The 50,899-nt window shown below is 41.3% G+C and overlaps 1 protein-coding gene across 4 annotated transcripts; it reads right to left on the bottom strand.

Moving 5' to 3' along the window:
* Window positions 1-4,850: 4,850 nt before the first annotated feature.
* On the bottom strand, window positions 4,851-45,170 carry Zcchc4 (zinc finger CCHC-type containing 4). Of its 4 annotated transcripts, XM_034508428.2 has the most exons (13): window positions 45,023-45,170; window positions 44,110-44,228; window positions 42,984-43,066; window positions 32,524-32,799; window positions 32,115-32,192; window positions 24,285-24,357; window positions 21,411-21,567; window positions 20,161-20,261; window positions 13,150-13,271; window positions 12,836-12,911; window positions 10,593-10,644; window positions 9,982-10,126; window positions 4,851-5,687 (listed from the first exon to the last, which is right to left on the bottom strand). In XM_034508428.2, exons 1-13 carry the CDS (start codon window positions 45,144-45,146, stop codon window positions 5,618-5,620), a joined length of 1,476 nt encoding a protein of 491 aa, XP_034364319.1. In that variant the 5' UTR covers window positions 45,147-45,170; the 3' UTR covers window positions 4,851-5,617. The 4 variants fall into 4 exon arrangements, with proteins under 4 accessions (XP_034364319.1, XP_034364320.1, XP_076794615.1 ...); XM_034508429.2 differs by lacking the exon at window positions 32,115-32,192 and having other exon boundaries at window positions 5,480-5,687; XM_076938500.1 differs by lacking the exons at window positions 20,161-20,261; window positions 21,411-21,567 and having other exon boundaries at window positions 5,480-5,687.
* Window positions 45,171-50,899: the final 5,729 nt, after the last annotated feature.

The following is a 50,899-nucleotide window of genomic DNA, read 5'->3' as shown; positions in this document are numbered from 1 at the left end:
GATCTGCTAGTTTACAGTGTGACATGTTTAAGTAAACACTCAGAACCTTGGAACTGACCAGCAGATAGCCTAAAAGCTACCTCTCAGGGTGCTGAGACCTTAATCACGCGGTTGCTATTTTCCTCAATCTTGATGAGTTAACATTGATACTAAGAAGGCCTGACACCAAACAGTAACGACCTTATCTTTGCTTTATTTCAATGACCTTCTTAGTGAACCCTCAAGTAATTTAACCCATGTCTTAATGTTCCGATTAAAATCACATCAAATAAGTGAAATTGGATTTTCCCCTTGCATTTGGTGCCTGTGCTCTTTCCACCAGTTCAGCTCCGAGTGCACTAGCCTCTTGTGGTACACAGAAAGGGAGCTGAGGCAGAAAGTGTTCTTCTATATAGCATTTCCCTTCACTAAGTCGGTATTTATATGCACTGACTAGCACATGATATTCTGCATCATTTGTGTGATGCAGATCCAGTCAAACACAGTGAAGTCAAGAGACTTCTGCTGTCAGCTTCTAATCTGTTCAGAGCTCTAAAAAAGTATATTCTAACATATGGAAGGATTTAAGTTCCCTGAAGAAAATACACACACACACACACACACATCTATTTTACTAGCTAGAGATGTGCCCCAGCTCTCTAGCTTCGTAGGAGAGGACTAGGCTGTTTTTCATATTTGTTTTTATATTACATTTTAGTGGGCAGGCACCAACGAAAGGTTTTTGGTTAATTTTTTTACTCCCAAAGCACAGTTGTTCATTTTTACAAAGTTAAGGCTCCAATGTCCTCCCGGCACAGCCACCATTTGACCCTGTGACAAACAGTCTTTATATGTACTATAAATGCCTTCTACCACTGTGATTGAGTCTGTTCTATCATTGTTGACTGAATCTGTTTTCCCTTCTTTCCTCTTTTGAAGCGGACAAGAGCAAATCCTCTGCCTGCTTCAGGTATGTCTGCCATCTCAAAGCCTCTAAAAACTTGGTTCTTTCCCCCAAGTTTTACTGAGTACCTACGAGGCACGAGACAGAAGAGTAGATAAATGGGCACTGACATTGAAAGCTTAAATCTTCTAGAGAGAGAAATAAAACCTGCAAACAGAATACTAAGCTAAGTCAAAGTACCTCCTCTGGCCTGGTGCAGAAGGCTGAGGGACTCAGAGGAGGTTGTATAGTAACCCTGGGCTCAAGGAAGACTTCACCAAAGGGAGCCGGATCCCAGTCAAACCTAACAACCCCATAAGACAATCCAAGCAGGGAAGGCAGTGTGGGATGGAAACAACGTGCATACTAAAGAGTGAATCTAAGTATGAGACCCCTGCAGGAAAACCTAAAATCTGACTGGTGAGGGCCTGAAAAATGACTGTATTTCAATAACTTTTATTAATATAAGCAGCAGAATTTTTCTTTAACTTTTATTTACTTTTTTGTGTAAGTATAATTGTGGAGGCGTGTGTGGAGGTCAGAGAACAACTGGAAGGAATTGGTTCTCTTCTTCCTCCACGTAGGCCCCAACTGTCCAAGCTCAGGTTTGGTAGCAAGTGTCATTACCTAGTGTCATTACCTAAGCCATTTCTCTGACTCTTGTACCACTAATTTTGTAATATAAGTGGAATGAAATTTACATATAAATATTGTACTGGCAGTTTTGTTTGTTTGTTTTTTGTTTTTTTGTCAACTGGAGACAGGTTAGGGTCACCTTGGAAGAGGTTCACCTCAGTTGGGAAAATGCTACCATAAGATTGGACCATATATAGTTTTGTGGAGCATCCTTTTGGTTCATGATTGATTTGGTAAAGTTCAGCCTATTGTGGATAGAGCCACCTCTAGGCAGGCTATCCTGGGTATTCTAAGAAAGCAAAGTGAACTAGCTAGCCATAGAGAACAAGCCAGTAAGCAGTGTTCCTCCACGGCTTCTACTTGAGTTGCTGATTTTGAGTTCCTGTCCTGCTTAAGTTTCTGTCCTAACTTGATCAGTGATAAACTGGGAGGGACAAGCCCCCTTTGCTCATGCCCTTTATCACCGCAATAGAAAACAAGTTAGGATATTATTCATTTAAAACTCCCTTTTCAAAGTGTAGAGATCTTATACTGCTGTCTTGAGCATGTGCTTTAATGTTCACATACTCAAATGTCTAGTCAGAACACTGACCCCATTCTCACATCCTACGTCCCAGAGACAAATGAAATCTTCCCATTAGCTTATTCTGAGAACACCAGTTATCTGCCTAAAATTACTATTCACTAAATGTAAGAACAAATTCACTAAACCACTTATTTTTAATTGTCTAAGAAAATAACTTTCAGCTGGATGGTGGTGGCACCTGTCTTTATTCCCAGCCCTCAGGAAGCAGAGGCAGGCAGATCTCCGAGTTTGAGGACAGCCAAGGCTACACAGAGAAACCCTGTCTTTAAAAATCAAAAACAAAACAAAAACAAAAACAAAACACACACACAAAATCAAACAAACCACTAGCAACAAAATCAAAACTGGAAACTGAATATCAAGTTCTCTTAACTACTGAACACTCCAAGTCTGAGAGTAATTCTTTAAAGCGCACTTTCATTTTTGCAGTGAGGGGGAATCAAACCCAGGCCTTATTCATACCAGGCACACCACTAACTAAGCCATATCCCTACCCCATATTTTATTGTTCTTAACTTGAGGCAGGGTCTGGCTAAATTGCCCAAGATAGTCTTGAACTTTTGATCTTAGTCTCTTGAGTAGGATTAAAATCTCAAAAATGCTGGGAGTGCATGCATGTATCACCATGCCTTGGAGTTTTATAGGACATAACCCTTGACTATTACTAAGGCTCAGGTTCCTTAATTCTAAGATGTAATTTTTCTACATTTCAATATTTCCAAATCAGGAAATCTAAAAGCTAGTATGTACAATTATTGAAGCACTGTCCCTTTTCCCTAGAGAAAGCAAGGATAAAATCAATGGTGAATTTCTTGTGTTGAGTGGGCTAGGCATAAACACACATTCCAGTGGTCCTCCCTCATCAGCCTCTAGAATAGCCAGATTGTAGGTATATTCCATGACACCTAGCTGAATGATCTATTTTATAAATGATAGTATCTTAAAATTAAGGAATATGGAGATACAAATAACAACTAGCCATCAGGATCCAATTCTTCAATGGTCATACTCCCTCAGATATCTGAGTTTCAGAGAACTCAATAGATTGGACCATGGTTAGGTAGACACAGTAAAGTCTGGAAGTGTCCCTACCCAGGCTGAACACAGAGAGGGAAACTCAGCGATGTCCAGGTCATGTCTCAGACCTGTCCCTTCTATCATCACAGGCATCTGTGTACAAGAACAGGATGGAACTAGGGTGAAGCTTGGGGATAGAACACTTGCCCAGCACATAGATGCACACAGACACACAGACACACAGACACACAGACACACACACACGCAAGCAAGCCTGGGTTTTACCAAACTGAAATCAAACAAGTAGACATAAAACAGAGGGAGATAAGAGAAGAGTTTCTTAAAGCTTAAGTCCCAGAGCTTAACCAGCCTTTAATATATATATATATATATATATATATATATAATTAATATAATATTAACATTGTGCATTAAATATTAATATTATAAATATAAATATTATATATTAAATAAATTATATAATATAATATAGAAATAATATATAGAGACACATTTTTTGTATTTGTGCATTTATATATATGTATATTTATATATAGGCATTATAGCTAGATGGGTAGATATAAAAATAGAACGTATTTGAGAGGTATACATGTGCATGTGTATGCACCTAAGAGCAAGGGAACATGTGCCATAAATATGAAGTCAGCTCTCTTTCCACCTTGCCTTGATTCAGGGTCTCTCTTATTTTTGCTACTACATAGGTACCCTAGGCTAGCTAGCTCATGAGCTACTGGCAATTCTTCTGTCTCTACCTCCCATAGGAGTACTGGATTACACATCTGGCTTTTTACATGGGTTCCAGGGAAGGAACGTAGATCAGCAGGCTTGCTTAACAAGCACTTGCACCCTACGAACCATCGACTTATCTTTTGATGTCACCTAATATTTACCACTATCAATTTTATCTGCACTATGCTTAAACATCTCACATCATGCATCCAACTGTCCTGGATTACAGGGAGTAGAGAGCTCACAGGGCTCCAGCTACCAAGCCAAGAGGCTTCACAATGCACAGCTGTTTAAAAACAAGAAAAATCATTATGCAAATTAATCCATTTACAACCATTCAGTCTTAAAGAGATAAAGCCAGGTAGCTGGCAGAGAAATAGAGCAGTGAACTGCTTGTTCTAGGATATGGAACCACTCTCTTCAGTGGTAGGCAACTGGGCCAAAAGAAGATGACCATCTGGCCTCTGTGGTTACACAGCTTGCTCACCACAGAGAACCAAGATCACAAACCAGAGCTGACATATATGCCATACTGAAGACACAGAGGCTTATAGAGATCTGACAAAGGCCACATGGCCAGGAAGTGTCCCTCAGTACAGGAAAGAGGGGGTTAATCACTATCCTGCCTCATGTGACCAACTCCTTTCACAAAGAGGTAAACTCACAGCAGGGGTTAGGACCCTAAAGTGTCAGTGCAATCACAATCCTAAACCTTCATCTGAGTCTGAGTGATCCCATACCATCAGAAGACAAGTGAGACGGGTAAAGGCACGTTCCCCCAGGTCTGACAGCTCAGGTCAATCCCCATGGTGGAGAACAGACTCTCACAAGCTGTCCTCTGACTTGCACATAAGTGCTGTGGTACACACAGGTACACACAGGCACTGTGTACAATACAACAATCAACTGTAGAACATCAAAAAAATTAAGAATAACAACTGAAAAATAAAGATTTAATAATAAAACAATTACAATCTCTTTATCTTTACAGTGCTTCAATAACAATTTTTCCCACCATCTCCAGATCCAAACTATAAATAATCACGTATCACACTTCTTGTTGAAAGAGTCTGGGTGTGTCCGACTTTTGACACTGCAACATGACATCATCTACAAAGTTCCTACTCAAGGTCTGTGAGAACAAGTCATGACCAAAGTCACACAATAAGTCTCACAATGTTTTAAGTGTGCTTATGATTTGGCGTTAGGCCACATTCAGAACTATCCTGGGCACATGTGGCTCATGGGCTGTGGACAGGATGTGCATTAATGTACTGTTTGGTCATTTAACCAGAGTTTCACGCCTAGATTAAAACAAAAGCTCCGCAGACATAAGAAAAACTGTAGATTCTCATTTGTGTTTCTGTCTGGTATTCTAAGCAAACATATTCTGTATGCCCATTTTTCAGACAAAAGAGGCCAAAATAAAGACTGGTCCGGAGTTAATGGGTGGAAAATTATGTAGAGAGAGAGCCTGCAAAGGCAGCTGAAGGGACTCAGCCAGCAAATGCCACCTGCCTATTACCAGGCTTAGGAAGGGACACACCTTTGAAAGCAGCTGGATTTAAGTCCAGTGTGGCCCTCGGAGGAAATGGCATCAAAGGTTGGACTATAAATCTTGCTTATTCTCAAGTCACTGGACATTTAGGAGGCAGGATATTGATGGGCCCTTCCCTCCTCTTCCTTCTTCTTGGAGCAGATGAGATTCATGGCTTGTCCTTTAGTGCCTCCCTTCTTATCTTACTACGTTTTCTTTGCTTCTGCTTTCTGACAGCTCTGAAAAGCAAGGTGCTAAATTATTTTATGGAATGAGCACAGTGAATTATGTAATTATGCTGAAGTTTAATTAACTAGCTATCCAAATAGGAAAATGAAAGAATTTACTGTGTGGTAAGCATAAATCCCCGGTGTCCTAACCATGACAACAAGGAAACAGACAAAGGCCTGATCACGCAAAACATTTCCAAAGACATTTCTTTAAAAGATAGTTACTACAGATTTAGAACAAGCTATTCAGGACAGACACGCACAGAAGTGAGCAGCCACACCAATGGGCTTGTCTCTTTGCTACATTTATACTGCTCAACTCAGCACTTCCATTTCCAAATCCCTGAATTACAGTTTTTTTTTTTTTTTTTTTTTAGAAAGGGATTAATGCATGCGGCAGTCAGCAGGGGCAGAGAAATGAAACAGCACAACAGGAAAAGGAAAACTGACCACATTAAAGAGGGCCATTTCCTAAAGCCTCAGAGCTAATCTTCCTTTCCCTCACAGGTGCAAAAGTGCCAGCTAGCACCTCAAGGGATGCCTGGCTTTTGTGTCCCAAGCTTCTTGAAAACAAGCTTCTAAACGAACAGGCTAAAACAGAACAGCCCCTCTGTAACCTGCCACAGCAGGCAGAACAGGTTCTCTGCTCCACTGCTCTCTGCACCAAGATGCAGCAGCCTGGGATGGCAAGAGTCTGACTGCTTATTCACTTCTTCAAACTAGCAGAATCAGGCCACTTGCCCTATTGAGGACTGTGCTGGTGTACACACATCGTGCCACTGGGCATACCTGGCAATGGTCCTGACTGCCTAGCAGCATCAGTTATTAAGAGGTAGAAGCCATGACTCCCATGAGCCATAATAAGCTAGGCCCCTCTTGGTCTTCCCAGGATAGAACCTGGGAAAAGGCCTCCGTGAACAGCAGACTACTCTCCAGCTGCTCAAGCTTGGGCCTCATTTTCTGTTCCCTTAGCATAGGATGTACTGGGTGTTGAAATATAAAAAAGAGTGGGCATGGTCTTGAAATTCAAGGAACTAGGAAACTACGCTAGGTAGATGTTTCCCTTTCCCCTAATTTTTTTTTTTTTCAGGTAAAAATCTCAAGACTCTGAAGCCCTAAAATCATCCAAGGAGAGAGTGGCAGGGCCAGTCTGACTCTAGAATCTGTGTTCAGATTCACCTGATAATGACTATTCAACTAGTAAAATGGCAGCCCTGCCATTTTATCAGGATTATCTATGAACACCAGTTATTTGATGTTTTACTTGGCCACTCAGCAGAACTCTGATGATTTATATCGTCCATATTTTGTACTATGGGCTGAGAATACCCACTAGCTCAAAATAAAAGTCACTTTATATTGTTTGTGTGTTACATAAACTGGATGAAAGAAGATTTCAACCAGTCATTTCCTTAAGGTAGGAAAATTTCCTGATAAGTAAGGACTTAGCAAATTTAATGGAGTAAAGTATAATCTCTAATAGAAAAGTCAATGAAGGCTTGTGTCTCTTCAAATTTTAAATTTCTCCTTGGTTCATCTATTCATAAGCAGGATTAAAAAATAAACCAGATTTCACTAGAGAATAAGCAGAAGGGAAGAATTTAAAAAGCATTCCATTGTAAAGTAAATAAACAAAACCTTCAAGAGCAAAGTGTGAACTGTGGTGGGCTGGCTGAGTAAAATTACTCATTTTAGTTTGTCTTAAAATTGCACTGACCTAGTATTTGTCCTCTAACCTACAGATTTATGTAACTGACAGAGTGAGCTTTCACCACAAGAGGGAGCCAGCACCATTCCAGTTCACATCTGAAGGAAAATTAACCATGGAAAAACAAACTACAAAAGACAGCTGTAAAATGCATAGGACTGAAAGATATTGCATGCCATGGTATGCTCAAATATATCTTTAAAGTATTGCCATTTATAAACAAAGGGCATTTTGTCAGGCTGGTGAGGTGGTTCAACAGTTAAGAGGACTTGATGCTCTTGCAGAGGGCCTGGGCTTGATTCCCAGCACCCATGTGGCAGCTGCAACCATCTGTGACTCTAGTTCCAGGGTATCTTCTGGCCTCTGCAGACATCAGTCAGGCACATGGTCACAGACATATGTACAGGAAAACACTTGTACATATAAAATAAAAAGAAATTTCTTAAAATATGTTTGTCAATTTCATTATGCAGAGGTTTTTGTTTCTGGGGGTTACTTTGGTTTTTTGCCTGCTGTTTGTTTGTTTGTTTGTTTGTTTGTTTTGGAGAGAAGTAACTGAGTCAAGAACAGTCCTCTGGCTGAAGAAAGCCAACACTACCTGAGGATCATAGGCACACTGTACCACAAAGATTTGCTCTTTGAACAAAAGTTGACAAAATCCAATACTGAAAGACAGTCTCCGCTCCCAACCCCCAAACAGAATATTACCAAACACTGCAACAAAAGACTAGCTTTAAAAAAAAAAAAAATGGTTTCAGCAGGGTGTTAGACATAGCCTTGGTTGGCCAGGAATTCTGACTACCACTGCTTCTCCAATGCTGGGATTTAAGGCATGTACCACAATGCCAGGCTAGACTAGCTTTTTACAACAGCAAGCCTGCAGAGAGCCTATTGAGAGAGCCTATAGTCCATTAGTAAACGTCACCCCAGTATGGTAGCACAGGCCTGTGAGCCCAAGCATGTGGGGGAACTCAATTTCCAGGCCAGCCTGAGCCATATAGCAAAACTGTCTTAAAAATCAAAGCTCACACCAGTATGGAGATTCAGTTTTCATATACATTAGTTCACAGACTTAAAGGTTGAGCATGCTAACTCCTGATTGTATTCAAAATTACACTGTAATCGATGCATTCATCCTAGACCAATAGGTAGATGGACTGTGTTTTGTTATTAAAGGCTTCTAAGGGGAAAATTATAAAATGCATTTAATTAATTTTAAAATTTATTCTTCTACCTTGAACTACTCAGTAGAAGTAATTGCAGAGTAAATTTATGAAAACAAAAACAAAAAAACAAAACCCAGTCTAAATAGAAAACATAGCTCAATGGCTGGACCTAAATGGAAAATGTCCTACTGGGTTCAAACAAACAGATAAATAAAACAGACAATAACTATAATATTATCACAGTGGCTGAAGCTTCAAATACCTCTCATATTATCTGTTAACTTCATCACAAATAATATGATAGGGAGATCTTTTTACCATAATCTCAATTTTCACATAATGTTAAATTTAGCTATGTAGTAATCTGTAGGTAGTCTGTAACACCAAGGTTCTATTTTTGTTTTTTAATTTAAATCACTGAAACACGAAGACATGATCCCTATCATCAATTTGAATGGTGGGCTAGAGCGGTGTCTCAGTGGTTTAAGAGGACAGGCTGCTTTTTCAGAGGATCCAGGTTCACTTCCCAGCACCCACGTGAAAGCTCATGAATGTCTGTAACTCTAGGTCAGATCAGATGCCCTCTTGTGAGCTCCTCAGACACCAGGCACTCATGTCATGCACAGCCACCCATGCAGGCAAATCAGCCGCACAGTTAAAGGGGGCTGCTGGCCTGTTCTCTTGCATTAGCCCAGTTGCTAGTTTTTCCTAAACATGCTATAATCACTGGACTCAGTTTACTCTGAGTTTTACTCTGCATTATCAATGAACATGTTGGTAGGAGATGTGAAAACAATCATGAAAAAGAACATTTTAAATATTTAAGTGAAAAGCCTCTGTAAATGTTGACAGGATTTACAGACCTAACTAGTACTAACGTAAGTAACGTGTACTTCAAATCTTGTGGCTGGTTTGCTCAGCTCATTTGAATTTGGCTAAAGAGTCCAAGAGGCAGTGTCTGAATCCCTTATTAACCCGTAACTGCTTCCAGGTGTGATGCAACAAACTCGGCCCTTTTCTGCTTTGGAATTCACACTTTGCTGCTGCTCAAAATGGCACGTTCCTTCCAGCAGAAATGCCTTCACTATCGCCTCCTGCCACCAGGTGTCTGCATCTGATCGCCCCACAGAGCCCAACTTCAGTGAAGCCTCAACTTTCACCCTAAATATACAATTTCATGTGAAGCATAGGGGATGTAAAGGTACCCACTTCCTCCTGGATCTTGGCTATCTTGTGTAACCCGTCAAGGATGCACGCACTGTTTACCTGCCTCAGTGCCTGCCCTGCAATCCACGGAAATAACACGTAATGGTGGGAGTGACGATTTAGCACTCCTGAGTCCTCTGAAAGCTTTGTGCTCCTGTAGATTGCTCCTAGAAAGCCTGATGTGAGCAATCTTTTTTCCAGAAAGCAAAAGAATTCAACTAACTTGTTAGCTCTCCGAGAGGTGCCGATGTTGGGACAATTGCTGCGTTTGTGATCCAACACACCACAAACAAAGCAGCCATCTTTAGGCCCGGAACAGGAATGGTCTGGGAGTGTGCAGCGATTGCAGGTGTCACAATGGATCCAGGCTGTAAAAGAAAATGAAGGTTTCACAAGAGGTTCATTGAATGTGATCTTTCGTTTTATTAACTTCTGAGGTAGGTAATTATGAGTAAGGTGTATTTCAAATCTTGTGGCTGATTTGCTTAACTCATCTGAATTTGGCTAAAGAGATCAAGGAGCAGTGTTTGAATCCCACATCAACCCGTGTCTTCTGTTATAACTTAACAAATTCCGCCCTTGCCCAGCACACCATGACCTGACAGTGTTGTCACAATACATGCTGGCTGGAAGGCACAGAGCCCGATGGAAGTAAAGAAGCCAAAAGTCACACTGACTGGCCATCAGCAGCTCTCCTTATGAAGGACATATGCGCTGGTCATTATAAAGTCAATGTCAATCTCTACATTATTTTATGAAAACACAAATCCTATTTATATGAAAAGAACTCAAAAATGTTTTCCCAGGATCCCAAACACCCAGCCAAATACTTACAAGGCTTCACACACTTTTTGCAGAGAAAGCAATGGCTCCATTTCCTGCCATCCTACAAAAACAAATTTTAAAATGTTCAATTTGTTGTAAAAGCCAAGTTCCACAATTAAAAATTAAAATGTCTTATTAAAATATGTGTAAATTATTCATTCCCTATTTCTTCCTTTCCTGGGCTTCACAATTAAATCCTTTGATTTTAATTTATGCATTTCTCCACTTAACTCAAATGCCTCCTTGATGGGCCTCAATTTCCTTAACTATGAAACTAGATTTATCCAAACGATCTTGAAAATCCACTCCACTTCAAGCCATCCAATCTTCACACAGAAGGACGCAAATGAAAGCTTCAAGAGAATTAATGATTCCATAATTTTAGGTTATCTATACTACATAGTCCTTAATGAAATTCATATTTGAGAGTTTCATGTAATTTAGAGAGATAGATTACAGGTTACTATTTGAGTAATTTTTTTAACTGTGAAATAAAGCACAACCTAGAAAAAACACTGAACACATGTGTGCACTTTTTGAATATTAAAGCAACTGTTGGTCAGGAACTGGGGCCCCTTGAGCCCCCAGAAACCTGGCAGCATGGTCTCCCCCGAAGCCTTCATCTCTCCTTCCCTGGGACAGAAGCTGTTCTGATTTGAGGCCTCCTTCCCCTGATTTTATTTTTCTACCCATGTTATGTCCAGGTTGTATAAAGTTTTTTTTTTTTTTTTTCATTCAGTTTTAAACTTTATACAACCTGGACATAATACAGACCATTTCTAAACTGACAGTTACATGAACATAAACTTTTCTTTGAAAAATAATTTGTGCTGTTTAACCAAGCTAAACTCCCATTTTTTTTTCTGACGAGGCTCAGTGAAAATGAACAATGGAGCTGGAAGGCCATCCTGTCTTCCTGAAAAGCAAGCAGGAACCTTAATCAGAACTGCCCAAAGTTGGAAGCAAGCAAGATGTCCTTCATTGGGTGAATGGTTACAAACTGAGATATATCCAGACAATGGGAAGTCATTATCAGGAATGAGCCATTTAGCCACAGAAATACAGACAGGAGCTTTAAACAGTCATTTCAAGTGAGAAAAGCCAGTCTGAAAAGCAGTTACTCGTGCTGTGTGACTCCAGTATTATGACTTTCTGGAAAAGACAAAACTATAGAGACAGTAACAAGATGAGTTTCCCGAGGTTAGGGAAGGAGGAACAAGCAGTACTCGGAAGGTTTTTCAGGGAACACAGTGAAGTGACTCTGAAGCCCACAGTGACAGAAGCAGGACATTATATCCTCAACCAATCCAAAGAAAACACAACCTCAAAGTGAACCTCAGAGTAAAACACAAGCCCATCAACTGTCACACAAGGTAAACTCCAATCCAGGAGACTACTGAGAGAAGGCTGTGCACTGGGATGGGGACAGGAAGTATATCTCAGTGCCTTCTGCTTCACTGTGCTGTGAATCTAAAACACTTTCGAAATCAAAGGCTCTTAGGAAAACACAAACGCTAAACCCATCAACAGGAGACAGATCCCTTGTTCTGCAGCAGCTGTAAAAGAGCAGAGAGTAACCATGCCTACCTCAGGGGCTATTTTGAGAACTAAATGTGTTTGTTAACCCATGCAAAGCTCTTAGGAACAAGCCTAGCACATAAAATGTGCACAGTACATGTTACTAACCATTACTTCATCAGAACAGCAATGGTATCTAATGGTCCAAAGCCTGATTTGAAACATCATAATTTTACCCTTAACAGACATATAAATTCAGCACTTAGTGCCTTATTTGAAACACTCTTCATAAGTACCATATGAAAATGATTGAAATAGCTATTTACGGTGATGAAAGAAATTAAGTACTTTAAAAAGCCTGTTTTAGGGCTGGAGAGATAGCTCAGTAGTAAAGGCATTTATCACCAAGCCTGATGACCCAAATTGGATTCACAGAACCCACATGGTAGAAGGAGAGAACTGTCTTCCTACAAGTTGTCCTCTGACCTCCATATGTGTGCCATGGCTCACATGTGCCTACACACACACACACACACACCTTTCACACACAAAGTGAGATTCTTTTTAAAAGCCTACTAAATTTATAATTAGAATAAAATACTACTGTATTAAGGTTAAGGAGAAATAATACACATGAATTCAAGTATTAACATAACATTTTAAAAGTGATAAAACTAACAAAGTAACATAAAACAAACCCTTCCATAAAAATGGATGACACAAGAGAACTATACCTTGGATGTGCAAGAATTACAGTGCACACAGTGCTGGTTCTCCCGAGAGACATATCTCTGACAGAGGGGACAAAATCTAAAGAGAGAAACAGGGAAATGAGCCACATGTGTTCATTGAGATTCACAGAACCGACAAAAGCAAACAAGGTACTTGCTCCAAAAATTGGAGGTAATCAGAATTCAATTCAGTATGAAATTATGAACCAAATCTGAGGGTAATATAAGAACCACATGATTCACTATTGAAAGAATTTTACTGTTAGGTACGTAGAAGTGCATTTTCAGGTGACTTGGGAAGTTCAAAGTGCTCTCACCTGTATCCTTCCTCTGATGGAAGGATTATTTTGTTGGGTGGAATGTTGGTGAAAATCCGGACAGGAGACTGTTTTCGACCTGTCTTTCCATGTTTGTAAAGCGCATGATTATCATAATCTACCTGGAAAGTAAAAAGAAAATTCATTCAAATGAGTCAACATTCACTAAGCTCCTTAACCAATAAACAAACAAACTGATGCCAAGATACAGGCTGAGGTACTCCAGTAGGGAATAAGAAAGTCCTAAAAGCAAGTTTACTTGTGGCCAACCTCAAGAGGCCTCTATGGCAGTGGCATTTCATTACAACAAAGGAAAGATGTGCTATGTCACACTCTTGGTGTGTCATATTGGGTCATGGGAATGACTCTAAATTTATCTAAAAGGCTACATAACAAAGTCTATTGTGTAACTAAAGCTTTATTTCTGATGCTAACCACAGGCTTTGTTTGAAGATGTATGCTAGCGTCACTGAGATGTTCCATTTCTTAGAGAAAAGCTTGTCATTCTGCTGGCCAGGTCAAAGTGTGGCCTCTGCCCAGTCCTCTACTGAGTCTGCCCTTGCACTCTCAGATGAACAGAGGTTTCGGATCAGACCATGGCTGTCACTTACCTGTTAGATGACCACACACAATCTGGGTAATGTTTTTTAATTATAAAAGGAGGTCATGGCTCCTGACCTTGAGAGTTACAGTGAGGGTCAACACTTAGTTCAGAGTCTGGCTGACATGAGGCAGGACGATGATGAAGAGAAGTCCACTCTTGGTTCCGTATCCTGCAGTGACTCAGACAACTGACCTCCCTCAACATCTGAATTTGTGGGTTCAGTGTTTATCTTCAAAGTGAGGCCAACAAGCACTGTCTTATATTCCTAAATCCCCTGTCCTGTGTGCTAGTATCCATACATACTCAGGCTATTGTGAATCCACCTACCTACTAAATCTGTCTTTCTTTAGATCAATAATACTCAAAAAGTGATCACAACACCAACATTACAGGGAAGGATCCTGTTAGAAATGCAAGTTCTTACCCAACCTACATCTACTATATTAGACACTTTGGCAGTGGGGCTCAGCAGTGTGTTTTAGCAAGCCCTCCTCAACCCTCATGTTGGAGAACCACTGCTTTAGATCCTGCTCAAGAATACCACGGCAGTCATGAGGTCAAGATGGGTGGATCCTAACTTCCACATAAGATGAACTCTTTTGATGTGAAACAAACATACACTTAGGAAGTTAGAATGAACCAGACTTAGAAGCTACTATTAAATAAATGAAGCACAAACAAGAAGGGAAACCATGACAGGGAGACGGGCTTTTCTTGAAAACAATTTGTAAAATGCATTCTTAGTCCCAGCCCTCAGGAGGCAGAGGAAGGCAGATCTCTGTGAGTGTGAGGCCAGTCTGGCCTACAGCGTGAGTTCTAAGACAGCCAGGGCTACACAGAGAAACCCTATCTCAAAACAAAACAAAACAAGTATTCTTAGACTACACATACATGTATACAATGTATCTTAATCATATCCTACCCAGACTCCCTTTCCCATTCCCTCTAACCCCACTCCAATGCTTCCTCTTCCGACTTTCATGTCCTTTAAAAGGACATGGATGTATGTGTGTGCGCGCATATATGTGTGTGTGTACACATATATACATACATACATATATTTCCATCCACTGAGTCTCTGAGTCTAATTAGAGTTACCCACATATGCATGGGTGTGGGGTTCATTCAGCATGGTCAACCTACCAGCAACTACACCCTAGAAAAAAAACAGCCATCAGTTGTCAACAGCTCCTCGGCTAGCGGTGGAGCTTCACTCATCACCCTCCCGCCCACGGTAGGACTCGGACAGGTATTGTACAAGGAATCATAACTGCTGTGAGTTTGTGAGTGCTTTGGTTAGATCACATCCAGAAAGTGGTATTCACAGCACGCCTCCCCATCCTGACTCTTACATTCTTTTTACTCCTTCTTCCATGATATTTCCTGAACCTTGAGGATGTTGATATAAATACCCCATTTCCGGGGAGTCAGAGAAAGAGCAGGAGAGGAGGGTATGAGCCAAACACATCATATACATGAATGAGATTCTCAGAGGATACATAAAAAAAAAAAATGATATAAAAAAGTTCCATTAGGGCTGAGCACTCAACAGTCTCTTCCTCTCCACACTCTATCCAAACTGCTGCGAGTCAAGCTTTTGATGGCAGACTACTTGACTCTCCACAGCTCTGGTTTAACCCAGTATTACCAGATTTACAAGTAAATGCATTCTCTAAAGCTCAAACTGCAGCACTGAGAAAAAGCTAAGCAGATGAGCTGAGGGAAAGGAAGGGACAAGTGAAAAGTCCCAAGGGTTTCTGAAGGGCTGCCAGCAGGGCATCCTCAGTCATGCCTTGAACTGGCCCATGTAGGCTGACTGGAGGCCTCTACACATGCGCAGTATCCCAACAAGGAAAGACTTAGTTAAGGTCCCATTTGTAGCCCTGCGTTCATTTTAAAAGAGACACTGATAAAAACCTGCTCATTTCTTCTGAAAATAATAGCAATGTATAGGATTCATAGTTTAACAAATTGGGAGTGTTTGTTCAGAAAAGACTGGGAGGAACTGACAGCTAGTTCATAACTGAAGGAGTATCATATGGAATAGAAATCAGACTTATCCTTTATTGCCTTGGAGAATAGAACCAGGAGCAATGGTTAGAAGTTAATGGGGAGCATATTTTATCTCAATATGAGAAAATTCTCTAACGATTAGAGCTATTAAATAAATTGAGTTGCCTTGTAAGGCTTTAGGACTCTGTGCCCCGACAGCATCCGAGTGAGGCTGGATGAGCGCTTGTCATGAATTCAGCAGAAGGGATTATTACACTGGGAAGTCAGCCCAGGTTACCTCTACGTGTCTTTCCAACTTTCAAAATCCTATGAATATACGTTACCTATTAGAGGCAAGACACAAAAATGGATTTTCTTTAAAAAAAAAAAATCAACCTAAAATAGTAGTTTAAGTAGTTTTCTTTTGAAGAGATTTCAATTTATAATGTTTCCCTAGTGCAGTCCTTAGTGGAGTAGAATATATGTAGTACCTCATTAAATTCAACAAAGGATAGTTTGCACATAAACTTACGAGTGTTGTAAGAAAAGCCACTCTTCCCACGAGACTCTGCTGAAACTTTGAAGCGCTGGAGACTTAGAGTGTGGGAGGATGTCTACTGCATGGGACACTCTGCGCCCCAGCAGCAGATGGAGGGGCAGCTTCTTTATGGTTTCCCAAGGAGCTGGAGAATACGTGTGTCAGGAAGGTGGCTGATTGCTCCATTTTGCATAACCTAATTGAGATTATTATTATTTTTAAATGCGGGTTTGTTGTGCTAATTAACTATAAACATATGGTATGTAAAATGCATGCTGCTAGAGTAAATTAATGTACCTCTAACATACATCCATATTTCATAGCTTCACCCACACAAATAAACCTCCCGTGGAAGTGCTGTAAAGCAAACACAATTTTGCAAATTGCCTATCGCTACTGCTAGAGCTGATCCACCATGTTCCGTCATTATCCCTGACATCTCACTCACAATGATGATGAGAGGCATTTTCAAACAGAAAATTTCTCCCACAGAACTGATTAATGTGATGAAGTACTGTATAGAAATGAGGGAAAGCACAAAATCTCTGCCATTCCCAACTTTTAATTTGAGCCATAGGCAAATGTCTTCTGCAACATGAGCCTGAACATAGATGGAGCACAAACTTTGTGCCTACGATGTTCCAGGCAGTATGCAGGCCACACTAGCACTTGCACAGCTCTCTGAGGACTATGTGCTGTGTGGTCATACTAAGGTCTCAAGACTGCCTTGATCAGCTTTACCAACCAGCCCCCACCATCACAGTCAGCCTCACATCCTTCAAAGCCAAATTTAAAATTTCCATGTAGACAATGCCCCTACTCAACGCTTACTGAGTCTTTATTATACACCGAGTTTCAAGAATTTGGTTGCCATCTTCTAATATTCAACAATTGCCCAAAATCCCTATCAAAAATATCTTCTACTGTAGCAATAGGCTAAAAGGGGTTTCCTACACAGACTGATTATTAAAAAAAAAAAAAAAAAAAAAAAAGGTTAGCTTTGACAGAACAACAGCTCTACTTATAACATGCAAGGTGTGTTCCAAGTCAAGAAGACATGAAGTCTAGAGACAGCATTGCGGGAGGGTGTGTGTGAAACCATCTCACTGGAGTGTGCTAACCACATGAATGCTGCCACTCCCAGTCCTTGCTCCTAGCCCCTCAGGTTGGGGCGGACATCACTATCAGTCCTGTTATTCTGAACAAATCTTCTAGGACATCACTAGAATTATTCTCAGCCCCTGCCACCTCTCTGCTCTTCTAAGCATTTACTTTACAGGTGAGGCAAACAGAGCTTTGGAAAGACCAGCCGATCACCCCAGTCTCAATGCTCCTCAGACAGTGCTAGGACTCAAGAGTTCTAACTGGAAATGGGAATTCTCCTTATCTGCCCTTAAAAAATCCACAGCTGATCACCATTCTAATGCCTGCGTATCAAGCACGCTATCCTCCACGTGGTTTATGTGTCATCAAGATTTGCAGCATGTGAGACTTCCTCTTATCTGAACAGTATCCTCCCTGCCCCTACAAGAGTCAGGGATTGTGGTATTTTTAGCCTTTTTACTGTACTGTGGCTTGAAGTCTTATTGAGGATTTGGTGATGGTCGAGGAAGGGGGTAGAGCTACGCAGAAAGATCTGTACAGGACAACCGAGAGCATCCAGTTTTATTTTGATTTGTCTGTGGTGCTGGGGATTGAACCCGAGACCTCAGGCATGCTGTTTTGTCTCCAGATCTTATTCTCCCTTCTTCTCAGCGGCTGGCTTTTGCTTTACTCCCAGTCAGACACACATGATCTAACCGCAACATTTTTTTTAATAATACAGTGAATTGTACAATTATTTCCAGTAAGCTTAGGCTGTCAACTATTCCCCAAAGCGCTTTCCTAATGACACAAGCAGGCCAAGAAAATGACATGTAAGTGCCAACTCTACACTAACATCACTCGCCTGCCCTGTGAAAGAGTTGTCTTCTTTTGCCCTAACATCACTTCAAATTCTTGCCACTTCTGTACATGCAGATGCAACTGTCTTCCAGGAAACCTGCGCTAACCATTACTAAGGTCTGAGGTGTATGAAAAACAAAGACAGAGAAAAAGCTCTGCCCTGCCTTGGAACTACATGAATGACGATCAATCATGTGGACAACAGCCTGGACTCTACAAGTGTCGCATATCAAGGTTTGGGATACCCCTTTCCACGCATTACCCCAGGAGACATATGTGTTGCCATTGCCACACTCATCGTCATTATTATCATCATCATGTTCATTTAACAGAGAAGAGCCACAGAGAGGTTAAGCAGCTCAGCTGAGACTAAAGCCCAGACCTCTCATAACTAGAATTTGTGCTGTTTTTCTTTCTCATTCAATTCATATGACATGTATGGGCGACTACTGTGTGCCGGCCATCACAGGAGGGCACCACTTCCTCCAAAGGAAGCAGGTGCCACTGGAGACTGGAGCCAGTTTAGTTAGCTAACACCTTCAGACTAAGTCAGCTGCATCTGCATTGCAAATGCCAACTCTAGAAGCAAACAACAAAACCCTGCAAGCTGTGAAAGGAAGGACTCAGGACAGCTATGCTTTATCTACAAGTCAAGGTTAAAATGGCTTACACTACCCACTTTTTGGAAAGGACACTGTTAATATGGTTCAACCATCATAGATAAGCCATCACAAATGAGAAAATAATCCCAGTTTTCAAAGTCTATACTGTGGAAGCCACAGAAAATGCTATGTATTAGAAATGCTTACAGCAGTTTTCATTATAGTACCTTAGAGACAGAAGAAACTTAAGACAGAAGGAAAGAATAGCACAGCCAGCTAAAGAAGTAAATTGAAATTATTAAATGAAGATTATGTAGCTACATTTAAAAGTAGGTCCTTATAGAAAACAGAGAAGAATTCGAAAAAGTCATTAAACTGGCTGAAAACAAGGTAAAAAATTTAAACTGTAATGCTTGCTTGCTGCAGCAGCAACACAGGTGTGGTCCCCCTACACTGGTTAACTATCATCACGTCAACATCTTCTTCACGATGGTGTATGCCTTTGAGCGTAGACAGACGAAAGCAAGTGTTATCTTGCCACAGCTGGTAAAGATGCTTACAATTTAGGACTGAAAAACTTCACTCAGTTAGTCAGAAATCACAAAAGGAAAAATGCCTTTGCAGAAAGAAGAAACAGTACCACTTGGTAGTCACTGGGAGCAATGGTGACAACAGGGTTGGTTCACTTTAGAACCCAAGGAAAGAAATAAGTTGAGTGGAACTACCTGGACTTTGGCCTGTGCCTCATCCACGGCAGTGCCAGGAAGGATGCTCATTCCAGTGGGCTGGCACACTACACATAGTCATCTCTGCCTCTTTAGACACCACAAAATAGGTAGCATGCCCCTTTAAAGCTCTTAGCATCCTTGAGTGACACACAGGAAAGGACACAAGACTTTCCACCAACCAGAAACGGTGATTTACTTTCCTATAGCCAGTGGCAGAACAAAGCTACATCCACACTGATGGTCCTGGGGGCAGTGCGGATGAAAGCATAACACCCAGCTGCATCCCGCAATCACCTACTTGAGAAACTATTTTCTCTTGGGGCTGTACTCTCTGATTTTGTTTGACAAGGGTGGGTTTTTTTGTTATTATTTAGGTTTTTTGTTGTTGTTTTTGAGTGTGTATACTCAACAATCTATATTTTTAGCAAGTACCCTAGAAGTCAGAGACATTAGAAGCCTGGGACTATTCTATACACAATATAATTTATTTGCTGATATACTTCAAAACACTTTAATTTACTAAAATCAAAGGTTAGTCTTATCAGAACCTTCCAGCAGCATATCCATTCCCCAACCACGCCAGAAGACAGGCTGTTACTATACCTGGTAATCCAGCATGCAGAAACTCGGGAAATACTGACAAATCCGTGATTCAAAAAAATAGGGGAAAATCCAGAAGATGGGCAGTTCTTTGTGGCTGTCATCTAATAGATCACACAGGGAAAAAAAAAAAAAATATATATATATATATATATGAGAGAAAGTGATTCTAAAACCAAAACTAAAATATTCAGGAGAAATTTTAGTTGTTCCAAACAAGAACTTATCACACAGAAAGCAATACTTTCGACAGTGTCATTGCACCTTGACCTTTTCAAAAGGAACGGAAATATTACATGCCTAAAAGAAAGCACAGGTTTTCCTCGTGCTGATAAGTGATCTTAAGAGCAGCACACAGGTAAATATGTAATGTTTAACAACGAGCCATGTTTCAGAATTCCTGTAGCTTCTGTCCCTTGAAGCACACTACTTACGTGGCTCAGTTAGTGGAGAGGCCTGGCCACCCCTGGCCACTCATGGAATTTATCAGCTCGCAGGCCAGAAGCTGCGTCTAAAAGGGAATATACTGACTAATGGGGTAATTGTACCAAACACTTAGAAGTCTCAAGCTACTTCACACTGAACACATGTCTCTGTAAGGTTGGCCAGTGGGTATTTTGTTGATTAATGATTGATATGGAACACAGTGCACTGTGGGTAGTGCCACTCTGAGGCTGGTGGCCATGACTTGTAGAAGAGAGCAGGCTGAGGAAGTCATGGGGAGCAAGCCAATCAGCAGCACCCCTCCATGGACTCTGCATCAGCTCCTGCCACCAGGTCCTGCCTTGGCTTCCTTCAGTGGACTTCAGGACAATTCAGGACATGTAAGCCAAATAAACCTTTCTTGCCCAAGGTGCTTCTGGTCATGGACTTTATCACAACAACAGAAAGACTTTAGGGACAGGAGACCTAAGGGCCACAAAGCTCACTAATCTATTCTTAGGCTCCAGATACAGCTGCACACAGCAACCACTCACTGAGTGCTTTTTGAACAAATAATAGCAGTTCACTGTTGGGTTTCATCATCTTACACCCATGTTCCTGAGAAGCCATTTAAAAACATGACTAGGGTAGGAGGACGTGTCCCATGATCAGGAAGTTTGCCATCATCGGATCAAATGTGCTTTACAAAGAGACCAGCACTGCACACTCCCTGAGTGCTGGGCTTGGCTAGTGTTGACAGAAAGCAGATACATAAACACAAGCTCATTTTGCAGTAATCAAAAAAAAAAAAAAAAAAAAAAAAAAGGCACCTTGGCTTTGGCTTTGACCTTCTCCCCACACAGCAATTAACTTCTTGAATGTAACAGCCAGAGGTTCAACCAAGCCGCCAAAGGGAGGGTCTGTCACCATAATCACCCCCTTGCCTTCCTCTTCCTGTAAGAATGCCTTGCACACTTCAAGGGCAGCCTGTAACAAATAAAACGTCATTTCTAAATTAGAACCAGAGGCAGGCCCTTTATCCTATTGGGAGAATGCATTAAGCCTGGTCTCACTCAGGAGTGGAAACGTCACCAAGTCACCCTGCCACTGCAGAGTCCCTCAGTGACATCCTAAGTCTCTCTTAGTCACTCACGTCAGATTTTATCTTCGGGTTCCTTGATAAGCAGGTTTTTAAATTGCAAATTCAAATACCATCACTATCAGACAACTCCACATTTCAAATAGTTAAATTAAAAGACTAAATTTAGTAACCCAAAAAGGAGAAAGCCATCACCCGTGAAAACAACCTCCACGTTCAGTCGAACAAACAGGAGCAGAGGTGGTGCTGAGCCCTGAGGACACAGGGAGGAACCGGCTGGCTGTGGGTTTTGCCGTATGTCTTGTCCACTGCCACAGCTCTGCTTAGTAAGTGCGCTGAGTCAGCAGGCAAGCACGCACACACGTTGGAGTATTAGGTAAGCAGCAAACATATTTGTAAGTAAGTAAAGGAAGTTTACAAACGGCAAAACCCATCTGGTCCTGGAAACTGTGCCAGTAACACACGTCCCCACCAGGCTGCCAGTGTTTCCAGTAGCTGCCAAACTAACAGCGGCTAGGATATTTATCAGCTTCTGCTTTGAATGCAGTTAACAGGAGGTCCATCTATCACAGTATCATTCGTCTACTGACTTGGAAGAAGTGTGCAAATCAACACCTTCCATATTCAAATAACACAAGCTTTTAAAGTTAAGTAGAACTTTAGACTCTACATAGGCTACCAACGCAGCATCAAGGATGCAAAACCCACTTCCTTCATCATAGCCCTAAGCTCACACCTCCTGCACCCCTCACCCGCCCACTCCCATTTCAAACGGCTATGCTGATCACTCCACATCAGCACCCACCAGTCCCAGCAACACAGCACTTCTAGACCTTACTCCTCTCGCCCTGCCCTCTGTTCTTCAGAACAGTCCACAGAGCAGGTCGGCCTTGACTTCCAGCTGGGCATGGCTGCAGAGTCCACCTCCTGCCTCCTCCCTTCACTATCCTAGCTGTGAAATGTACCTGGTGCACTGTCAGTGACCTCAGCTCTCCTCCAGAGGGGCCCAGCCAGCTGTCGAATGCAGTGATTACCAATGATGCCCTGCAGGAAACAGTGGCACACACCTAACTCTAACTTCTGTTCACCTCAATCCTTGGTATTGGTAGCTCTCCTGGCAGAGGTCCACTCATCTCAATGGCAAACTGATCCCCATGAATAGAAAAGTATGTCTGCTACATCACAAGACTCATTTCCAACCCTAACTAATAACTCAGTATTGGTGTTCATTTCCTGAAAGCTCTGTTGTCATCCTGCTTGGTTTTTATTCCATCATTAGCTAATACCACAAAGGATACTACAAAGTTAAGCATGGGTCAATTTTACAACAACTGGTTGACAAGCATGCGCACACCTCCAGGTAGGTTCTACACCACTCCTGGTAGTTTCCAAATTCCTCTGACCAACCTCCCATCAGCTGTGACTATTTGGCTAATTACATATTTGACTCCATGACTTATAGCTTCAGCTAGGAACAGACACATAGGTGGCATTTCTCTTCAGTGACATTTTCAATATCACCTTTGAAAGCTGCTTTCCCTTCCACCCCAAACAACTGCTTTGTTAAAGAGTTAGTTTGGTTGGTTGGTTGGTTGGTCAGTTAGTTGTTTTGGTTTGTAGCTTTGGCTATCTGGAACTTGTAGACCAGTCTGGTTTCAAACTCAGAGATCTGCTTGCCTCTGCCTCCTGCACACTAAGATTAAAGGCATGGGCTACCACATCAAGCTTTTACTTACTGTTTAAAAAAAAAAAAACCTTCAAGTTCAAGGAAAAGGGTAAGGTGCAGATTTCACATACAGCTCCTGACCTGAAATATGCATTTAATTACAGTATGGTAGAAAACAAAGGAGAATCTGACCTTGTTAGGAGTTCAGGGAGGCTGGAGAAAGTAATTTGGAACAGAGCTCTGAAAGTTATCAAAGGAAAGAAGCCAGGGGGCCAGCAGGGGCAAAGCCCTGTGGTCAATGGACTACCTAAAGGTACACACCATGCCTCTTAACACAAATGGCAAGGCGGGCAGAGAACAAGGACAGGAAAGGTTAACAGAGGTCAGGCCTCATGGAGCCGTGTGAGGTGCTATGTGGGACACTTAGAAGACAGAGGCAACACAGAAGCATGAGGAGGGGGGATGGGATAGGAGGTTTCTGGGTGGTGGTGGGAAGTGGGATAACGGGATAAAATCTGAACTATAAATATAATACCCAATTTTAAAAAAAATAAAATCTCCAGCCCAAGAACACACACACACACACAAAGAAGACAGAGGCAAGACGAGCCCCCCATGACTGAGGCCAAGCGAACCTACTGAACACAGAGAGCTCCAGGCTAGGCAGGCTATAGTAGAACCCTGTCTTCAGGAAAACAGCAAAAGAGAACAAAGACTCTTCTAGTTGCTCAATACATAACCAGTGAAAGAAATGAACATAACTCAGCAGTAGGGTGCTTGCCTGGCTCTAAATTCAATCCCAAAACAAAACAGATGAAAAAGGAAAAATAAACACTAAAAAAATGATTTAAAAAAAAAAAATAACAACAACGAAAAAGGTACTCCTGAATTTGTTAATCAACAGTAACAGAAGAAAGAGATGATGGTCATAAGTCTTACCTTTCCATCAAAGAAATGATGGTTGAACATGTTATAGCGGCAAAAGCTTTCTTCCAGGTAAAACTGTGAATATCTGTAAAATAATTCATTACCAAGTGACGTGTCCAGGCACAACATACAGTAAATAAACACTAAACTATAAACTGCAAAATCATATTTTGATTAAATAAATTTTATCATCCTTTGTTTTTTTAAAAATAAAGAATACTTTACAATAACTTAAGTGAATCTGTAACAGTGCATATCAAATTTATTTTCCCAAGTAGGCCAGTACCAAACCCAAAGAATAATCATACATAAAAAATACAGGTTCCAAGTGGGCTGTTGGTACCAGCTGTAAGCCCAGTCATTTGGGAGGTTGAAGAAGGAGGATTATAAGGTCAAAGGCAGCTTGGGCTAAAGAGTGAGTTCAAGGGCAACTTGGTAAGACCCTGAATCAAATAAAAAGTAAAGGCTGAGAACACAGCTCAGTGAGAACACAGCTCAGTGATAGAGCACTTGCCTAATTAATATTCCTAAGGTACTACTATGTTCAACTCTCTGAACTATAACACCAGCAAACAAAGACATTTAAAAAAAATCTGATGTTTCTTTTTCTTTTTAAGATGTATTTATTTTACTTACTCAGTGTACTTATTGAGTACACTGAGCCGGGCAGTGGTGGCGCACACCTTTAATCCCAGCACTTGGGAGGCAGAGGCAGGTGGATTTCTGAGTTTGAGGCCAGCCTGGTCTACAGAGTCAGTTCCAGGATAGCCAGAGCTATACAGAGAAACCCTGTCTCAAGGAAGAAAAAAAAAATGAGTACACTGTAGCTGTCTTCAGACACACCAGAAGAGGACATCAGATCTCATTAGGGATGGTTGTGAGTCACTATGTAGTTGCTGGGCATTGAACTCAAGAACCTCTGGAAGAGCAGTCAGTATTCTTAATCACTGAACCACCTCTCCATCCCCAAAACACATGTTCTTATAGACCTAAACACCACACATAGATTGGGCTACAAGACATATTACACGAGTTAAGTTTTCAGAGTGTTTATAATTTAAATAAGTCTCTCCTGATTAGCAGTTTCTTAAGATCTTATTTTGATTTTTTGATTATATGTATATGTCTGTGTCTACAGGTGGGTTTGTGTACATGAGTATAAGATGCCTGCAGGGTGTCTAGCCTCTGGAGCTGGAATTACCGTGTCTGTGAGGTGCCCAATGTGGGTGCTGGAAACCAGTCACTCAGTTCTCTGAGACAGCAGTTCCTATTCTCCTGAGCCATCTCTCCAGCCCCTCACACTTAGAATTTTAAGGAAATCACTAAGTCAACATTTTTGTTCAACAGCTCTTATTTCTCCTATGATTAAACACACATACACACACACACACACACACACTCTTTCACATGCACACACACCACACAAAAGCACTTAATGAAAGTTTTCCTTGTCAATGCAAATTAGTTTAATAAAATATATTTCTCAATATAATACTGAAAGAAGTATGAACACTTAATATTTGCTGAATTTGTGCCAGGAGAGAGGAATATTTATTTACTGAATGAATTATTCTATTTTAACTACTTTAAAACACCATCAAAAATGAATGACAGTGCCAGCTTTGGAAATTAACATTTTATAATCTTTTTTTTAAAACTAATTTGCTATGAAACACTCACAGCACACAATGGCTTGAGTTTCTATTTACTGGACTGTGTAGAAGACTGAATCCTCCATTTCCCAGCTGAACTATCTGTCTCCTCATCTGTGTACCTACACCTTGCTGTCTTCATTGTTGAGTTTCCTGAGTTTTTCACACAGAAACTTTTGAAACTTTAAAAAACTTGAGCTTTGCCTCTCTCATTATAAATAATTCACATATGGACCATGCCATCCTATTGGAAAGATCAAAAAAATTAAAATAAAAATCAGGAACTCAGCCTTACGTCTGTGACCTCTTGGAAAAACCATGGCAGTGACATGCACCTCTACTCCATCACTCTATAAAGGATTGGCCATCCAGGGCGAGTTCCTTACAGTAGGCAGCATGGCTCAGCCCCTTCTCAGTCCACAATGGTAAGAGCACAGGCTCTGTGGTCCAGGTTCAAACTCTGGACCCTCATGTACTGTGTAACCTTAGTAAGGAAGTCAGTCAGCCTTCCCAAGCCTCAGTTTCCCCAGACCTCACGGAGAGAATGGCAGCTACATAGGACACATTAAAGTATGCCTTTATTCTAATATACTCAATCATAATCCCAGTGCCACCAATAGTAGGAAATTTTGTCTTTAGTCACCATCATAATCTAAACCCATTGCTTTTTGCTCTGTGGAGAGGGAAGAACAGCTGCTCACCATCCCTTAATGATATTTAAGAGGCAGTCAGCAATCTCTGCCCCTTTCTTTCTTTCTTTTTTTTTTTTTTTTTTTTTTTTTTTTTTTTTGGTTTGCAAGACAGGGTTTCTCTGTAACCATGGCTGTCCTGGAACTCACTCTGTAGACCAGGCTGGCCTCGAAGCCTCGAACTCAGAAATCCGTCTGCCTCTGCCTCCCAAGTGCTGGGATTAAAGGCGTGCACCACCACTGCCCGGCTCTCTGCCCATTTCATATCATATTAACTTGCACTGAAGAAGTAAATAAAGGCTTGGGTACCTTAGGAACAGTCAAACCATTTATTGAGCATAACGGACATTCCCAAACTGCAGGGGCAGTAACAATGACCTTCAGTAAATAAGCAAATCCTCCAATATAATTACATTTCAAGGTTCCCCCCACTTCGAGGGTCTTGTTTGCTGCTTATTTGTTTTTATCTTCTAAGACAGGGTGACATTTTTTAGCTCAGGTTACCCTGGAACTCACTTGTAGCCCAGGCTAGCCCTGAACAGTGATCTTCCTGCTTCAGGCCCCTAAGTGACAAGATTTTACATATATACCACTGTGCCCTACTCTTCTTGTTTTTTTAATCAATACTGGTGCGGGCAGTTGTTGACAAATATTATCATTTGAGGATGTTCTATCTTTTAAACAAGGAAAATACAATCTCCCTTTATTCTCTTTTCTTTTTTTCACTGCTTCATAAAGGCAAAGTCACTTTTAAAAATTAAAAAGAGAATTTGATTTACATAAACTCCAGCACTGCACACCTGTCCAAAGCATTCTGGGCAGCAGTGTGCTGAGCCAGAGAGGGGAAAAGGCCAGGATTTCAGTTCTAAGTTTCCATCAAACACAAACAAGGGAACATAATTATTCATATTTTAAATTATATTTTTTTTAAAAACACCCAACATTGCTCTCTTAAAATGAAATTGGCTACAAAGAATTATTCTCTCCACTGAACAAGGCAAACAAAACCAATCAGGAAAGCATGCACTTGAAAACCGCTCAAAAGGACACTCGCTTAATTTGGCCATTCATTCTCTTTAGATGAGAGTCAGTCACCAAGTGTGAAGCTCGCTCTTCCACAGGAAACGTAATCAAGAGCTGAATAAAATTACTTTATAAATGAACCGACGAAATTCATTTTTTTGCTCTAACTTTATTTGGATAATAGTTTGCCAAATAGAGTCTCACATCTTTCAAGCTAAAATTAGAGCATACAGAAACCGTTGAAGCAAATGTTAACTTCACGTCACTCAGCCCCCACTATCTATGGCCCAGGAACAGAGAACACGCTGTTGAGGTATTTGGACAACCTTAGACAGGCCTTTTACAGGGCAACAAGGAACTAGAGTTCCTTGAACTTGTGGCTATCCTAGTGATAGCCAGCAGGTCAGGCTTCTTATGGGACCAGGCTGCCAATGTGACCTATGAGAACTACCTTTCAAGTGCATACTGTCCCACCAAGGCCCTCCCATTAGGCCCCAACTAACCCTAAAGGTTCTACTACTCCACAACTGGGAGACACTGGGAAGCAAGCCTTTAACACATGGGCCATTGGGGGAAATCCACACTTTGGAATATTACTCACCCTTGCAAACAGGTGTACTGGTCCATGCTCCCACAGGAATGGACTCTGAGAGACTGCCTACTTTATGACCCCCATGCACAGAAATACTGGAACAAGCAAACTCATAAAGAAGTCAGAAAGTAATGGTCAAAGGCTGGGGACAGAAAGCAAATGCTCATTGGGAAAATGTTTATTTTCAAAGGTGATTAAAAAAAAAAAAAAGTCCTGAAATTATACAGTGAGGTGGTGCTACAATCTTATGAACATACCTGGGAACACTGTTTGGTATGTGTGAAATACTTCTCAATTAAAAAGAAACATATCTGAAATACAGAAAAGGGGGGAAGCTGTTTTTTTGTTTTTTTTTTTTTAATGTTTAAATGTTTAAAAACACATTAAAAATTGGAAAAGCCAAAAAAAAAAAAAAAAAAAAAAAAAAAAAAAAAAAAAAAAAAAAAAAAAAACCTGTGTGGCTTTTACAAAACTTTCCTTTACAAAACAAACCTGAGATCCTTGAGATCCTCTGAGAAGGAGATACATGTGAATTTCCCAGTTCCTTTTGGCCTGAATCATCCATAGCTACCTTCAAAGAAGCTTCCCTTAGACAATGTCGGAGTCACCATACAACAAGGTAAACTCCAGGAAGTCCCTGCTGTCGAGCACTGGGACTGCACCATTCCTGCTGAAGTTTGAAAATTAACACAGGAAGGAACCCCACTGACTTGTCTAGAGTGATCTGGTTACAGACACCAGCCTTTTCTCTAGCACTTCTAGCTCCCCTTCCCATCCTGGACAGCACACTCCATCCACCTTGTCAGGGGCTGTCCATGGTGGCAGCTTCTAGAATGGCTCTGGCTCTCAAGTGCATCAAGCTAAACAAAGCACTCTGGAGCTCTGCTGCCAAGGTGCTCAGGAAAGAGGACTGCCTTCTTTCTACTCCTGGGTGAGTAGGGATAGGGGTAAGATAGTTTAACTCTGCTGTCACCAAAGTCCCCCAGCAGTACGAAGGAAGCTAAAGGCACCATCAGATGATAAAAGGCAATACACGAGAAGTGGAGGTCTAACACCATGATGTGAGGCCCAGACAGTGACTGAGGCAAAGCTGGTGGTGTCCTGGACTCCAGTATGAAATAAGAAACATTTTCATATGAACAGACTGGCAGTAAGGAAGTACTTGCAACCAATAGGAGTGCCTTGTTCTAAATATATAATTCACTTGGCAAAAGTTACTGGTTCACATGAACCAATAGGAGGAATGCAGAGAGGGAGGGCTAGCAAAGAAGGGAGGAACAGCCTAAGACAGGTTCACGTACAGAAGGAAGAGTATTTCCGCTTGGAGTTAAGGCTGCCTGGCTTTCAATTCTGGCTTACTCACTAACAAACTATGATTTTGCCTAAGTTACTTCACATCTTTGTACCTCAGTTTTTCCATTTGAAAAATAAGAATGATTGCAGCACCTACTATATAGGGCTATGACGGGAAGTGAGTTATACAGGGCCTGACACATGCCAAGAACTCAAAAAATACTAGGTACTGCTGATACATGACAAGGATCCCAAAGTAAAACTTCTACATATAAAACCATGTATATTGGTAGTAATACTTTAGGAAACAAAGAAATATAGAATTTTAAAAAGAAATCGATGTATCTATATTAAACAGTCACAAAGAAAGGAAATGCTATTGTATGTTGGATTTATAAGCTTTTTACAACACTATGCTAACTAAAAGAAGCCAGATACAACGTCACATATTAAATGGGTCCATCTATATAAAATGTCCAGAAGAGGCAAACCCCTAAGGCCAGAAAGTGGCTGTCAGGAACAGTGATCATGATGTTTCTTTTCTGTGTGACAGGAATGCTCTAACAAAAGCACAGTGGCTCACACCTGGAATCCCAGCACTTGATCACAAATTCAAGGCCACAGTGAGACCTGATAAATCACAAATTCAAGGCCACAGTGAGACCTGATATCAAAACCCCCAAAATTAAAGACATAGATACAATGTTCTGAGAGTAGACAGTGGTATCACTGCATAACCTACTGAACAGAGACTCAAAACCAAGGGAACACACACTTCAAACTGGTAATAATTACAACTCAATTTAAAAATACAGCAGAAGATTGGAGAGATGGCTTAGCAGTTCTGAGCACATAATGCTCTTGCAGAAGACCCAAATTCAGTTCCCAGACTCACATCAGGTGGCTCACAACCACCTCTGACTTCAGCTCTGAGGGCTCCAATGCCCTCTTTGAGCCTCTGAGGGCACCTGCACATACATCAACATACCCATACAAACATACAATAAATCTTTATAAAGGAAATCTGTATTATCACATTGGGAAGGATAACTCCTGTTGAACACAGACAAGTTCTGTCAACAACAGTAAGTAATTAACAGGTCAATCCTATGCATAACGGCTGAGAACATGGCGTGAAGAGCTAGGACATGTGCTGTAGACAGTATACACTTGATTTGGAAGAATAAGGAAAGGTACATTGTATGATCTGTACTTTTGGAGGTGACAGGTATGTGGGTGTGTGAGGAAGTCAGAGGTTAACACTGGCAGTCTTCCTCAATCATTTCTCATTTTACTTTGGAGATCTGGTGTCTTCCTGAACCTGGAGCTCACCTTGTCACTGAGGCTGGCTGGCCAGTGAGCCCTAGCAATGCTCTCATCTGTCTCACAGAGCTGGGGCGAACAGTTCATCCCATAATGGCCACCTCTGACTGGAACTTGGTCCTTGTGCTTGCAAACCTCCCCACTCCCCACTTCCCACTCTTAACCCCTGCAACATTTTCCCTGCCCCTAAGCTGTGCTGTTGTGCGTGACATTTTACTCTTTAAAAATTTGCTTTGGAGCTATCAGTGTTTAAGAACACTTAATGCTCTTAATGGAGGACCCAGGTTCAGTTCCCAGCACCCACATGGTGGCTTACAACCATCCTTAACTCCGGTTCCAGGCACACATGTGGTATCCATATAACATGAAGGTAAAACACTTAGACACATAAAATAATTTTTCTAACCCTGACTTATTTGCAGGGAGAAAAAGCATATTTAATGTCTCATACAAATACTGCAACACTGTTCAAACAGATATAAATGAAAGACACAAAGCCTGATCCTTTAATATAGTCAATGATATGTAAAAATTGCCAAGAATAATTGTCTTCAAACCATTACAGAGACGAAGGAACATTTCAGTCTGCACACTCAGGCAGTGGATGGAAATTTGCTCCTGGTAGGCTACAAGTCATACGCAGGTGCATCCGCAGGTGCATCCGGATAGAAGAAGTGCCCCGCAGTTCCCACACATAGCCATCTCCCACAGACATACCTACTTTCTAACTCCCAGCCTGAGACCTGCCTAATGCACGGCTGTTCTCCCTTCACTTCCGGTTGCACCCCCTCCACTTCTGGCTGCATTCCCTCCACTTCCAGCTGCACTCCCTCCACTTCCGGCTGCATCTGAGAAGTACATATCATATGGAAAGGTGGTATTTTTAGAATGTCCTAGCACATGACCAAGATTTGAAGAAGAAACAAAATCCCAAAACTCTGACCGCAAATGAGGCAGTTCTGTCTCCCTGGAAGCATTAGGGCAGGAGAAAAAGCACATTTAGTAGGAACCATTTCTAATCCTAAGTCACATACAAGGACACCCATACATGGAGGAGAAACTGCATTCCACAGTAGAAAAAAAAATATCCAATGCCAATTTATTTGAAACAAAGGCTGTGTGTTGACTTTATATACCTGACAAGGTGTTCATAACCTACCACTACTCCTGAATGTTACTTAAAGTGTGTGACAGGCTATGAACAGTTCAGAAGAGAAGAACACAGAAAGAAATGAGATGACGAAGAAGAAATGTGATATTATAAACCTACCGAAAGTCAATATCCAATAAAAGGCTCCTCATGTCGGACTTCTCACCTGGTGCTGTTAGTCTGATCTGCTCGTGTAGCCTGAAGCGAGTCATGAAAGCAAATTTAATAAGAAACCACAAATGCCACAGACAGGCAGCAAACAAAACACGTCGCAGTGAAACACTGCAGAGAATCTGGCATGGCTTAGTTTTGCAGACTTTTTTTTTTTTTTTTCTTAAGGGCAGAACTTAACAGAGAAATCTAACATAAAACTTTCAGTCTCAGATCAGAAAGCAACCACTTGAGGGGACACACTTTCCACGTCCTCTTGCATGGAAAGCCCACACTCTGAACACAGTATGACTGCTTCATAAAAATGTGCATAAGCGTCGAATGGTGCCAAGGGGAGAACTTTTTAAGTGGACTGTACCTAGGTGCTCCAACACACAGCACTCTTCTGAATCCAAGGGTAGCAACAAGGCCTGCTAGAAACCGGCAGCTCCTATCAGCAAACAGGTACTGGGCGTGTGTCTTCTTGTTCTCCAGTGGGTAGAGCAGCTGACTGGGCCTTCCGAGCTGGGTGACGGAAATGTCAGCCAACAGCTGATGTTCGCCATGCTCCCTCCAATCTGCAGGTAACAGCAATTGCTGGCAACTTTGACAGAACTTTCTTTGAGTCAAGGGCAACTGAATGAAACTCAGGTACCTTCAAGATACAACGAAAGACATAGGAGTGTGTTTTAACATTTTTTTTTTTAAGACAATATACTTTTGCTATCTTTAGTATCCACAAAGTATTCTTACTTCCCAAAGAGTAGTGCATAAAGAAGAGAAAATGAGAAAAAGGATCTATGGAATGTTGGCGAGAATTTATGTCTGGCTGTATACCTACAAAGTGGAAAAGAGTCAGCAATTTCATAAGAATTGAGATGCTCCAATTTAGTCACTGAATGAAGATCAATATCCATTTAAAATGTGAATATAATATATTACTCAAACAATTTAGTAGTAATGGCAACTACTAGCACATTTAAATTTATTGACAAATCCATGTGCTCTAACTTTGACACGTTAAACAGTCTGGCTCAGTTGGCAGTCATTTTAAAGTGAGAAATCAAGATCATTCTTCAAGTTCTTATGACATATTTAGCAAGAAAAATTACCTCTTAAAAGGAAAGATGTTCCTATGGCACTCTCTGTTCTTAGCAGCACTGACAGTGGCTGTCAGCAGCCCCTCCCCTAGCCAGCAGGCCAGTACCAAAGCCTTTAAAAAGACTCTCGAGCTAGGTGAGGCAGAACACGTCTGCAACCCCAGCACCCATAAACTGAAACAGGAGGATGAAGGCCAGGCCAGCCAGGGCTACATAGTAAAACAGTCTTAAAAGCAGAAACAGGGATGATATTGATACCCCATTTGTTGGCTTTCAAATCTGATTTCGGAGTTACTACAGCTCAGTTTTTCTTTTTGCACTTTATTAAAGATTACTGGAGAAAGAAAATACAGTCATTATGTCTTAAAGCAGTGATTTCATCCTGTGGGTCGAAACCCCTTTGGGGAATCAAATGACTTTTTTACAGGGGTCACCTAAGACCATCTGCATATCAGATACTTACATTACAATTTATAACACGCAAAACTACAATTATGAAATAGCAATGAAAATAATTTTATGATGGGGATCACCACAACATAACTATATAAAGAGTCACAGCATTTGGAAGGTCAAGAACCACTGTCTTAAAGACTGGTAACTTTTATATATGAGATACCAGTTACAAAATCAGAGAAGAACACAAAGGGAAAAGAAACGAGCCCACTGAGGATACATAGAGGTGTCCCAAGGATTCCTGCCATGTGGCAAGTCAACAGGCTCAGCCCAGCTAATGTTAGGAGCTGCATGGAGAAGCTGTAAAGAGGAATCCAGAGAACACTGGAACTTCTAAGTAGTTTCCCTTCAAAGGCCCCTAGGCAGTGACAAATATTCTAGACTGTTAGAGCAAGAAATCAGCTGCCTGTCTGCAACTGAAACATCTCTAGCCCCATGATGAGTGTTCCTCTGACAGCTTTATTCATGACTGCAAAGAAAGAGAGAGGAATGAGGAAACTTTAGTGACACATACTAAGGTCAGCATGGAAGGCCCAAGCCATAGTGGGAGGACCAGCAGCCGTCAGCAACACTGATGCCAGATTTGCTGGCTCTCCTCACTGAGAGTTACATGGGGATCATATCATTTCCACACCACATCCAATGATGGACGCACTGGGTCCACACTTACTGTTCTGACCCTCAACGCCCTGACAAAACACACAAAGTAAGTTTTCAGATGCTATACAACTGGTCACCCACAACCATGACTGGAAGAAGCAGAGAGACAGGGCAGCCGACCATACAAAGCCTGGAAAGAATACATGGATCATGACTGAAGTGTCCACGGGACCCCAGAAGAGAGGTACCAAAACCAAGGCAAAAAAACCTCATCGATACAAATCCTACGGTCAGCACACTGAAAGGACATATCTCAGTCGTGGGGGAAAACAGTCCCAAGAGCTGGAAAGACGGCTCAAAAGACAGGAGCACACGCTCTGCCAGGATGAGAACCTGGTTCAAATCCCCAGCGCCTATGTGACAGGCTGAACATAGCTGCACATGCTATGAACTCCAGCAGTGAGGGGGAAGTTGGGGCATAAGGCAGGCAGATCCCCTACAAAACAAAAAAGGAACAAACTTCCACAACCATATAAAGCTTATCTAAGGAACCTCAAGGCTGGCATTTTACTGAGCAAAGACTCAATGCTTTCACCCTAAGCTCAAAGCAAGCTATCCTTACTTTCCTACTCAGCACCTGCTGGACTTCCTCCCAACCTAATTAGACAAAATAAAGGGCATAGATGGGACAGGGAACATTAAAGTTTATTTATTCACAGTCAACATAGTCATACAGATAAGGTCCTAAGAAAATCTTCAGAAAGGATGCTAAACCAGCAAGCAAGCTTAGCAGGGTTGCAAAGCAAAAGCTAATGTAGAAAATCAATTGTGCTGTTACAGACTTACAAGGCTGTGAGGTTGGTCTCCAAAGCAGCAAAACAAACAAACAAAACAAATAGAACTTAAACACATATCTTGACTTTTTTCCACATAAGATGCAGTGAGACAGCCCACAGTGGATTGTTCCACAGCATTCTTTACAGAACTATTAACTCACACATGAATTGAGCAATGATCAGATTCTGTCATCCTTCCTAACCACAAGGCAACGGTAATTCACTACTGCTAAAATCACCAGATGAAAGGCTGGTAGGAGATTATATAGGCTAACTAATATCAATCTTAATACCATGAAAAGGGAATAACTAACCAGTATCTGCCTCACAGTACACAAAAAGAAGTAGGAAGGTTACATTGAAAGAAGGGCTGGAGAGATGGCTCAGTGGATAAAAGCACTTACTGCCCTTCCGAAGCTCCTGACTCAATTCCTAGCACCCACATGGCAGCTCACAATTGTCAGATGTTGTCTTCTGGTGTGCAGATGTACATGCAGACAAAGTACCCATATACATAAAATACATAAATAAACAAATCTTTAAATCTGAAAGAAATCATCCAAAAGACTGTAGCTACTTCTGGTGGGGCTTCTTTTCGAAGCCTCAGGACTATCTGCTTCTACTACCTCAGCTACATCTTTTAATTGAGATGTAATTCGCATGCTGTAATAGTCATGGGTTGCTGTGTGCAAGCCACTGGTGGGTAGGGCATTCACAAGGTTGTGCTACATTGCCACAGCCTAATTCCAGATCATTTTTATCACCACAAAAAGCTCATCTCATTGGCAAGTGCTTCTCATTTCCCCACCCCCAGCCTCAGGCACCACTAATCTACCTCTAGTCTCCAGGAATTCGCCTACTCTAGACATGTAAGATAAACGGAGTAACAGAGTAGTCACATGCAGATTCTTATGTGAAACTTTGAAATAAAAGACTTTTGCTTCAAAATGGAAAGTGCTTTGACTTTCAGCCAAATAGATACATACAGCAAGTCCTGCCAAAGAGCTATTATGGACGCTGAAGCCTCACCAGACTCAGAACAAAGGGAGGCTGCAGCACAATGCAAGAAAGGACAGAAGGGAGAGAATGTGGGAGCCAGCAGGGACAGGGAGGTTTTGCACTAGAATAGTGTGTAGGCCCACACACATAATCCAAAACTAAGAAAGTCAAGTAAGAGAACTCTAAGACACATTCAAAAGCATCAAAGATAATCGATCTAAAGAAAAAACTTCAATTATAATGCAAGTGATAAAACATAAGAAGAAACAGACAGTCATTTCTCATTTTACATGGATGAAGGTCAGAGAAAGGGTACAAAGTTACAGAGGACTAGCAAAATAACTGAACAGGTAAAGCACTGGCCACGAAAGCCTTGCTGACTTGAGTTCGATCTCCAGGACTCATATAACCACAGTGATAGGGAAGCCTTAAGCCCAAGAATCATCCTCAACCTCTATGCCCTTGCTGCGGCCACAGGCACCTGCACTTACGTGCACATATCATACAGGTAACCAAGTTTTAAAGGAGACAGAAAAATATAAAAGAGACACCACCACCTCCCAACAGGAGACAATGTAAACAACATATAAAGAGAACAAAAGAGAAGTAAAAGTAGATGGGCACCAAACCCAGGGGAAGCAGAACTGTTACAACAGAACAAAACCAGGCTGCTGCACTGTAAGAATAAAATATAGGAGACTTATTCCCAACGCTAGATGTACTTAGACTTCTATTTACCAGCCCACAGATAGCAGGAGGCAGTAGGCCCTGGGGTCTTCCGTAGCAAGTGGCACCCACTTACCTACAAACCTATAGTACATCTTAGAGTAGAACAGTTACACTCTACTTCCTGACTGAGACCATGTATCAGAATGGAGAGTGAATCTTGAGCTTCAAGAGGATAGGAATTTGGGACAGGGGTATATCAGTTGACCATGAAGATTGTGCCCTCCCAAGTATCCACACTAGCAAGAAACATGGCAAAGAATTTGTACTGTGACTATAAAAACCACTGGTTTGTGCCAAACTGGAATCTGAACATCAGCTGTGTGAGTGTGTGAGTTTGTTTGGAATGGGGTTTAGAGGAAGGAACTGCAGGAAGTACCTGCCTTCACTGCTTGGAGTATCTCAACCTCATTATTGTAGGGTTTGGATCTTGTCGGGATCAAAGCAAAATCAAGACCATTATGTCATCACTTCATGTGTTTTTTCATGTGTTTTTGCACTTTATCTTAGCATATATGCTACTGAGGTTGGATGGATAACTGATGTCAGCAGAGATGCAGCTCAACTGTATGCTCATATGAAAGCATGGACCCCGTTCCTAATGCCATCACATATTTAAGTCAGTACTGCCCATTACTGAGATCCCTGTGAAGAGTTGTCTGCCATGAGCCATGGCTCAGTATAGAGGCAACTACCACACAGCCAATGGGTGCATTTGGAACTGGAGATGAACACACTTGCCAGCCACAACAAACACAGGCTTTATAAGACCAAGAAACAAGGGCCCAGCTTTGAGATTTCAAAATAGTCATGCCAGTTTGAGTTAGTACCCTCTACTTCCAGCTTGTGGTCCAGGATGTGAGTTCCTGCTGCCATTCCTTGGATCCACTATCATGGACTCTAACTCCCTAACATAAGCCCAGCTAAAGGCTTTCTTTATTAACTTGGCTTGGCTGTGGTGTTTTAGCCCAACAACAGAAAAGCAACTAATACAGAAAACAATAGTGGGCTGGCAGGACAACTCACCCACCTGAGAATGACCAAAATCAAAAGGAGAAAAGAACACTACTGTCTGACCCTAATGGCTTCCTTCCTTCAAGGCCCCCCAGAGTGCTCAGCAGAGGGCTCCAGCTCCACCTCACGCAGCTTTTCCTGATGGAAGATAAACCGAGATCTTACACTCATCCATATCTCATGAGTACAACATCATCACTCACCTATGCTGCTTTAAATTTAGGATTCAGACAGGCTTTTGAAGTGTGAGGGAAGAAGGAGCAGGAGCCGGAAGCACTCAGATTACTCAGCTCCTGCCTCCTATTTACTGCACAAGCCCTGAGGGAGAGGAAATTTCATTCTGCCGCATGGCTCGGCAGGATTCACAAATTGCAGGCTAGCATTTTGAAATGTCATTTTTATTGATCTCCATTTGATGTTCCATTTGCCTTTCCTGGAGTACACAAATTATGTTTATGGCATTTGTCTAACAGCAGACCTTGAAAATCTAAGTTTAAATGAGTTCTGGAAAAAAAAAAAACATAACCAAATGAAATATCAACCAAACAAAATTATCTGGATGCACATAAATTAACACTGATCTCCACATTTAAATTTATCTTCCCCTCAGACTTCATAGGTCACAATAAGGATGGAGGCACGCCATATAATAGAATATTAACACATTTTAAAGCATAACAGGCAGCTAAAAACTATAAGAAAAAGCAAATCTGAAGTACAAAATGTAAATCTGTCAGCTGAGCATCTATGAAATATAACACAATTCAAATACCATGTTAGGAAAAAAATGCTTATCAAATCCTGCTCCATAAACTAGAAATCTGTGCAACATTCCCAGGCCCATAATGAAAACTGGGTAACGAAGATCTATTAATCTTACTGCCATCATTCTTTTCTAACAGTTTCAGAACAAGCCAAGCCAGCTGGGAATCATGGTTCATGTGTAGAAGGCTAGCATTTAAGAAGATGAGTCCAGAAGGCTGCAAGTTCAAGGCTAGCCTGGACTACCTACCAAGACCTTCTCTAAAAAACAAACAAACAAAACAGTAGAAAGGTCTTCCTATACCAGGTATCAAGTTTTAATACAACTTATACTTGCAATATAGTTCTTTACTAAGTTAATTTATTGATGAGTTGACAAAATTAAATTACCCGAATTAGAAAACAATTACAAGAATTGTAATTGGAAACAATCTCAAGAATGTATCATCCCTAGGTTCATTCACACACAATGAACTCCTAGACTCAACATAAAGGCATGTTAAGGGAACAGGTAATCCACTGAGCTTTGACCTGCCCGTGACATGATTTATCTTAAGATAAAGTTTAGAAGAATATCCTACCTAGAACTTTCCCTCCACACAGCATATAACAAAACTGTAGGAGCACCAACCAGAAAGCAATGCCATGAAATCAATTTAGCCCCTGTGAATTTCTCAAAACCTGTTAAGAGTCTCCATCTTTCCAGGGTACAGATCAGCTACTGCACAAGTCCGCAGTAATGTTCTCGCTTCCCTGAGCACATGAACCTCATCAAAGAATCCAGCCAAAGTTCAACATGTACTCCATACTATACATCTTTGTATCTATACGCACATGCATCGGCTCCAGCGCTAGCATTTATGTTTCCTTTGAACTCTCAACAAATACCTGCTGTATGAACAAACGATTGGAGGGATAGATGTTTCTGGAAGTAACACCTAAAGTTATGGGTCATACATGGTTTATGATGTTAAAGATAATTTTACCAAAATATACTCTCAAGAGATCTGCATAAGATAGATGAAGTTACTGCTTCCCCCTCCCAAAATATAGCTTTTGTAAAATAAAAATACTTTTTATTTTAGCCAGTTTTATGTTAATTATGCATTTAAAAAATTATTTAACAAGGGCTGGGAAGATGGCTCAGGGTGAAGGACACTTGCTGCTGTTATAGAAGACAAGGGTTTGACTCCCAGTACTGAAATGATGGCTTACAACCATCTATAACTCCAGTTCCAAGGGATCTAACACCTTCTTCTAGCCTCCTTGGTCACTGGGGACACACATGATGAATATACATACACGCAAGCAAAATATGCACATAAAACAAAATAAATCTAAAAACAGACTTAAAAATATTCTCTATCAGCCAGGTTTAGTGGAGCACTCTTTAATTCCAGCACTTGGGAAGCAGAGGCAGGTAGATCTCCATGAGTTCAAGTCCAGCCTGGTCTACCAAGCAAGTTTCAGGACAGTCAGGGCTATTATATAGAGAAACCCTGTCTTGAAAAACCAAAATAGATAAATATTCTTTATCAGGTCTGGAAACGTAGTTAATAGTGGATGCTTGCTTTGAATACACAAGACATGTGAAAAATAACTCCCACATTCTGGCAGCATGAGGACAGAACAGAACTCCACTTCCAGACTAAAGTTTATTATGCAGAAAAAAGAAGCACTGAGCTATTCTCAGTTAGATTCTAACCATATCACCAATATCCTTATGTGACATGAAAACACAGTTATCAGATAAAAATGGCAACAGAGATAGAGTACAAAACTAAGTACATAGTATGACTACAACTCCATAAAACAAGCAAACTTTAATATCAATGTCAACATGCATCCCCAAAACAGCTATGCTGGTGACAATGTCCTAAACAGAAGAACTTTGGCTAAACAGAAGGATTGTTATTGAGTAAACAGGGCTAAACCTGGGTTTCTGTTTACTAGGAGTCTCCCTTAAACTAACCTCTTAATCTGTCCCCAGAGGTCAGCTACCTTGGGCAAAGGCATCCGGTCCTGGTCAATCATTCCAAGTCCCCACCCTGCTAATTGTCATAAAATCCTCTTGCTTTTCCACCATTTTGCTCTTCCCTCTTCCTCCACCCCCAAAAATAGCCATGGCAGATTGATCCCCAACAAACCTTTCTTTCTACCCACAGAGTGGTCCAGTATAGAAAGAAACTCTTGTGCACTGTGTAAAAGCAGTCACCTGTCAATAAAAAAAGCCTATTGCCAATGAACTGAAGGAAGAAACAGGAGATGAGAGGGCTGAGAGAGAAGACAGACAGACAGACAGCAGGCAGGCAGGCAAGCAGGCAGGCAGACAGACAGACAACAGGCAGGCAGACAGACAGACAGACAGACAGACACCAGGCAGGCAGGCAGACAGGCATTTTGGGAAGGAGTCAGATAAGGAGACTTGCCCCAAACTCTGAGGAGGAGACAGTCTCATGAAACTGAAAAGGTAACCAGCCATGTGGCATGCTTAGAATAAACTGGATTATTGAGATATGAGCTAGTTGGGGAACAGAGCCAAAGCTTAAGGCCTGAGCATTTATTCATGAAATATTAAGTTTGAGTCATTATTTCAGGGAACAAAGTAGCCACTTTGGAAAAACCTACAACTACAGTCCAGTCCATGGATTCACTGAACTCTCACACTTAACAGAAAAAAAAAAAGCCAGGAGCAAATCGTGCATGCACAAAGGGGATGGGCTGCAGGGAGGAAGCATGGGCCATGTGTTTCTATTTCCCAAACCATCAATACTCTGTTTCCTACAGTTATAATAATCACATCCTGACATATCTTTATCTCCTGTCTACACACAGTAAATTATTATAGATCACTAATTACTATCTGCTTTCATATCTAAAATGATCCTTTGACTTAGAGAGGCAGAAAGCATGCGTGACAGTTCAGTCATTCTAACAGTGTGACCTTCAAGTTGCTTCACTGCTCCAAGCTGCCACTTCCCACCCAAGCTGGCCATCTTGGCAGGACTGACTGTCACCCCAGGTAAAGCATCTTGCACTGCACCAGCCTTACAGGAGTGCCCACCCGTACCCACTCCCTTCTCAACCTTTCTCGTTGTTGGTCGAATTCCTATACAGGAAACAGACCTCTTTAGTTAAGTACTAAAGTGAAGAGGCAAGCAAGTTACGTTTAGAAAAGCATTCTCTAGCACAAGCTTTAAAGTCTAGGGAAGCTCAGGCAAGACATTTTATTTATTTATTCACTTATTGTGTTTGGGGTTGGGTTTGTTGGTTTTGTTTGAGGCAGGATCCCTCTCTACTTAGCTCTGGCTGGCCTGAGAGCACCACGTCTTGACTCCTAGAGCTGAGATTAAAGGTATTTACAACCACACCCAGCCTCAGGCAAGCCATGCCCCAAAACTCCTTTTCACATGGCCAGAATAAGGCCTCAAAGTGCAGAATGCTGATGCCCGGGTAGCAGAAGGAAGCACCACAGACAAAATCCTGTCTGTCATCTGCCAACTGACAGTCAGATGGAGGGCAGTTTCTTAGACAGCTTCATCTAGCACATGGAGCACCATGCCCAGGGGTCAGGGCAGAAATGAACTTTTGTCACCGGTTTCCTATGGAACTACATCTACAGTTTCTAATGCATCAGATAACATTTTAATAATGCTGGGTTTTAAGATGTTTACAGCTTGAAAAAGATTTCACCTATACAGTTACACTTGAGAAGCAGAAGAACAAGGATTGTGAGATCAAATCCAGCCAGAGCTATATAGTGATATCCTATTTTAAAAAAACCAAGGGGGGGAAAGATGGCTCATCCGTTAAGAACAGATACTGCTCTTCCAGTGGACCTGGGTCCAGTTCGTAGCATGAATGTGGTGGCTCACAATAATCTCTAACTCCAGTGTCATGGGATCCAATGCCCTTTTCTGGCTTCCATAGGCACGAGGTACAAATATATTACACAGACATACGTGAAGGCAAAATACTCATAAAGTAACATGGATAGACCTTGGAAACATGCTAAATGTAAGCATCATAAATAACAAGAACAAATAATATATGAATAATATATGAATAATCAAATTAACAGCCACAAAAAAGGTCACCAAGATTTGGGGGAAGTAGAATAAGGAGTTATTACTTCATCGTGAAAATTTTCTGATTGCTTGATGTGATAAAAATGTTCAGGACACAGAAGTAATGGTTGCATAGACCATGAATATAATTAATACCAGTGAATTATACACTTGCAAATGATTAAATGGAAAGTGTTAGAAAAAATACACAAATGAAAGTAAGTTTAAAAAGCAACATTACTGACAAAACAATAAAGAAAAAAGATATCACATCAGTACCTTTCTATGCATTGTGCTCGAGACAGAGGAGGCTGACATCTTTGATTATGAATTTCTCGGGCAGCAAGTCTAGCTTCTGACAACTGAAAGACAGAACAAACATTTATGTATCTGTTTGTTTACTTATCGGAAGGGCAGAACCCACCACCAATACCAGTCCTTTATCTAGGACTTCCCAATCTCCAGAACTCTTGAGAAATAAATGACTGTTGTTTTTTCAATATTCTCATTACAAAGTAGAAGTTTTGAGATGTAATGACACACTCAGGAGGCAGAGCCAGGTGGAGCTCTGCGAGTTCAAGTCCAACCTGGTCTACAGAGTGACCCAGGACAGCCAGAGCTACACAGTAAGATGCCAAAGACTAACCAAAAATAAACCAAAAGGAACCAATAAAGAAATAAATAATAAAATTGAAGTTAAGACACATAAGTTGACTACCCAATACTAACACATCACATCTTATATGGAACTAATTTTCTTCTGCAACAGTAACACGTCTGTAACAAAGTTTAGAGTTAAGTGTTAACTTCAAAGCCTAGAATTTTAAAAACTCCAGAGCATGAACTTTTTATCCCTCCTAAGGCATTTATTTATCTTGGGGTGGAAGAGATGGTTCAGCAGTTGAGATCAAATACTACCTTAAGACCCAACTCTATTTGAAACACCCACATCAGGAGGCTCACTACTGTCTGTAACTCCAGTTCGGGGGATCTGAAGACCTCTTCTGACTGAAGACGTCTTCTGACATCCATAGGTACTTGCACTCATGTGTACATACCCATAAATAGGTGCACACACATATACACATAATTAAAAATTAAGCTGGGCAGTGGTGGCACACACCCATAATCCCAACACTCAGGAGGCAAAGGCATTCAGCTCTCTGAGGCCAGCCTGGTCTACAGAATCAGTTCCAGGACAGTCAGGGCTACATAGGAAGCCTTGTCTCAAAAAGAAAAAAAAAAGAAAAAGAAAAAAAAAAAGAAAGAAAGAAAGAAAGAAAGAAAGAGAAAGAAAGTCTTTAAAAATACCAATGCATTAAAATAAAGAAATCATTTTATATAATGCTTAAAATGGATGTTTACTGGTTTATTCTCAATAAAACTGGCCAAAATGTTACCGTACCTTTTCATCTTCCCATTGAAAAAAATTACAGTCTTTTCTATCTCTACAGGCTGAGCAGGCATAAAATTTTCGTGCTTCTTCCTTCCCTTGGCTCACTTTTACAAAGAGAAGAGTGGGCCCTAGTTCCAGAATAGGAAGAAAAGGTAAGTATCAAGCAGTAGTCTACAAGTTATTTTTCTTTCTCTGCCTTAAATAGAATTTATTTAGGTATTCTGCATAATTTATAATTCAATGTACTATCCTCTTTGATAAACTTTATTTTCTTCGGTTGCAACATTGATGCATATGAATATGAGAAATAATTTTTAAAATTACTCTCTTCAGAAAGAAAATGCTGTCTGCATTACAAAACTCAACAGCTTGAGTCCACAATGAAAGTAAGCTTAAAGGAACAAACTGGAACAAAACAAAGGGGGAAGTCCAGAAAACTGCAAGGTTTGCCGTTACCATTTTCAGTGAAAACCTGAGCTTTACAGTTGCAAAGTTCCAAGAGGTAAATTTAATTAGGCTTCCAGGATTTTGCTGTTGTTCATTCTAACTTCAAAACAACAAAAACCCATCAAACCAACAAATTAAATTCCGCTAAGAACTTGTCAACAGGAATCCTTCAGTTCCGTGCACTCTACGTTCTGTTTACTCCCTAACCCGCCCCCCAAAGTAGAAATGATAACAGCTCTGGAGACAAAGCTCCAAAAGCCAGGACCTCTCTAGGGATTCATTAAATATAGTGAAAAACATTTTCTGAAAACGGGTGTTATTCAAGCATCACTCAAGGTAAAGAAGAGGGGCATGGGGGCGGGGGGGGGGGGGGGAGCTTTCTCTTCCAGAGACATATCCGAAAAGCCCGCAGAGCATCAGCCCAAGCCTTGTCATTGGAGTCAGCCGGTAAGGCTGGGCGCCGACCCCGACCCACCGTGTGGGCACAGTGGGGCGGGAGCCGCGGGGTCCGAGGGAAGCGCCACCTCTACCCCGGACGTCCTACTCTCCGCGCTGCCTTCACCCTCCGGGGACACAAGACAGTCCATGGGCGCCGCCATCTTTCCGTCGAGGTCCCGAAAGCCTCTGTCCCAACCAACGAGGAAGAGAAAGAGCGCCGCCGAGGCATGCAGAATCCACAGCGCCTCACGCGTCCTGGAGGAACCACGCCGCCGTCAGACCCAAAACAAGAGAGATTGAGCAGAACACACTCCCAACCCCGGAGAGGGTGGAGGGAGGGGGAGGGTCGTCTGTGGTGAAGCTGGTAGACATATGCCAAGAGGGCACCTATAACCAGGATAAGAGATGAATCTTTGGAACAAAGATCTGATTAGATTATAGATCCAAAAGAGCAACAAAGAGCTAAAACAATAGCTGAACAGCTCAGCAGCTCTATTGGATTTTTACAAAGCCATAGAATTGTCTAGACTCTCGGTTTGGTTTGGTTTGGTTTAGTTTAGTTTAGTTTAGTTTGGTTTGGTTCTGTTGTTCTGTTCTGTTCTGTTCTGTTCTGTTCTGTTCTGTTGTTCTGTTCTGTGACAGGGTTTCCTGTAGTCCAGGATGGTCTCCAACTCCCTAGTAGCATAGTATGATCTTGAACTCCTGATCTTTTGCCTCTGCCTCCCAAATTCTGGGATTACAAACATGCATCACCATGCATTTACTCTTGCTCACCTAACATTTACTCTTGCACGTGAATTCTCCTTATCATTTGTACATCAGTAGAAGAATGTCCCCATTTGCCAGTGGCAGTTGTCTGACATAAAAAATACCAACGAATGTACACTTTTTTAGAACTTCTAGATTAACTTGAGTTTAGTAAGTGTCAGGTTATGAGACTAACATACAAAATTAGTCATATTTCTGTACAGTAGCAGTGATCACCTAAACATAAAATTTAGAATACAACTTAGAATCCCCGCCCCCCCCCCCCCAAAAAAAAAGAAGCAGCATGTATTTGTTTAACGGGCATAGGTCTCATGAGCAGAAAACTATAAAATGTTGCTGGAAAAAAAATCAAGAAAGATCTAAATAAATGTGTAAGCATAGTCTATTCGTTATATGGGAAACAGAGCACAGTAAAGATGCCAGCTCCTCCCAGGTTTAGTGCAGACAGACAGTGCAATTTCTAGCAAAACCTCAGCCAGATATACAAAGTATTATTCTGAATTTTATAGGAAAAGGCAAAGAAATGGCTAAAATAATTTTAGAAGAGAGTAACAGAGTGGAAGAGATCAGTCTATCCAGTTCCAAGTGGTGGTGGTGGTAGTCAAGGCTCATACATACACACATCTGATTGTCAATGAAAATGCAAAACATGTCACTGTAACATTCCCAACATAGCACTCACACGAGTACATGCATACACATTGATCTGAATAAGGCACCTGAGGAGGCACTCATAATTATGATAATAACGCAGCCTTCAAAAATGATAGTCTTCTCTTTTCTGAGGAAAAACTTTGGTGAGAAAACCCCACTCCTTATATTTAGGCACACAGTTATTCACCAGTTCACAACAGGCACGAATTCTAGAAACTGTGCTACTAGGGGATTTTATTGCAGAAACATTAGAATAAAATTCAAACAGCTTGGAAGGATACAAACATGACCAAGGTCCTAGGTTTTGGGTTTTTTGGGTTTTTTGGGTTTTTTTTTTTTTTTTTTTTGGAACACTTATGTACATAGCCCATCAGTAACTGGAATGTTATGAGGTGTTAACTATGGCTAAGAGACATCTGTGTATTTATTTGCTGGCAGAGTTATGATAATCATCAGTAAGTTATGAGTGGTTTTATTGCCTAATAGTATCTTTACTTCACACTGGGAAATCCTGGGTGCAGAGATACTCTGAAATCCTTGGGAGGATTCCGATGGAAACTGAAAATAGACCTGAGCACATGGGGACTCTGGCTGCATGTCTTGTCACTCAGAGCTTGATCCTAACACTAAAACCCAATGAATTCTGAAACTCCTCCCACAGAGTCTCTGGACCAATCGGTGAACAAGCACCAGGAAGTCTATTCCATTGTCCTCAGAGAACTCCAATCCCCAAATCTCCTTCAAACACAATGTAGACATTTTGTAGAGAATATCTCTTCTTCCTACCTGCAAAACCTTTCTGGCAAGAGAGCTTGGCAGAGGGTGGAAGAAAATAGGATTCATTTATGAAAGTGATTGTTCCCTGTAGACATGGAAAATGGAACCCTAGAGATAAAGAAACCTGTTACAAAGGAGACCTGCACAAAATGGTGGGCTAAAGGTGTTCTCCAAGACTCCGTCCGGTCCATCTGCAACTCACTTTAACTTTAAGCTAGTCTTTTTAGAAATACCAGATTGTTCATCAACCTGAGAATATGGTAATAGGTTAGAGGTAGGTAGACAGCCAATGATTCTAAGGGTATCTGTGGTGGTTTGAATGAGAATGGCTCTCATAGGTCTATATATTTGAATACTTAGTCCTTGGTTGGTGGAACTGTCAAGGAAGGGTTTGTAGGTATAGCCTTGGAGTAGATGTATTACTGGGGATGGGCTTTGTGGTTTGAAAATCTCACACCAAAGCTGGACATAGTGGTACATACATTTAATCCAACACTTGGGAGGGAAGTTTGAGGCCAGCCTGGTCTTTTGGTGAGTTCAAGGGATAGTGAGTTTCAGGTAGAGGTACCCTGTCTCAAAAAACAAACAAGAACAACAACAACACAAAAGGAAAACCCCATACCATTCCCAGTGTCTGTCTTGTGCTTGTAGATCCGATGTAAACTCTGTACTACTGCTCCACACAATCCCTGCTGCCATGCTCCCTGCCATGATGGTCACAGACCCTACCACCTTCTGGAATTGTGAGTCTCAAATGCTTTCTTTTATATGTTGTCTTGGTCATTGTGCTTTGTTACAGCAATAGAAAAGTACCTAAGATAGCAGTATCCTTAGAAGAGGGCATTGGAAGGCAACATAGAGATTATAGAGACATCGGTCATGTAGAGGGAGGGGTAGGTCAAGCTTGGAGTCCTGTCTTGAGTCAGGGAACTGATAGGGAACAGAAGGGACAGCTAAGAATCCTTTTATATTGTATATTATAGAAATACACTTGTACTACGTATTATAAAATGGAAACAGTAAAGCATATCATTTATTACTAGCATAACATGCACACAGTTAATGCTTTGTTTGTTCTGAATTAACCCCTCCCAGCCCAGATGGTCCCTAAGGAATACAATGGTTGATATTAGCAGAAATGAACTAGACTCAGTGGTTCAGTGTCTGAGCCCAGACACCCCCAGAATGAGGATGATAGAGAATCTTGAGCTTATATTAGGAGTAGTTGTCTTTTATTATTATTATTATTATTATTATTATTATTATTATTATTATTAATTATTTTTAAAGAATTATTTATTTATTTTATATGAGTGCACTGTAGCTGTCTTCAGACACACCAGATGAGGGTATTGGATCCCATTACAGATGGTTGTGAGCCATCATGTGTTTGCTGGGAATCGAACTCAGGAACTCAGGAACTCTGGAAGAGCAGCCAGGGCTCTTAACCTCTGAGCCATCTCTCCAGACCAGTAGTTGTCTTTTCATTCATTTATCTTATTTGAAATTAGGTGTTCAGAGGCTAGGAATGCAGCTCAAATAGTAGCATGTTTGCCTAGCATGCACAAAGTCCTAAATTCAATTCCCAATAAACTGGGCATGGCGATACAAGCCTATGATCCCAGCATTTGTTCAGAAGAGGTAGGAAAATCAAGAGTCCTACGTCATCCTCTGCTACACATTGAATTCAAAGCACCCTCCTTGCTTAGGAGGAGGAGGAAGAGGAAGGAGAAAAAAATTGTTTCAAATTTACTGTTCCACAGTAACTATGGATTTCATTCCAAGGGAGTCAAGAAGGTTTGCAAAACTTTGTTTATGAAGAGGTACCCCCAGGAATAAGAACCCTAGAGCCAATTCAGTGTAATTCAGGCAGGAGAAAACAGTAGGACTGAGTCAGATGGACCTCAACCCATATCCTGCTCTCCCATATATAAATAAAGCTTTTCTGAGTATATGTGGGAATAACAACACATAGCTCTCTGAGAAAAGAATCAAACATCACCTGTGTGGCATACAGGGTCCTCCCTGGAATCAAAAGTCTCAATCAAGTGGGATACTGAGGGAGGTTTCATAGAAAGGCTGTTTTCTAAACTATGTGGTTAGCGAAATCACCAAGGAGCCTGATTGACCTTGGGACTGATGATAGTGAGTGCTATTTCCTTCTTGTTCTACAGATGTTAATTCCCCCCAGATGAAAATAAGACGTATCACAATTTTCAGCCAAATTTGAAGCAAGCTTTATTAGATACTGGCCAGGTCCATACCCAGGATTCTCAGAGTATGGCATCGAATTACATGAGAACAGAGATTTATAAAGAGAAAACCCATAAGGCTATGTACTTCCTACCTTCATCCAGTCAGGGGCAAGCAAACTCCCAATGTGCTTCCTGTCTATGTGTGATCAACACACATCCTGTGTAATTAGTACAACCACGCTTGTTTGCAGAAGTGAAAACTTGTGGCTTGTTATCTTATATGAACAGCCCCCAGCACTCCAGGAAGTCTTTGGGCAAGTGGGGCTTACAAGTTAGAGGCATTTAACAAGATCTCTTAAACATAGTGATTTAAACTTAAGACACAAATTAACCATCACACAGAATCAAGGAGAGATAATAGTTTCTGCAAACCGTGACAGGGAAAGACAGCGCAGAGACTCCTCCATCTTGTATTCTTTTTCTTTCTTTCTTTCTTTCTTTTTTTTTTTTCATGACAGGGTTTCTCTGTGTAGTCCTGGTTGTCCTGGAACTCACTCTGTAGACCAGGCTGGCCTCGAACTCAGAAATCCACCTGGGATTAAAGGCATGCGCCACCACTGCCCGGCTCCATCTTGTATTTTTGCTGAGGCCATTTTAGGCTCAACTAGCATGTGATCTCCCTGATAGAAAGCCCCTTGGAAAATGACCCCAGAAAATCCCTCTAGGAACCCGAGGTCAAGATATGCCAGCTAACTTATTTTTGCTTCTGTTAAATTGCTTGCTTGTGCAAAACCTCTCCCTCAACTCCCAAATGAGATAACAGGATGAGATTCTTGCCTTTAAAAGCCTGTTAACTAAACACTGAGCACCAACTACACTTGAATCCCAAATATCAGAGTGAGGTCCCATCTTGCTGGAATAAAGACTTTTCAGTTGGCTATAAATTGTGTCTGAGTGGTCTTCTCTGGTGGATTCCCTGTAACAAAACCAGAGGGAAACTTTTAAGACAAGGGCAATCCTTCGAGACATGAGGTCAATACAACAGGGCTCAAGAAATCATGCCAAGTCCTCAGGTCAGAAGCTTTGTGTAAAAACTTAAAAAAAAAAAATTTTAAATGAAGACACACAGGCACCTGGGTGAGTATTGTTAAAATGTGTGTGCTCTCCAAAGTGGTCTACTGAACCCGGAGGCCCTCATGTCTTTCTTCAGCTGTGTCTGCTGTCAGCACAAAGCAACAAAAACTGAGGTGTAACAGGGCTTTCAACACTGCCACAACGTACAGCCAGTGAGGCACAGAGCAAGGAAGAAGGGATCTACAAGAACAGACGGTGTCCTGTCAAGGCTGGAAGACTCTAGCATAGCATCTGGGGAAATAAAAGATCTGCACCAGGCAGCACTTGGAATAGGTAAATAAAAGTGAGTTTGTTCACATACGGATACATACTCGGATACATACGGCAAGCCCAAGCTCCCTGGCTCCACTCTGCATAGTCTCCATTGTAGTCTCTTTAGCTTCCTT

The sequence above is a fragment of the Arvicanthis niloticus genome, chromosome 7, assembly GCF_011762505.2.
Source record: "Arvicanthis niloticus isolate mArvNil1 chromosome 7, mArvNil1.pat.X, whole genome shotgun sequence".
Taxonomy (NCBI): Eukaryota; Metazoa; Chordata; class Mammalia; order Rodentia; family Muridae; genus Arvicanthis; species Arvicanthis niloticus.
This window is presented reverse-complemented; position numbering and strand designations above follow the sequence as displayed.

Bases quoted from the DNA above. Each gene is read 5' to 3' on its own strand.
- Zcchc4 (XM_034508428.2), bottom strand. From the start codon at position 45,146: ATGGCGGCGCCCATGGACTGTCTTGTGTCCCCGGAGGGTGAAGGCAGC. The intron at 21,568-24,284 runs GTAAGACTTATG...TATTTGTTACAG, and splicing joins ATCATTTCTTTGATGGAAAG to GCTGCCCTTGAAGTGTGCAA. The intron at 12,912-13,149 runs GTGAGAGCACTT...TTCTCTCTTTAG, and splicing joins CCATCAGAGGAAGGATACAG to ATTTTGTCCCCTCTGTCAGA.